Source organism: Solanum dulcamara, chromosome 4 (genome assembly GCF_947179165.1).
Source record: "Solanum dulcamara chromosome 4, daSolDulc1.2, whole genome shotgun sequence".
NCBI classification, from domain to species: domain Eukaryota; kingdom Viridiplantae; phylum Streptophyta; class Magnoliopsida; order Solanales; family Solanaceae; genus Solanum; species Solanum dulcamara.
The window spans coordinates 22084241-22145188 of NC_077240.1; the positions used below are offsets into that span (position 1 = coordinate 22084241).

General features: G+C 33.8%; 4 protein-coding genes across 7 annotated transcripts; 2 read left to right on the top strand and 2 right to left on the bottom strand.

Moving 5' to 3' along the window:
- Nucleotides 1–8741: 8741 nt before the first annotated feature.
- On the top strand, nt 8742–13036 carry LOC129886940 (protein gamma response 1). 3 transcript variants are annotated; one of them, XM_055961849.1, is made up of 5 exons: nt 8742–8911; nt 10058–10133; nt 10222–10285; nt 10373–11619; nt 11929–13036. In XM_055961849.1, exons 3-5 carry the CDS (start codon nt 10224–10226, stop codon nt 12630–12632), a joined length of 2013 nt encoding a protein of 670 aa, XP_055817824.1. In that variant the 5' UTR covers nt 8742–8911; nt 10058–10133; nt 10222–10223; the 3' UTR covers nt 12633–13036. The 3 variants fall into 3 exon arrangements, with proteins under 3 accessions (XP_055817824.1, XP_055817822.1, XP_055817823.1); XM_055961847.1 differs by having other exon boundaries at nt 10222–11619; XM_055961848.1 differs by lacking the exon at nt 10058–10133 and having other exon boundaries at nt 10222–11619.
- A 6503-nt stretch (nt 13037–19539) lies between these two features.
- Nucleotides 19540–21042, bottom strand: LOC129886941 (DNA damage-repair/toleration protein DRT100-like). Its single transcript, XM_055961850.1, has one exon. The coding sequence runs from the start codon at nt 20928–20930 to the stop codon at nt 19824–19826; it is 1107 nt and encodes a 368-aa protein (XP_055817825.1). The 5' UTR covers nt 20931–21042; the 3' UTR covers nt 19540–19823.
- Nucleotides 21043–27130: 6088 nt separating this feature from the next.
- On the bottom strand, nt 27131–46093 carry LOC129886942 (uncharacterized). The gene is made up of 7 exons (XM_055961851.1): nt 45848–46093; nt 45649–45740; nt 29951–30019; nt 29742–29800; nt 28913–28973; nt 28781–28834; nt 27131–27414 (listed from the first exon to the last, which is right to left on the bottom strand). The coding sequence occupies exons 1-7, from the start codon at nt 46008–46010 to the stop codon at nt 27136–27138; spliced, it is 777 nt and encodes a 258-aa protein (XP_055817826.1). The 5' UTR covers nt 46011–46093; the 3' UTR covers nt 27131–27135.
- Nucleotides 46094–50781: 4688 nt separating this feature from the next.
- Nucleotides 50782–60065, top strand: LOC129886943 (SURP and G-patch domain-containing protein 1-like protein). 2 transcript variants are annotated; one of them, XM_055961853.1, is made up of 9 exons: nt 50782–51005; nt 53130–53634; nt 54354–54480; nt 54937–55040; nt 55633–55773; nt 58210–58344; nt 58493–58672; nt 59099–59277; nt 59757–60065. In XM_055961853.1, exons 2-9 carry the CDS (start codon nt 53220–53222, stop codon nt 59781–59783), a joined length of 1308 nt encoding a protein of 435 aa, XP_055817828.1. In that variant the 5' UTR covers nt 50782–51005; nt 53130–53219; the 3' UTR covers nt 59784–60065. The 2 variants fall into 2 exon arrangements, with proteins under 2 accessions (XP_055817828.1, XP_055817827.1); XM_055961852.1 differs by having other exon boundaries at nt 53183–53634.
- Nucleotides 60066–60948: the final 883 nt, after the last annotated feature.

A 60948-nucleotide genomic window follows, 5' to 3' on the forward strand; every position in this document is an offset into this window, starting at 1 on the left:
TGTTGTTTTCTCTTTGTATTTGAGAGCAGTATACTTCCATATTATCATAGTAAAATCCTTCTACCCTGTGGTTTTTCATCTCTATCTATTTGAGGGGTTCTCACGTAAAATTCTCGTGTCTAATTTATTTTCATTATTTATTATCATATCAAACTTTAGTTGTAGTGCTTCCTCCTCAACAATAAAAACTAACATGAGAAGTGCATGATTAATTATGGGGGACTTTAACACCAAAGTAGACCAAGATGACAGAGTGAGTACCAGTAAAATCAGTATGAAACAATTAGCTTCAAAAGTTTTATGATGATTGAAATATGCAAGAACTAGCTGTTGTATGAAGAACCTACATATGGAAAAACAATTATGTAAGTAGTGGAATCGATAAAACAGTGGTCAATGCACACTGGTTACTTCACATGTTCCCTATTTAGGTTCAAGTGTCGAACAATCAATTCCTAAATCATCCCCGTTTATACCTATAACTGTAGGCACATTTAAACATTGAAGAGAAACCTTTTTGGTGCCTTAATTGCCTAGATGACCATATTGAGTTCAACCAAAAGATCTCAAAAGAACTGGACAATATAAAAGGAGAAATATTTTTTTTGGCACAAACTAAAGAAAATAAAGCAAATGATGAGAGAATTGAATAAAAAAGAGTTTATGAGGGTTACAAAGAGATTAAAAGCATTAAAAGACCAACTACACGCCATGCAATCTCAGATGAGAGATGTTTCCACAAGCATGAAAATGTTTGAAGTTGAGAAAGATACAAGAGGCAACTGAAAAATAGAGTACCATTAAGGAGAACATGCATAGGTAGAAGTCAAGAATGCAGTGAATTTAGAAAATGCAAATACTAGCCTACTTGTTTGCTAGTATGAAAAGGAGGAAGACTCAAAATCAAATTAGATTGCTTACTTTCAAAGATGAAACACTGATCAGGAGCACTGAAGTAAACAAGAAAGAAGTGGTGGGATATTACAAGAAGCTCATAAGAGATGAAAATACAATAGTTTCATCCATCCATCCATTATACAATCATTAGAAATATATCCATACTTACTAGAAAGCAACAACTCCAATTTATTGCCCCTTTCATTAAAGAGAATTTGTTCAATACATTTCAAGGAATTGATGGCACGAAGGCACCAGGCCTTGCTGGTCTAATGCGCTCACTGTTTCAAGATGATTTGGACAACATTGGAAGATGAGGTGAGGTTGGTCATGTTGTGCTATGTTACTTTGAGACCAATAGTATGTATACTCCTATAAACAATAACTCAGTGACTCTGATTTCCAGAATTAAACACCCATCCGCCATCAAATACTACAGGACTATAGTATGTACAACTATGCACAAGATAATTTCCAAAATGCTTACTTATAGACTAAAACTTAGGGTGGAATATCTGGTAGATTTTGGATAGACTTCCTCTGTACATGAAATAATGTAACTAGTGAAAGGATACGATAAACAAGATATTCCACTAAGGTTCATGATCAAAATATTTTTGTGATTCCATAGAATGAATTTTTTCAAATTAAGTGCTTCAAGAACTTAACTTCTCACAAACCTTGATTAATTGGTAATGACATGTGTAAGAATTGTCTTATATCTCATTCTTATAAATGGATCTCCAATTATTTCTTTTGAATTAGCCAAGAAGGAGGTGATGCAAGAATATTCATTATCACCATATTTATTTATCCTGATAATAAAATACCTAATTAGGTTGTTAAAGCTGCTGAAGGGCATTCCACGATATCAATATCATCCTAGATGCAAGAAACTCAACACTGGTCAGCTTAGTTTTGCATATGATTTGCTGTTATGCAAATGTAAAGTAGGATCTATTTCATTATTGTTCCACAAGTTTTAGTAATTCTCCAGAGTTATTGCAAATCAGAATTACAGGAGTTGTACATATGGAAGGATACACGATAATGTCCAGTATGAGATTTGCAGAGACATGGATTCACCATGATGAAATTTTTATTTAGATACCTTGGAGTGCTTCTAAGATTCAAGAGATTATCTATTGCACAGTGTCAATCTTTGCTTGACAACAAAGTTTTTGTCTTATGCAGGTCAGGACGATTTAAGAGTGTGTCGATAACTATTCAAGATTTTTGGTCTCTGATTTTCCTTCTACCTAAAAGCATTATACATAAAATAGATATAATATGCTAGAGGTTCTTATGGGCGGGTGAAATTGCAGCCTATAGAAAGTCTATTGTGGTGGCCAGGAATAACATGAAGCTTGAATATTACTGATATTTATGTGTGAAAAAAATGGTCATACTTAAGCTTTTATGGTATCTCATCAAGAAGAAAAATAAACTATGAAAGTACATATATACTTTATGAAAGGAGGAGAAATATGAAATGTTGCTGCAAGACAATTTCGTGGATTATACAGAAGATTCTTCAAACTTTAAAGTACATTACCTAGGCAAATCTTAACATTGAAGAAATTTCGAAAGCAAACATATTCAACTCAAAGAAGATTTTTCTAAAGTTGAATGGAGAAGGATCATTTGCAACAATCAAGGCGGCCTAAAATTGATTTTCATGATTTAACTAACCATTCAAAGGAGTCTCTATACTAGAAACAAGTTGTCTAAATGAAATACAAAAACTGCCCTTTCTGTAGTGTTGAGTTGAGGCGAATGACCATCAACACCTATTTTTCAGCTACACTTATTCAACTATTAGTTGAACAAACTTGCTCAACTGGCAAGGCATTACAGAGGAACATTGAATAAAACGAAGGAGATTCAATGGGAAATTAGACATGCCAGCCGAAGGAGCTTCAAAGGAGTATTATTAATATAATAATAAATAACGGATCAAAAAGCTGGGTGAAATTAGATTACGAAAAAAAATGATTTGAAAAAGAATAATAAATGAAATTAAAAAAGAATAATAAGTGAAATTAATAGAAGAGAAAACAAGTATAATATATAAGTTAGTCTAATAATTAATTTTAAACAAGATGAGAAAAAAGAAAAACAAAAGATAGATTGTGTCAATTATATTAAAAAGAGGCAAATGGATGTTTTTACTATATAAATTATATTTTTATATTGTATGAAAAATAACAATAAAGAAAAAAAAGGCAAAAAAAAGTGAATAAAATTGGACTATGGAGAAAAAAAAAGAAATAAATGAAATTAGAAAAGGAAAAAAATTTAAAATAAGAAAAAATGGAAGAAAGAAAGAGAAATTAAAACAAAACCAAAGAAAGAAGCAAAAAATGTGTAGGAAATCATATTATGGTGAAAAAGAAAATAAAGAATCATATAATTTTTGGAAAAAAAAAACAACGAAGTGAAGAAATTAAAAAAGGGGAGGAAAAAAAGGGCAATTACTTACAAAGGTTGTAATGGATATATGATCTTATTAGTTTGATATTCAGAAAAGTAAATTGGTAAGGAAGGGTATTTAGTTTGATTTTTGTGAATAATTATGTACATTTTTTCTTAAAATAATTATTTGGATATTTACTATTTTCTTAAAATACAATCATATCTTTTTGATTTGGAATGATCCTATATAAATTAAGAATACTTACTTATAAATGAGCAAGACAATAGCTTCACATGTATTTTTTTATATTGATATTGAATGGCTGATTAATTTTATTAAACTCTGCTTATATGGTATATGCTTCAAAATATTATTTTGTCTTTTAAGTTGGATAAATTCTTATTTTTTTCATTATAGCCTTGTGTTACACGCTATGTTTTTAGATTAATTAATTTGATATTTAATTCATTATAGTATGAGATTAAAATTAATTTAATATATTATAATTAAAATAAAATACAACATTCTACTTTTGTTATCACTCATAAAGTTCACTCCAAAAGAAGATTTGAAACAAAATATACAAAAGATGACATTAATAAAAAAAATGTGAAAAAAATAATTCAAACACTTGGCAAAAGTAATACTAAACAAAGGTAGTTTTCCTCCCCTCCTCCCCCCTCCCCGCGTCCACTTTATTTGAGTGTGTTCGTAAAAATATTTTTATAAAAAATATATTATCATAGAATACATACTTTTTAATTTATTCTCTAATATTTGCTGAGTACGCAAAAAAAAATTATCTCAAAAATATTTATATGTAATATAACAAAAATATATGGAGGTAGGATGGATAGAATGGGATGGGGAGTAGGTGTTCACCAGTTGGGGGTGGAGAATGGTCAAGGGAGAGGGGTTGGAGCATTGGCGGGTGGTGAAAAGAGAAGACAATGAATTTTGAAATGTCATTTAAAAATTTATTTTTTCTGAAAATATTTTGACTAACCAAATAAAAAAATATATTTTCCTCTTTACCAAACACATTCACTATGTTTAAAAAGATATTGATCAACTAATATCTTAATTATGGATTTACTTAAATACTTCAAATAAGTTTGTTTTGAAAAGGTAATATTATAGAAATATCAGGCTGGTCATTATATTTGAAAACAAATTAAATTTGTTACATAATTAATAAAAAAACATAATCAATATATTTATTGGTGTAATAAATATGTCACATTAATAGTCAGAATATACATTATAATTATAACTACTTATACAATAAATGCACAAAAAATGAGAAAATTCAAAATTAAGTCATCTTTTTCATAAAATTTCACCCTGGAGGCCTGAATTGATCATATGAATTTAGTGCGTGAAGCTTGCTCTCCTATGAGCGATGGTGGAATTTAATGAAGAAAGAAACTGGTTCCTTCTTCTCCTACTTCCATATAGATAAAAAATATATATAAAACTAAATTTCTTCATTCATTCAAATATAGTTTTAATTTCGATGAATGAATCTTGTTAATTTTGATCAAGTGAAATAGTTCAAAAAATATTTTAAATACTTTTATTATAATAAAAGAATTGACAAAAGAAGTTGTTATTTCAATCTTAATTGAAGTTTTAATAAATGGGATTTATTAATTATGAAAATAAACACCAACTTTAAATTTGTAATTGAAAGAAGTAATTACAATTGCAATGAAATAAAATTTAAAAATGTTTATGTCATATCATACCAGCATTCAATTTGATTTAAAATGATGGTTTGAATGACCAATGTAACTGGAAAGATCGAAAAACTCTGTATCTCTTAATATATTTTTTCTCATCGAAAAAACTTTAGTTTACGACAATACAAAAAAGAATTGGTCAATCAAAATATATATATCAATCAGAATTTCATGGACAACAAAATCTCTCAATCAATTTTGTTTAAATACAAAAAAAAACATTCAGAATTTATTTTTCATAAGATATTTTTACAACCAAAATTTCAAAAATAACCTTTAAGACATTTCTTTAAAAAAATTAAAATTAAATCATTCCATAAGCAATTTCATGCAATTGATTTGATGCATTATACATCAATTCCAAAAACAAAATTCATAAAGCAAGATTTCAAATGATTCCATCAAAATTTCAGGATTTAAAATGATATTTTATGAGTTTATTAAATACGGGCCCTAAATTTTGAGAATACAACACTTTCTTAAATTTAAGAGTTATGAAATTAGCCACAAATCAAGTCAAAACTTTCAAAGAGACAACAAAAGGCCTAAGGTCTCAATTCAAATTTGCAAGAATTTCAAATGAACTTACCACAAATAATGTTTGAATTAAAAAAAAATTACACGAATCATTAAATTTTGACCACACTAAGCTCTAATATCACATGTTAAATGCTTGACATGATAAAATTCTAGATCGAACATGATAATAGAATAAAAATAACTAAATTAAATATGGATCAAGCAACGTACATGTTTAAGCCATAACAGACTGTAGAACAAACTAAGTCTTCTACTCTATTTATTACTCTTTTACAAATTGAAGATTTCAGTAAAGCAAACATATTCTGACAAAAACGATCTTCAATGATATCATCATGACTCTCGAAGTCATGTGCCATAGCAATGTCAAGCCAAATAATGTCCTGATGCTTTTCAAATTCTCTATGCCATTATTCTACTATAATAATTCTTGATAAGAAGAATGTCTATATTATGACAATTCCACCAAAAAAGTAATGGATTACTCCTACGTCACATCCTTGTATAATGCTCAATAAGATAATTACCGTACGCTTATCTATTACTTTCCCGTTATGATCCAAGAGAAGACAAAAGTATCTTATATAAGATTAAAAAGAATACACCTAACTGCAATAATTAAATCCTAATGGGCCCTCTTATTACAAATCTTATTGAGTTAAGAGCCCGTTTGGATTGGCTTTAAATTGGTCTCGTTATGATCCAAGAGAAGACAAAAGTATCTTATATAAGATTAAAAAGAATACACCTAACTGCAATAATTAAATCCTAATGGGCCCTCTTATTACAAATCTTATTGAGTTAAGAGCCCGTTTGGATTGGCTTTAAGTTGGTCAAAACCAACTTAAAGCCCTTTTTCAGCTTTTGGACGTGTTTGCCTAATGCTAACTTTAAGTCAGAAAGTTCTTAAAGTCAGTCAAAAATGAAAAGTTAGGATTCCTAACTTTTTTTTTGTAAGTGCTTAAAGTCATTTTCTTTGACCATGTAAATTATTTTTATATCCCTTATATTTTAATTAAATTCTCAAACTACCCTTTTTATTCTTTTAACCCTAAAATTCACATAATTTTCTTCATTTAATCACTTTTATCCAAACACTCAACTGCTTATTTATAAAATAACTTTCAGCACTTTAAAGTTCTAAAAACACTTCATACATAAAAATTACTTTTTTAAGCCCATCCAAACGGGCTCTAAGTCTACACTAGTCATCTCCTTAGACCCGCCAAACACATAAAATGTACAACAATATCATTTATCACACTTATAATTAGGCTCGTATTATAATGTATCGTACAACCCGAAATAACTAAAATATAAGAAATTATCATAAACAGTTTTAGCCCATTTCTACTGATACAATAATTATAAACTAATATAATTGGGTGTTGTAATAAATACTAGTATGTGCATGAATATATTTTTTTTCTCTCTCTTTTACTATCTGTATATTATGATTCATATATAACACATTAAAAAGAACACACATGACTTTTCTATAAATTCATTCCCTTGAACTTTTTCATTAAAGATACTTTCATATTTTGTGGTTAATGACACTATTTGAATTCAAACACTTTAATCAATAACCATATATTATATACTTTTATTAACATAATTTAATTTAAGCATCAAATGCAAATAAATTTATACCATTCTCAATAAGTGAGTGGTAATATGTTGGTTTCCTATGAGTTATATAATAGGGTATAATGGTATATAAGAATAGTTTGGATTTAAATTTTGATAAGCCTAATTAGGCTTGCGCATGTCTAAAATTTGTAATTTCATATGCAATTTTTTTTGAAGTGGCCAAATTTATAATTTTATTGACTATAATTTAAACAAAGGTGGATTCTTATGTAATTATATATGCAACAAAAATAGTTATATATATATATATATATATATATATATATATATATATATATAATGTATATACATTCAAATTTGCGAGGTCATAAGTTCTCTCGATAAGAACCAATCGGATTGACTCGGCGTTGCTGATACAATATTTATGTATTGCAAGCTGATTTTTTCTCAATCTCAATCAACTCAAATATTCTCTAAATAATCTCAAGTTTTAAATATGAGCTCCCCTTAATGTTTCGAGCCTTTGATGTACCATTTATCTGAAACAATCCACATTTATGATACGTCAAATTAAATTATTAATTTAGTGAAGTGCTTATAAATATGTGACAATTTTGGTAAGTCAGAGATGCGTAGTAATTGAGAGACATACTTGTTCGAATAGCCCCACATCAAAGAGAAAAATACAAGAAAGAAAGAACGGAAAATTGACAGAGTTTCAAAAGAAGAACAAACACTGAATAACCATTTACAATAATAAATAATTATTAGATTGTTATCAATATAATTTTTTTTTAACTCAATAAACATTTTGTTTAATTTTATCCTATCAATTACGTTCGGCACAATAGATTCATATCCATGGACCGGGCGGGAGGTAGGGCTGTTTATCGAACGGATTTCGACGGATAATTTTACTTAATGTTTTGACTTATCGGATATCGATTTATAAATTTACGAATTCGCTAGTCAATCTATACGATATCGGTTGATTCGGTAACGGATTAACAATTATCGGATGGTTATCGAGCGATATATCGGCTAACCTCTAATTAATTTTTATGGTGCATTTTTTTATGAACGCACCTTATAAAAGAAATGATTTTTTTTCATTATTTTAAATGCAGTGAGCCAGGGGCTTCTTTATGCCTTTACCTCTTTTAAGTTTTAGTGATTTTTTGAGTTTGCTGACTTGATCTCTGTTCTTGAAGGCAAAATAAATTATTATACAAAAGTAAATAAATTTTTCTGATTTTACGGCTTTAGTCTTTCAAAGTTAGGACTAACAAAGAAAAAACATATAATTACTCTTATATATTATGATAAAATATTAAATGAGACTAATATACCTAAAATAAAAGTGTAAATATGATAATTCTTAACGGGTTAACGGTTTACTCGATAAGAAAATTAAATAATCCGCATTCACACCAATAAGCCGTTAATTATAAAACTTTAATCTATTCTGCAACCATTTATCTGATAACCCAATGTTAATAAGCCAATAGAATAATTTTGCAGTTGACTTATCTGTTAACGTTCGATTTTGAACTGCCAAGCCGGAGTCAAACCCAAATATCAATTCCCGCTCCAATTTCAAAAATTCACTCAAAACTGTTCCTTCTCCGGCAAGCAGACGCCACGCTTCCAAGGCTGCGACATTGATCAGCTCCGTCGCTCTCCGGGGAAATTATAGGCGACTTTTTTCCGTCGAATCCGAGCAGTAAGTACCCCTTTATCTATTCGATTATCTCTTGTTCGGTAGATTACCGAGAAAAGCCCTAATTCATTTTGGAGCTGAGCTGAGATGGTAAAATGCGATTTGTGAGTTGTAATGCTATTGGTGTGTCTTATTCTACTGCTAAAGCAATTCTCAACTTTGACTTGCTCAAGTTGTGATAATTCTAATCTGTATTTGAGTAATGGTGCTGGAGAATGGTAAAGTAGAATATTGCCGTAACAATGGAATAATTTTCATTGCTGGTTATATAAACTAGCGGAACATTTATCGTAACTGTGTGACTTCTCTAGAAACTGGAATTTCTGCTTCAATATTTCTTTGGCCAGTTTCTAGTTCCCCATCGAAATTTAGCCAAAATGTATATGATTTATTATTTTCCAAGGATTATATGACTAGCTATTCGTTTGAGCCTTGAAAATCACAAGATTTTTTAAGGAAGCCTATCCATACAATACGACTATTATAATTATTTGTGTTCATTGGGCTTCTGTTCTCTTCATTTTATCAGCATTTATAACTATGCATGTAAATCAGACGCTAGCATGATAGGATATATCTTGAAGCGATAAAATTCAACCTTGCACTTTTTGATACATCGAATAAAGTATTTCCTTGATGAAGCAAGGAATACTTTTGGCATGAAGGAGGAAAACAGTTTCCCTAAAAAAGAAGTGTTTTTCTCACTTATTTTTAGTGTTTGATTGGTGATTAAGAAGTTATTTTTTGGAAAATAATTACTAGAGGTTGATAATATTATCAGCAAATTGGACAGTGTTTTGGGTGAAATTTTTTGAGCATTAAGATTATAATAATGTCTAAATGTTGTTCTGAAAAAGCTATATGAAGTAAGGGTCGGGATATTTGTACATGGAAATGATTTCCATCCATAGGTAATGGAAGTCATTTCCCCCTTTTGACAGAAAATGTTTCCTTGGAAAATATATTTTCCAATAACAAAAATACGAGAAAATGACTTCCTTATGGAAAATGTTTTTCAGAAAACTGTTTTCCAATCATAGCACACACAACATCCTGCGGAGCGGAGCTCCCTGTATAATATAGATCAATACTGGGACATCTAATGGCTGGAGGAAGTCTTGAAAATATATCTTACAAATTGTTTTGCAGATAATTCTAGAAATTTACATACTGATTGATAAGAAAATAAAGTATTTTGCTGCACCAGTAAAGCAAGCTCCGCAAGGCAAGTTCTTTACAAAGTAATTGGGATCTTTGGCTGTTGAATTACAATAGTGAATGTCAGTTTTTCATTTTGTGTATTTTGTTTTCAGATATGGCAAACCACCCACAACAGTCTCTGCAGACAGCATATCCTGCTGATAATGCTGATGCGAAGTATGTTTCTGGACTTAGTACTATTCTTGTTGCCACTATCCAGGAAGCAAAAGATAGGATTTCTCAGATAGAGTATATATTCTGCAGTCAACTCTTTCCAAACTTCCAGTCTACTTCTAGGCAAATATATTCTGAGGCAAGAAGCGCTGCTGAAACTTCATGGAAAGAAAAGGAAAAAGATCTGTTGCTCCAGATGGAAAAGATGCAATTTGAAAAGCACAAAATTCTTCAAGAAAACCAGTCCCTGAAAATGGAGAAAGCAAAGCTGTTGGATTCTGAATTGTCCTCAGCTAATCATGTTAAGGAGCTTCAAAATGAGTTGAAACAGAGAACTAGTGAATTAAACGATTTAAGGGAAACAATCCAGAGATCGTGTATTCTTCTTGAAACAAGTGCTCCACTTGTATGCAAATATGAGAACCCACAGAGAGAACTTGAAGATAAAGTTCTCCTGCTTCTGAAAAAACAACAGAGTTCAGAGCTTGAAGTTGGCAGGTTGCAGATAGAACTCAAGAATAACTTGATGGAAGTTGACGGTGGACTAGAGTTGCACAATAAGCTTGTCCAATTGGTTCATTCAAAGACTTCTTCAGCAGCATATAAAGAAAGGCAACTAAAAGAATATGAACAGAAGACAGACAAACTTCTTGCTGAGCTTGAAACTACACGAAGAAGAGTAGATGAACTCAACGAGGAACTTAGAGAGAAGACAACTGCAGTAGAAAAAGGACAGAAAATGCAAGAAAAGTTACTTAGCAAAGTTCAGTTCCTGGATGCTGAAATCATGAAGAATGAGGATTTGTTGAATAAATACAAGAATGAGAAACAACTACTTATGACCAAAGTAAAGAATCTGGAAACTGATGTATGTGATCTGCAGAAAGAACTCATGAATATAAAGTCCGAAGTAGAGGAGGGAAGGAAGTTGCATGACCAGTTACATCAACAGTTAGATTTGTATTCTTTAGAAAGGTCAAAGACAGGGAAGGAGTTGGAAGAGCTTGAGAAGGAGAACAAAAAATTAGTAGCCAAATTGAGAGAATCGGAGGAAAAGATAGGTAAGCTTCAGGCAAATCTGAGAGAGAGAAGCAAGGATTCCTCTGAGGGGATGGAATTACATGGGAAGTTACTCCATCTGATTCAAGCAAAAGAATCCGAGTTGTTGGCTGAGAAGAAGAAAAGAAAGGATATGATTGCTTCTTATAAAAGTCTGAAATCACAGTACAACTTTTTATGTGCAAGATATGGTCTTACTTCAGAGAACATGCACCTACAAAGCAAATTATCAGAACAAAGTGCATTACAGACTGATCAGAGTCCTCTAAATTCACGTGGTAAGTTTTAATCCTCTAGAATGCTTGTGACTTCAAGCTATTTCTACACTATTCAACATGATGCATACATTTTCTGATGTCATAACTTGTCTATGGGATTTCTATTTGATTCCTCCCAAAAAAAGAAGCATGTTAATCAATCACCTAATAATTGCTCACTTCTTTTTCCTTCTTCCTGGTTATCTACACTGGAATATATCCCTCTGACAAGGATGCTCTCCGTTTTAGCGAATTCTATGTTGAATTTAATTTCCAAATGAATAGGAAAAGGAATTGAGATTGTCTAACAACTTATTCCATCTTTATTAGAGGTTGAAAATAAAGTTCCTCAGGCTTCTGATTTTGCCTGCAAAGTAATTAAACAAGAAGGCGAACAGGAAGTGCTGGACGATGACCAAGGAGCTAGCCTGATCCCAAGATCCAACTCCATCTCACTTCCAACTTCAAGTGCTTTTGTTGCACCTAACATACCAGCCGATGTCAAATCTTGCCCAACAGTTGGTACAAAGCGTCCTGTTTCTTATTGGAGGGATACCAGATCACATCAGAGTCGTGTTGGACCTGATCCTCATGATGATTTTCTCGATACTCCCCTGGAGAATATCAGAGGAAACTTAGGAAAGGTGATGAAGGATGAAGTTCAGAATCACGCGAAACCAAATTCAAAAGACAAAAAAATTGAAAACTCAGATGATGAAACTCAGGACATGAATATTGATAACGACCCTAAAAAGCCGGAAATGCTGCCTCCTGTCAGGTCTGGTGCGACAGGCTTCAAATATATTGAACCTGTGAGAAAGAAAGCTGAACGAGAAAATTTAAAGGGGGTCGAATGCCTGCAATGTAAAAAGTTTTATGATGCTGTTCTTCCTGGTGAAGATAAGGAGTCCAATGGTAATAGGCAAAACCTACGGTGTGAGCATCATGATGGAGTTTCAAGGCATCGATACAGATATGCACCTCCTTTAACTCCTGAAGGATTTTGGAATATTGGGTTTGAATCTGAAATGTGAGCTCCTTGGAGATTTTTTTCAGGCCATCTACAGTAGAAATTTATAACTAGTGAAACTCTTTCTACAATTCCGTTGAAACTATAGAGACTGGTGAAAGGCCAGTGCAAAACCTACATCCGTTTCTATTCTGAATAATGCTCTCTTCCCAGTCGTAATTCGTTTATATGATCCAATCACTTTTAGGCCCTTTAAAGTTTTTGGTAGAATTTTGTGAACTAGTGTAACTCATACTGCATTCTGTTTTAGCGTTAAAGGAACTGATGGAAATCCAGTGCAAAAACTGCATTGTTTTCTATTGTAAGTAATGCTCTCTTTCCAGTTGTAATTTGTTTCTATGATCCGGCCAATCAATGTATAAACAAGAAAGTATTGAAGAAACATGAAATGCAAAGCATCTACTAGTAGCTTTATGATTTTTGGACCTTGGTATATATTGGTTTGATATGTCGAAGTTGTCGATACTGTCTAGTTCCCGTGGCTAATGATATATTTTGATACCTTCAGTGGCTTTTACCATGTCATTTGTTTCTTCATAACTTTTTTGAAAGAAAATTTTTCTTTTTAGAACTTCATAAGTGGAAAGCACAAACTAGCAGCCACAATTACCCTCCACTCGTTAAAATCCCACATCCCTACATAAAATTACCTACATGACACTTTTCTCCAATTAAATTAGTCATAATTCGAATTTCTAAATAAAATTTGCTCGCAAAGTTTGAGTAATTGTCAATGTATTAAACCAAACGAATTTGTCTCTTTAAAACTTCCTAAGTGGAAAGCACAATGTAAAATATGTCCTCTTTCCGAGGCGAATAGAAGATTTTACCCATTTAAAACTCATTAACTTGTTTATAAAGAAGAACGAATGTATTTATTAACCAATTTATTATTATTATTATTAATAATAATAGGAGTATGGATGTAAAAAAAAAAAAGTAAATGCCATTAGTCTTTCTTATTAAGTTATGATCATAATTGATGAATATCAATTAAATACAATTTTTTTTCTTTTAGATATTCGTACTTAAAATTTATTTATGCATGACATTAATGACAATTACCATAAATATTTTAATATTTTATTTTTATACATATATATTTCTTACAAAAAATCATATTAGATAATATTTAAGTATGACTATTATAGATGATAATTTTACAAACAGTATACCGCTACAATAAATATTACTGCCATATAAATGAAATTGTATTATAGAAAAATAAAATATAACCTGAAAAATTAATCCTCCTAAAGAAAATTAAACTATTTATAATAAAATATTATTATAATGAACAACCTTTACAATTAGATTCTGGCACATATCACAATCTGATTGAATCTAAGGTAGTGAAGAAGTGGTGCCCCCACCATTTTTCCAAAGGGTGAAATTATCTACTCTACTTGTACATTCACAATCACTTTTGAGAGAATTGAATTTTAGGTAACGAAAAAGTTCTTAATTAAAAATAGATGATATTGACTTAGTCAAATGAGATTAAATGAAATATGAATTTGATTAGAGTAATTAAAAATTTTGGGGTATATATTAGAATTTTAATTTTTTAAAAAGTCTTCACTCTTATTTCAAATTTCAAAATTTGAAATTTTCCCCCTTTTTTATTATCTATCCACCTCTCTCTTTTTCTTTTTTTATCCTCTCTTTTCATATTTTCTCTCTCTCCCACCATCTTATTGTTCTTACTTTCTCTCTTCCTTCATCATCATCTTCTTCTTTTTCTTAATTTTTTCCTTTTTTGTAGTCTCCATTGTTTTCACCCCGCCATCGCCGCCGTCGTTCATTTTTTTATCACATTTTTTTCTTTTTGTTTGTTTTTATTTTTACGAAATATTTTACTTTGATTTTGAAAATTTTAAAAAAATTATTTAAGTTATTGAAAAAAAATATGCAGAAAATGAAGTAACTATGATAATTGTTGCAGCAACTTCCTTCAGCAGCTACAACAACTGCTTGATTTTCTGCAGCAACTTTCTTCAACAATTTATTGAATTATTGTAAAAATTTCTGCATAGTTGCTTCATCAATTTCGACAATTGTTAATTTTTTTAATAAAAAATAAAGTATAGGAGGAGTTGGTGAATGAGATAGTTGTTGTGCAAAAAGAGAAGGCCAGTGGTGTTGGTGTTGATGGTGGTGGTGGAAGAAGAGGTTATGGTCGTGTTGGCTATGGTGAAGGAGGAGGAGAAATAGAAAAAGGTGGTGATCGAGGAGGAGAGAGAAAAACGTGATGTTGATGGAGGAGATGATGGTGGTGATGGCAACAACGGCAACAACAGAAGGGGTATGAATGACGTTGGAGGTAGAGGAGGGGGAGTGGTGGGGGTGGGGATAGGGAGTGGTGGGTGGGTGGATGGGGTGGAGAGTGGAAGGACCTTTGTATAAATAATAAAACTTGAAGGTTTTAAAATTAGTGTCATTAACTTTAATCTTAAAATTGTTACATTTACTCAATAATTAAGATTTGTGTCATTCTTTCTTAATTTTGAATTTTTTTGTCACCTTTAATAAAAAATCATATCACACTTACACTATGACACAAATGAGCGAGGTGACCCACCATCTCTCTCTTTCTAAAATCTTTTTGAGAAGATAGAAAATCAAGAGACTAATAAAATATTCCATTTTCTCTCATTTTTCATTTTTTTTCCATTTTGAGATTGGATATTAGAATTTTTGATATCTTAATTATTATTAAATTTAAGTTTTAGTCTTTCTAATATATGATTAAGTATATTTAATCTTTAATTATTTGAGATGTGCACTTTTGATTCATTTGCTTATGACTATTTACCAATTTTGAAATTAATTAACTATTCTACCATTTAATTATCAATATATTATGTTAAGGTTGTATTGCTAATTCATATTGGAAAGTGATATACTTCTTTTAAAAAGGTTGAATAAAACATATATTTACCTAAAGAGATCAAAAACAAAATATTTTACTTAATTGAAGGTTAAATATGATGAGTCATATATCATCAGGATCAAAATCAAAATTTATCAATAATCGAGAAATAAAAAATGCTACAATACTAGAGAACAATCCAATGCACTAAACTCTTCTTATACCCAATATTTGGAAAAGAATCATATCACAAGAATCCATTATACGCGATATGTATTTCTGCAAAGAGCTATTCTTATAGCTTAAACCCGTAAGCTTTTAATCATATGTTTACTATTTTATCCGTTACACCAACATCCCTAAAGCAAAAATACTGGAGTACTCTCTGAGATTTGTATAACTTGTTTTGCTCAAAGAAAGTGACAATAGAATTTATTATCGCAGCGTGTCTTAAATGTTCCACAACTGTGACCTTTCTTTTCATTTATGTAAAAAGTAGGTGCAACCAAGAAACTTGTAGTATTAATTGTGCATTGACACCATCATTTTAAGTTCTGATTATTACAAAATATTCTATTTAGATAAATGTATTTTTTAAAATCGTTTCGTTTGATATGTCAGATGAAATAAATAAAATTATGTCGTGAAATTATTTAATCTCATCTCTTATATGCAATAATAATTTTATCATTTTAGTACTATTGCTGGAATAACATTATGTCAGAATTAACTACTATCTCAAATCAAATATAAAATAAAGATAGTAGTACTAACTTTATATTGGGTATTGTGAACCATATATTATAAAGTTTAGGGTATTTAGTGATTGGGCCCTTAAAATTTGTGTAATAGTTTGATATATTGTGGGTAAGTCACATGGGATTGGGGACATGCATTTGCTCAGCAAGTACTTGACCTCTGTTCTCCCAAATTTATTGTACTCACTCATCTATCTCATTTCTTTAATTGGTTGACACATTATAGCATGTGATGTACCTAATTCTTCACTGTCAATGTTTTCTTTTTTAAAATAGTCTGTCGGTTTAATTTTTTTTTTTTAATTTGTATAAAAAAAAATATTTTTTTTCATTTTTCATAGCCTTTTAATTTTATCTTTCCACGTATTTCGAACAGGTGCATGAATGTAATATCTATAGGATAACTTCCATCTTGAAAGTTATATGACGTTGCATTCTCAAATCAATTTATTCGAGCCCTTGAAAGCTGTATAATTTCATGTGGCGTATGAATGTAATATTTATAAGAATTGAACTGAATACAACTAAGATTCTATTGTATATATTTTGATCAAGATTTGAAATACAAATTATTGAAACAACCGACAGAAACAAAACGATCCCTCCGTAACCAGTCATTCATGATATCAAATGAATCATTTTAGACTTTGGTAAATTTTGAGGAGCCGTATGAGGTGAAAATAGCGACAGGCACAGTGATGTTATAGGGGCGTTCCAAGATTCGATCATTTTTGTATGATTCTCTTGCACTGCCCTTTTCAATGAGTTTTGAAGACATGTTAAAAAATCACAAGATAAAATGACATTTTGATATATTTTATATATTTTTAATTTAACATTATAAAATGCAATTTTTTTTTGTACTTTTCTTATGCTATGTGTTAAGTCAAAACTAAATAAATAAATTGAAACGAAAAAAATATTAAACTAAGGCAGGCTTATATGTAGCAATATCGACAATAGTAATTCATATACTCGATTTCAACCTCAACCTGCTTAGAATTAAAGTGTGACTGTTGCTTATTTTACTGGACAAGAAATTCAGTAACTTAACTGTGTGCAGAAGATGTTTTTCTATGCATGTTTGCACTCTTAACTATTGTTTCATTTTTGCTATACGATATTATCCTTCAGTATTAATTGATATTTTAAAATTTTCGTTATTATATTAAAATGAAAAAAAATGATAACTTGTAGTACTTTTTGTTATAATTTTTTAATATTTAAGTTTTTAATTTTTAGATATTGAATTTATTGAATTCAATTTAGTTTCAAAAGTTTCTTAAATTGAGTAAGATTTACATCCAAACATATATATAGAGCAAGTGAACATTCATGGTCTACGTGTAGAATATGGTAATTGGTACGTTCCACAAGATTTATATCTTAAATTGAGTAAGATATCTTCAACAAGATTTATAAAGGAGATTCTTTACAAATATACAATTATTTAACATACAAATTATTGTGTGTATATTTGCTGTTGAATACTTCTACTTCACTCAAATTTTTGAGTATATTTATTCTGATCATGCTATAACCAAACCAACGTCAACTTTACTACTTCTCAACGTCATAGGATTTTAGAGGATTTAGTGATGATTATTATATAATCCAGCCGTTATGATACGATGCACAATGCACATATTGGTCAGAATTAAAATGAATATAGAGTGGATTAAAGGATCCTTACCGACGTAGCCAGCTCAGCAATACATTTGAGCAAGCACTTTTATGCATTTTTTCAATAAGCAATTATATCATTTAAATCATTTACTCATATGACTAAAATTAACATTTCCTTTTCTTTTTTTTTTTTGGTAATAAGCATTTCCTTTCAAATTTACTGAAATTTCCCATCTTTTCTTTTTTGTTTGTTCGTTTCTGCTTTTGCTTTTTTGTCTATAACTGAGTTTCTTGATAACCCATCAAATCAAGTTTTTTTCACCGACCAACAGGCAATCGGGGCGGAGTTAGATGGGTGAACTCATTGAATGAAAATTTATATTATTTATATATAATTAAAAAAAAATTATGTATATATAATAAATATTATTATTTTTTACTTTTCATATTTATTTTTTTATATGTAGAATTCGTTTTTGTGAGATTTTTTGCGTTGCCACTGTGACCAACAGTGCATAGGTAAGCATATAAATCTGGGATATTTGCACAAATAGCCTTTTTGAGAATTTTAGCTTGATATGGGGTTAAATTTGTCGGAGAAATCTATTCAACTACTTTTAAAAATGAAATTTAATTCACTTAGGGGTTGTTTGGTGTGAAGAATAAAAATAAATAGTCATGGAATAAAAAAAATAGTCTAGGAATAAAATTTAGTATCTTATTTGGTTGTCATGTTTGGGATAATTTATCCACCATTTATACCATAGTGATTGGATAAGTTGGGATAAATTATCTCATATATATGATAAAATAACTTATTTCAGGATAACTAATTTTAAAATAATTAATCCTGAGATAACTTATTTTCAATCAAACGCCCCCTTAGCTAATGAGCACATAATTTAAAGTAGGGCCTGTATTGCGATGCAAATTGCAATTAATGTCCTCACGTTATTGACCATATTGATTTGCCAATTTTCTTACTCTTTCTGAATATTTGTTTGTGCGCAAAATACTTGGCTAAAAGAGGAGAGAAATAATGCTAGACTTAATAAAAAGGGATCACGCATTCATTACTTCATCTGTCCCATATTTGTTGATTATTATATTAAAAATAATTATTCTATATTAATTATTTATTTTATTAAATTAAGAAAATATTAATTATTTTTTTCTATATTATCCGCAATTAATTCTTTTAGAAAATATTCATATTTGTTTGTAAAGTTCCCAAGAAGTTTTTTAAGGGATGAATTAGTAAAAATATCTTCTTATTTATGATTTTTTAAATACCGTGCAAATAAAAAGTGATAAACTAATATGATGGAGGAAATATTATTTTAATATCCCATCTATCTCATTTTATGTGACATTTTTTTCTTTTTACGCTGTTTCAAAACAAATATCATTTTACTGTAATTAAAAATAACTTTACTTTAAATTTTGTTTTACCCTTTAATGAAATAATTTACAATCATACAAAAATTAAAAAAATATTTTAGACCATAAATTTCAAAAGACTTTTTTAAAAAAATATTGTGTCAAATAAAATTGTGTCACATCAAATAGGACGAATGGGATATTATTTAATTAGTGTCCAAGGCGAGCAGCATGTGAAAGAAATGAATAGTACAATTTCGAAAGATCAGAATAAATTATTGAGTAAACAAAAGTTCGTGGGATTTATTACATTTTACAAATAATAATAATGGAGTAGCACACAATTTGTTCGATAATTTTTCTTGTGAACTGTCACGCATTTTCACGTGCATGCATGATACAACCGCATGACCATTATATTGCTTGGCAATAATAATACAATTAAGCTAAACACATAACATAAGAGAAGTTTTTTTTACCATAATACACATCCAATTATACGTAACCAATCGATAATTTCGATTAATTACAAACTTAGTAAACAAAAAAAAATAAAAAATTAACAAGTACGTAATGGCGATCCACATAAACAATCGTTGTTAGAGAAAGATGAAGCTTCTAGATGGTCGAAGGGTGACCCGTTTGGAATCGGTCCACAAAGGTGATTATGGCTCAAATTCAAATGACCAATGTACTTAGCTGATGATAATGATTTTGGAACTGAACCTCTAAGGTTATTATATGATAAATCCAGATGTGTAAAATAAGTTTTTGAACAAAAAACATCTGGTAATTCTCCTTCTAATGAGTTTCTGCTTAAGTTTAGGATGTTAATACCGCTGCTGCTAAGTAGATTAGTCGGAATTGAACCGGAGATTTGGTTGGAATCGAGGTTTATAGTTGACAAAACCGGCATTGAACCCAGCTGAGCCGGGACTGAACCGGTGATTTGGTTCATTGATAGATCTAGATCGGCTAACCGACGAAGTTGAGTTATTGAGTTCGGGATTGAACCTGTGAGTTTGTTGTTGTTGAGTAGTGCTCGGCTCATCATCCCGAGATTTCCGATATCGGCCGGGATTTCGCCGGAAAGTTGATTGTTGCTGAGCTCAAGGTGCTTTAATTTTCCGAGGTTGACAATGGAGGCGGGGATTGAACCAGAGATTTGATTATCGGCGAGGTTTAGAACAGTGAGCTTACTCAGCTTACCGATGTTCGCCGGGATTTTACCGGTGATTTTGTTTCCGATGAGTTCAAAGATACGGAGATTTGATAATGAAGTGACACAAGCCGGAATTTCGCCGGAGATGTCCTTCCAGTCGGCGACAATGAGAGTAGTGAGTTTGTCGAGTTTGCAGAGAGAAGGGGAGAGTGAACCGGTCATGTAACCAGACCGGCCGGCTTTCTCGTAAATTGGATCTTCTGATTCTCCCCGAAGAACAATGTCGGTGACCCGTTGGGTAGTCGGGTCACAGCTAACACCATTCCAGCCCTGGCAACAGTTGCTGCCTGTCCATGTGTTGAAAATGCCCAAATATGGCTCCTTAAGAGATGCTTTGAAATCCATCAATGCTGCTTGGTCTACCGGCGAGCAGGCATTTGCTGGAAAAGTGACGGCGGTGACCACCATGAAAGTGACCAACAATGTTACTCCTGTGAAACCCATTTCTCCTCTCTCTATTACAAAATGCACTACAATTACTCTCTGTTTTTTCTATGTGAATTGAGGAGGATGAGATGTTATAGTTATATATATATATGAATTGATTGGCATATTACAATTATTTTCTCCTCCTACTTATTTTATTTTATTTTTTCCTTCATTTTACTTTGAATATTTAACATTTTCAGTTAAAAAAAATAATGAAAAGTATATTTGTCCATATACGTAGTAAAGAAGAGGCCACGTGAGGAGTCGGTATTTTATAGCAAATTTCATTATAAAGTTTTGATCTGTTATTTGGTCACTTTTGTTCTTTTTAAAAGAAATCTTTAAAGTGTTGGTGTAATTTTTTTCTGATAAAGTATATGTGCGTACTACAATACAAGAAACTAATTTAGGTTTTTATTCAATGAATTTTTTTTTTTCTATATTAAAGTCCAATTAATCTGAACTCATATTTTTGTGAGGTTCATTTGTAAAGGTGATGTTTTAAACATCATTTTTCCTATTCTTAGGACTGAAATCCAAAACCTTTCTCGTTAAGGGCCACAATCACACTTATGTTTGTTCTATTCTAAATGTGTCAAAAATCGATATTAAAAAATAAATATTTAAAAGAAATTGCACAAAATTAGGCACTCATAACTACACCTTTTTATGTAGTCCAGATATTCTCTTCTACCATCAACATTAATTCATTCTCTTATCTTATCTCTTCTTCTTTTTTTTTTGGTTTTTTATTTCATTTGGTGTTCGAAGTTCATATTGGAGTTCTATTAATTTGAGGTGTGCACTGTCCATTTAAGAATGACGCTTCCAACAGAATTTTTTTTATATTCAAGGCTTGAATTCAAAATCTTTGATTAAGAATGAAACAGTTCCATCACTGCGCCACAATTTATGTTCTTATCTTATCTCTTCGACATCTTATTGTCACTTATTTCCAAAAAGTCCTATTTTCGCAGTGATTTTTTAATCCTCTTATATGACTGGATTATTCATAATTTCCCAATTTTCAGAGATTAGTTCCTTTTCTTATTCTTTTTACTTACATCCTCTTTTTCTCTCGTCTATAAATGGGGGATCAATTTTAATAAACCTCTTTCTCCCATTAAATTTGGATGCCATGAATATTTCACCATTTGAATATAATAATTAAATGCTTTGAAAAATATATTTAAAATAATTATAATTAATAATAAAAATAAATTAGAAATAAAATAATAAATTATTTTTTGATTTTATAAATTTGATAAGACGTAAAATTAAACATTTATTTAATATAGTGAATAAGTAACAATGGAGGGAGAGGTAATATTTTTGAGAATATGCATGACTTTGATTAATTAATATAAAAATTTGAAACAACTTATGATATATTCATGGTATGTTTGAAATATAATATTACCACAATTATGAAAAGCTTAAAGTCTTCTCCTCTTTTTCGTTTTTTCCAATGCTAATCACTAAATTAGGGATTGAATGCCAAAACATCATAGAAAGTCATTCTTATTTTACTTTTATGGTATAAAATGAATATAGTATAACTAATATTTTTTGAGAATATGCATGATTGTGATTAATTAATTAATATATAAAATTTGACAAAGCCTATAAAATATTTATTATATGTTTGAGATATAAAATATATATACTAGAAAATATATCATAATCTGAAAATCTCAAAGAATAAAATCTTTGCATACATATAGAATATTTGTGATATATTTATAGTTTAGAACTTAATTACAGTAATGTATACTTGATATATACAATTATTGAAGATTTAAACATTTATATCTAAACAAAATCATAAACAAAGAAATTAACAATTAACCAAATTTGTGTACATGGTAATGTGTGTTTTATACAAAAAGAAAAAAGAAAAAGAAGGAAAACGGTAGGGTATAGTTTTTTTTGTTTATAATTCCTGACGTAAGAGATAATTAAGGATTTAATTCTTACGTTACTAAGGTGCGTAATTTTAGTTTAATTAGGGCTTCAGTTTTGGATGGGATATGCTATAAGAGAATTTTTATTTTTGGCTACAGAATATTGATATACTTCCTCCATTATTTTTTACTTGTGACATTTTATTTAACGAAACTCAATTTAACTAATTTTTAAAGCTAAAATAATTAAATATTTCAAATTTTAAATTTAGACATTCAAAACTATAAATTACAATCTTTTTAATATTGATATGATCAAAAACACATTTTAAAATATTAATTAAAATTCATATAATTTAAATTTTCAAAAGCAAAATATAACACATAAAAAGTAACGGAGGAGCCCTAATTAAATTTTAAAAATGTATGCATAAATGTATTTTTTTTTGTTTGGGGGCGGAGCGGGGGGGGGGGCGGGGGGGGCGGGGGGAGAGTTCAAACCCTTAGGCAAGTCATTTTTTCTTTTCTAATTCTAATGTATAATAGATATTGAACCTATTTTATTTTATTTTCCATATTTTTTTTATATTTTAAATATCTTCTATGAAAGTCCTGACCTAACATTGATTAGAAGCACTCCCTCTATTTATTTTTATTTATTTTTTTATTTTAAAAACATTTTTTTGTTTTATTTGATCTTTTTAATATGTAAAATAAAATTATATTTTACCCCTAACATTATAATTTTTTCAAATAATTTTTTAAAATTTAATAATAAATATTAATTAATATGAATATAATAATAACAAATTATTTTAATAAATATTTTTTAAAAAACGTTTAAAGTTCAAAATAAATAAGTAAAAATGAGCATAATCAAAATAATGGTAAGATATTGTGGCACGTTGGCTCATGTGCAAGATAATTGAACTATTCTATTTACACCTTTAAGACTGATTTAGCTAACTAACTGGCAAAGATGCACTGTTTTCGGCATTTGCCTGTTTAAAGAAATCCTCAGTCTATTTCCTACTAATAATATGATAAAATTATTGAAGAGATGATGAAAATTACTCACCGTCTCAAATTATCTGTTGTGATTTTTATTATAAATTACTTATCATTTTAAAAGATTAAGATAAGATTAATTATTTTTTTCTATTTTATCCTTTATACTTTCTTCGTCTCAAAATAAGTGTCAATTTAGTTCATTTTACGTCCATTAAGAAAACAATAAATAGAAGTTATAGTTTATTAAGTTACTTTTATTTATTAGGTTATTATTTTTTAGACTAGAGCACTAGAGACTAGAGCAATAAAAAGAAGTAGTTCTTTAATATAAAATATAGTTGAAAATAATTACTATTTTCATCTTGAATTCTTCAAGCGATATTTATTTTGGGATAAAAAAATTTTTGCTAAAGCGTCAAAAGAAAATATTAATTAGGGATAATTATTGTTATATCCCCAAAAAGGAAATTATTTATCATTTGATACCCCATTACTTTCATACCCCTTATTTTTAACTATTTCGCGTATTTGATACCATGAGATTATATAATATACTCTGATGGTATCAAACAGTTTCGCTGAAGCACTGTCTCTTCCTTCTTGATACCATCAGAGTATAATATACTCTGATGGTATCAAGAAGAAATTGTTTGACAAATTACTTGATACCATCAGAGTATGATGGTATCAAAGATGAATAACGGAAGGAACACTAGTATAAATACACGTTTGATACCATAAGAATATATATATATATATATATATATACTCTGATGGTATCAAGAAGGAAGAGACAGTGCTTCACCGAAACTACTTGATACCATCAGAGTATATTATACTCTGATGGTATAAAAAAAATTATTTGATATCATCAGAGTATAATATACTCTGATGATATCAAAGAAGAGCAGTGATGCTAACGTCAGTATAACATCATGTGCGAAATTAAAAGGAAAAAAGTAGGGTAAGAGAGTAAATATTTTGGATCATGGTCTATTAAAAGTAAATAGTTTGGGTTGAGTCTAATCTGGGTAAATAGTTTCACAATTAGTCTAGTAAGTGTAATTTTCTCTATTAATTATTCTTGAAAATTACAAACACAATAAATATTTAGTGAAAATGTATATTTTAAGACATAAATAAAGATGAAATATTAGTAAAAAAAAATCTCAAAAATAAAAAAAATACAATAAATGCATAGCATTAAAATTGTACAACCACCGACAGACAACAAAGAGAAAATCATATTGTTGAACTAATATGAATGGGCCCAAATAGCAATTAAATGAGTCTTAATTTGTTGAAAATAATTGACCTGAAAATCATGCAGATATTTGAGCTGGATTTTGGGGTCATTAATTTGTTGCTTTGCTACCTCCACATGAGATTGTCCTTAAATTATTTGTTTTTGTACATAAATTAAGCACACAAAGTCATGAATTTGGAGTGTGTGTATATATATATATATATAGTTGCTTCAGTATATAGTAACTGACTGTTTGGACGGGGGAAAAGGTCCAAACTTATTTTTATATTATTATAAATTGTTCAATTTTGTCTTACTTTACATTTTTGGTTCATTTTAGCATTTATGTTAGTAAAATTGTTCGTATTTGTTCTTGCCTTTACAAAAGTTTAGTTTGAAGTGGGTGAATTTCACATATTCAATTATTTTTTAGAAAAATAGTCCCAAAATATGTTTTAGAATTACCGTCAAGTTGAGAACTACATTAGAAATCAAGGGGAAAAAATGAGACTTTTTTTTTTTCTAAATGCAAGAATGATATTAAAACAAAAATATAATGAAGGGAAGAAATTGAATTTTGAATAGTATGGTAGCAAATTCAACCATACTCCCTTGATATTTTTCCTCCCATATCCTTGTTTTGTTTTTTCCTCCAGTGTTTGGTATCCACATTAGAGCTCTAACTAAATTTGAATCGCGCATTGTAAAGCCTATATTGGAGGTGGCACTCCCCAAAAAATTTTCTTCAGATCTTTGTAATTATGCTTATATAAGTATCATGATTCACAAAGCATGTTTTGTTCTAATCTTAAAAAGAAAATCTTGTTTTTTCTTTGATAATGATTTCAAATTATAATCACAAGTTAAATGAGTAAATTTGAACCATTTTCTCGGAAAAATTGGACACTTGGAGTCCATATTCATTTCATGTTTAAACTTGATTAATTTAAATGGCAAATATGGGATAATTTGTTGTGGTGAAGGATTTAAACGGACCACAGGTATACTAAGCAATTTCGGATAACACAGACAAACTTGGACGTTCTCCAAACCTTTTAATAAGATTTAGACTAAAACAAGTCAGATAACGGAAAATATTAATAGTTTAATTGGTTAACTATCTAAATTTTCATCTTAGTGGTGAAAATTTAATACCCTGCCCCAATTTTTTTTCTTTCTACAACAGATAGCTTAGTGGAAAACGCATGATCTACTGTTGACTAACTGGATAAGATGGCCACATGAGCCAATTATATATTGATTTACAAACTCAAACGCAGACATGAAAGGAAACAACAACAACAACCCAGTAAAATCCCACACCGTGAGGTCTGAGGAGGGTAGAGTGTACGCAGACCTTACTCCTACCTTGACGGCTGTTTCCAAGAGACCCTCGGCTCAATAAAAGCATAAAAGCATAAAAAGGATCAAATAAGGTTAAGAAATTCAAAGCGATATAGGAAAATAAATAACGAAAGCGGGTAGACAAGAAAGGAAAGAGTGCAAATATTCCTTTCGAATTAAAAGCTTAAAGAAATAAAAAGGGGAAGAGGCCAGAAAAATGACTTAGAAGGAGAGGAGAAAAAAGATTGAAATTATGTTGGTGATAAAATATTCTATATATATATACACACACACAAAACCATTTTCTTTACAATCATTTTCATTGTATGCAAAATGAGATTTTTTTAGAGCAAGCACATCACATTTTGGGATTTTTAGGAAATGGTGCTTTCACTTTCACTGTTGAAGAGATTGTCTCATAGAAACAGCTAGCTTGTTGCCCTCTCCCTCACATGCAAGTGCCAAGAAGCATATACATGAGGATGCCAGAATGGTCTTTTCATATACTGATCCTGTTTAGCCATTTAAGAGCTAGCAAATCCTGGAGATTTAACTAAATCCTTTGAGCAACGAAAACGACATTTCTCAATGTATATAGTATTAGCAATGATGGATTGAATAGGGTGAGAACTCAATAACTAAGATATAAACAAACACCTTAAGATCTAGATATGCTGAGCTTCAAAGGATTTGTAGAAGTGCAATATGAATAAGTTTAAGCAAAAATATCTTCAGTAACAAATGATGTTTCGGTATCCATACAAGTGTCAGGTGGACATTGAAGTTGTTCATAGTTTATTTGTCGAGAAGCTTCATACACAGCAATACCAACACTTACTGACAAATTCAAGCACCTAACATATGTTTCAACCATGGGAATCCGTAGGGTTCCTCCTCCAAGAGATTCACTCTTGCAGTCAAGCAGGGCTTCAGGGGGTAACCCTTTAGTTTCTGAGCCAAATACAAGCCAATCGCCCTTTTTGTAGGAGAAGTCCTGCAGAATGATACCGGAGTTACACGAAAGTCGCATTAATAGGAAACAATTGTTTGTGTTAATCTGGCTTTCATCATGGAAGGGAGTAGATGGGCATGATCCCCTTTGATTAACATTTTTTTCCTTTCATTAGACAAGAGAACCTTAGATGAGAAAAGCAACAATGCTTGGAAAGAACTGTGAAGATACTAGACGAAAGTCTTCGGCTTGTCAATAAAAATACATTTGGAGCCAAGAAGAATTCCAATTTAGCCCTGTTCCTTACAGTTTTCAATAAGGCAAAATGGAAACATAATTTTTTGGTCCTTTCCGTCCATCTATTCGAAACAAAATTAGTTTTGTTGTCTACCTATTCCTTGTTCTATTAGAATTTCCTTGGTGCCTTCCACCTCCTACTTCTCCAACCTCAGAAGCCAAAGAAAAGGAAAGAACATGATAGAAAAGACTGCTATTTTTTGCATAGTAAGATCAGTAACAGTTAAGTAGTTCCTGGTAAAACACTCACCAATCAATCAACTATAACTCAATTCCAAACTTGTTGGAGTCACAAATGAAGAATAGAAGTAAAAAACTGAAAGGAAAAGGGAAAGCTGAAAGCAACTGAATTGAGATGCTCAAAATCATTTGAAATTCTTAGAACATGAAAGAGATGGACAGTATTGAAGACAGCAAGAGGTGGTTGATCAAAAACCTGTAAGGTCTCCCCAAAAAGAATTTAGAATTGGCCTAAAGCTAATTTAGTTTAAATAAGTCTTGCATCCAAGTACTTTAAGGCCTATCTCAGATAAGCTAGAGGAAAATCTGCAGCACCAGCATTTAGCGTAACTTTACAGATTTTACAACTACTACTACGCGTCAGGTGGGGACTACAATATGAATCCTCACTTACCATATTACTCTATTTAAGCTCATCTTAGACTTATATTATATAAAATAAAAAGGAAGTTCTTTATATTTTCTACTGATGTGTAAATTTCTGAAAAGCTCAACTCCTTGAAAGCATAGGACGTAAAGGTGCTAACATGACTAAAATATATCCTCAGCTACTAGATATCTCCAGAATAGATCTTTCTCTTCCATTGTACCATATATTTCACTAAGTCTGCCTAGATTCAAGAAATTGTTGGTCCTTCAAGACAACTTCCTTTGAATGATTTTAGGTCTACCTCCTTCAGGTATTATAGATTTTACAGTGACAGCGAAAAGAACATTTCTCCGTATCAACTAAACAAAAAAAGAGCAAAAATAAAATTTCTATGTTTTCTTCCAATTCAAGACAGAATAAATTGGTCTCATTTGGCCAAAAATTTTCCCAAGGTTAAAAAATGAGAGAACCTTAATGAGTAGAAAAAGTATCTAAACTTACTGAATGTGTAGCTGTTCCTCTCTTTGTAAATGCCAACAGCCTTTTTTCCCCAGCCTGAAGAAAAGGAAGGAGAAGGAATTTAATCTATGTTATCTGAATTTTTTGTAGCTAATGAATGAGGTAAAAAAAGACCTGTCCCATGAAATACTCCCGGAATTCACCCCACGACCGATGCACTTTGACAACAACATATCTGTTGTGAAGAGTTAACAGTATTATGAAAATCGACAACTATACAGTACAGAGATCCATAGATATGAGCACTATAGAGAACTCTAAAATTTGAAATACTGACTAACCGAAGATATGATTAATGCAGCAAAACAGGGCAAACAATGAGTAAAGCTATGGGTGCTGAAGCTATTCATAACTCTCCAACTATATCAAATAGATATGTCATAAGGTCTGGCAAGTCAAGAAACAGGACGAGAGAGATCACTTGTCAAAACAAACAAAAAAAGGCCAAGATATCACCCAAAAACAAGAAAATAAAGACTAGATTGTTAAATGGACCTTGGGCCTAACTTAACCCCAAAAACTAGCTCAAGAGGTGAGGATTGTAAAAGTCATACTAAAGAGACCACTAATCCCCTAAACAATTGATGTGGGACTCTCTTCACACACCCCTCATGACCAATGATGGAAATCCGGTTCGTGAACAATTTTAATATGGTGGGGGGGGGGGGGGGGTCCAACATTGGGAAACAAGAATTGAGATGGATGTTACTCTGATATCATGTTAAAAGGACATTGGGCATAACTCAAACCCCAAGAGCTAGCTTTTGGGGTTGAGTTAGGCCCAAGATTCATTTCTTTGATATTCTACATTTTCATAACAATTAGTATGGAAAAAAACAAGAAAACATGATGAAGAGTTTCAGATATCAATACATTGCACAGGAACATGCTCCTAGACCAAAGACAGTATGAGAACACAACTAATGAGCTGCTAAAAGGATACGGCCAATAATCAAGTCCAGCGCGCTTCAACTTTGTATTATCAATTGCAAATCCTAATGGCTGCAGAAGCAAAGAAAATTGAGAATACAAATCTTGATGTCACAGTAATAGGAGCCAAATAGATTTTACTGGTCAAAAGTAATAGCTATTCTAGCACCATGCAAGAATGTTACTAAGATATTTAAACTAGTAATAAATATACATTGATACCTCAACTAGGTGCAGTCCAACAGCTGATGCTGCACAAGTTCTTGCGATGCTTCCAGCGTTTCCAGGTATCTATCAATACGGAGAAATAGAAGAGATGAAACCATTTAAGTCGTTTTGCAATCCAAGAGTATGTGTTCTAATGCTTATGTGATAGTTTCCCTGCTTATGAAGATAAGTAGTAAACACACCATCAAAGAGGAAATGTAAATATCACATAGCATGGAATCATAACTGATTCACCTATCTAACTTCATTACACTAATAAATTGCAGACAAAAATACATGTATCTCCTGCTGAACCAAGCTAATGGAAACTGTCAAACCTCAAACTGTATCAAAGCACTGGAGTCAAGATAGGGGAAAGAAATCCAGATGAAATTTCCTTAATTCGTCAAGATAGGGGAAAGAAATTGGAAGTTTCTCAAGACGGATTAAATGAACTGACAAGTTGGTAAGTCAGGATAACATGCTCGTACACTGGAGTCATATGCTCCCTGTTTTTGCCACCTTCTGCAGTTCAAACACCACACAGGGAAAATTTGGGGAGGACACAAGCTTATTTAACTAGGTCACGCGATATCCTATCAAAAGTGAATCAGTATACTTAGCTGGTACAAACCCAAACCGTTCCAAAATCTTCACATTTGTCAAGATCTTAACAAAAAATAAGTTAGCCCTGTATGAAATTGTGCAGTGTTGAAGGAATTAGCCCATTTGTTTCTCGATAAGAGATAGAGATTTCTCTATGAAAAATATGAATCGGAGTTAGACGAAAAGGAAAGAGAAGGAGCCCTTGAAGAGGATTTATTAAATCACATAGTTTGGGCTCCTGGAATATAACACCCTTAGGGCTTTCTATTTGATTGTATCAACAACCCAATGAATTGGGATTTCCCTATTGGTCCAGGTCGAAAACTATCCATATATGGAGGAGTTTCACTCAAATCTTAACTGATATAGTACATATCAGACAAAAGCTGCACGGCTGAACAATCTAGACAACTCCATTTTCAACAAAATAAAATGTGCTTGCATTATTTATTTTACTCTATGATTCATATCAGGAATGCCACACAGTAATTTATCTATACTACCATCAAGATGTCATTTTATAGAAACAGGTATACTTTTTATCCAATTACAAATTTGGGATCTTGTTAAGTTACATGCAGGGAAGAAAGCAATAGGATGCAGGTGGGTGTATAGAATTAAGCACAAAGCTGATGGTACAGTGGAGAGGTATAAGGTCAGACTTGTTGTCAAGGGATACACTCAACAAGCTGGTATTGACTACAATGAAACTTTTTCTCCTGTGGTAAAACTGACCACTATTAGAGCTTTAATTAGTATATCTGTGAAGAAGGATTGGGACATGCACCAACTGGATATCAACAATGCATTTCTGCATGGAGATTTGTGTGAGAAAGTCTATATGCACACCCCTCAGGGCCTCATGGTGTAGGATTCCAGTCTGGTTTGTAGACTTAAAAAGTCATTGTATGGACTCAAGCAATCAAGTAGGCAATGAAATGACAAGTTCGCCCAAGTGCTCTTCTCAAGGGGCTATTCTCATTCAGACAGTGATTATTCTTTGTTCTATAGAAAAATTGGTCCTTTTCTAGTATTTGTTGTTGTTTATGTTGATGATGTAATCATAACAGGAATTGATGTTGCTGAGATCAAGTCTTTGAAAGGTTTCCTTCATGAACAATTCAAAATAAAGGATTTAGGAAAGCTTCACTACTTTCTGGGGTTGGAGATACTCTATAAAGACACTGAGGTCCTGATTTCTTAAAGAAAATTCACCACAGATCTGTTAAAAGAATTTGATTGTTCCTCATATAAACCAGTTATGTCACCCCTTGAATCTACAGTCAAGCTCAAAGCTAATGAAGGATCCTATCATATACATTACAGGAAGTTGGTTGGCAAGTTGAATTTTTTGACTAACACTAGGTTGGACATAACTTTCAGTGTTCAACATCTCAGTCAATTCCTATTCCGTCTTCTCATTGGGAGAGGATATATACCCATGTTTCCTTCCCTATTTGAATACGTGACATCCGGTTCACATTCAGGAAAAAAGTCCTAGCAGAAAGTTTGATCTAAATTAATATGTGGTTTGCAAAATGATGATTTCTCTCCCCGTATCTTTTGCCATGACATTTTGCTAGTCCATCAGGTGCATCTCTTGCAGAACAATCAGTCAGCTTTAGCAGTAAGCTGTAACTCATAAAATGAGAATTGGAGGCTTAGACAGGCCTTGATGTCTTTATTTAATTCACAAAATGACTTGTCTAAAATGATTCCTTTTTTCATGAGGCGAGGGTCTATCACATACAACCTATCTACCCCACAAAGGTAGGTGTAAGGTCTGCGTACACCTACCCTCCCCTGACCCCACTTGTGGGATCTCACTGGGTATGTTGGTGTTGTTGACTTTTCTAACGACATTCTGAATTGAATTTGGGAATTTGCTTTTGGTGGAAAACCTCAACATTAATCAGGGGAACAATTTCTTATTTTATATAGATGACAAGAGACAAATGGATTTCACAGGTTCTACTCTTTGTAGTTGAGCTTGAATGCATAATATAGACGTTATTACCATGCTTAGTTTCATGTGGCATGACTTCATATTGAAATGTCATCTGCAGGATGTTCATATGGTTTTCTTACATGGAATTATAGTGGTTCCTCTGGTGTGTATTTCTCAATTTGAACTCGGTAGACTTTCCCCCTTTAAACAACCTCAAAATCTCAGCTAATCCTAGTGACCATGGCACTGCAAGCTTCGTAGCTTCCCTGGGAGCCAATAGCAACAATGGGTCCAAAAAGAAGGTGCAACTGCCCCACCGTCCCTACGATGTGGTTGAAGGAAAACCAGTGGTCTCCTTCTCCAAAAAAGAAAATGATATGCTCGCCGAAACCTGTACGCTGACTCTTATAGGTAAAGTTACATGAATTCGACCTTCAATTGAAAAAATTCGAGACGACTTTGTGAAATCAGTCCAGATTAAAGGCTCGGCTAAGATAGGAGTATATAATATGCACCATGTCTTTATAGATTTTGACATAGAAGAAGACCATAGGAATGTTTATGGCCGAAACTTTTTAAACATATGCAATATGCAAATGGAACTTTTGAAATGGGAGACAAACTTCAAACCAGAGGCAGAAACTACTTTGGCTCCAGTATGGATTAACCTACCGGACTTGAGGTGGCACTTCTTTGAGTGGGATGCACTATGCCGGATTATAGCAGCTATTGGAGTGCCAATAATCTCGGACAAAGCTACCTATTCAAAGAGCAGACCTACCACGGCCAAAGTCAAAGTGGAAATAGACATAAACAGAGATATGGTGACAGAGATCCAAATAGAAGTTCAGAACAAAGATGGAAGCGTAGAGGTCATCACCAAAGAGTTGAGTATGAAAATGTTCTAGAATATTGTTTCCACTGCAAAGCTCAGGGTCATTGTGACGCTAAATGTCGAATACTTCATCCAGAGTTAAGGAAAAGGCCCACCACCAAGGACCAGGTTAACGGGAAAGACGAAACGGAGAGTGGGAATCTCAACTCTAATGGATTAGACAAAATGCAAAAGGATAGAGAAAAAAAGAGAGAGCAAGTAGCAGTAAGCCAAAGGAGCGAAATAGGAAAGGAGACGCAGGATATGGAAGATGGGGAAGAAGACGAATGGAAGACAGTGAAAAAAGGAAAAGGAAAAAACAAATACAGAGCCAACAAAGTCCCTGCCAGAAGGAAGCTATTGAAACAGGAAACAAGTTTGAAGTGGAAAATCCTAAATTAAGCAAGATGGCAGGATCATCAGATTTTATGGATACTAACATCGGTGGAATTACCTTTTCAGCACAAGAGAAGAACGAAGGGGAACCCACTGCTTCCAAAAAAGGAAAAAGAAAGATCTCAACCACCACAAAAATCATGCAGGAAAATACTAATCAGACAAGTTCTAGGAAGGAAAGATGTCAAAAAAAAACTAGCTGATTCTCCCATCCATCCCTATGAAAGAAGAACCAGAAGTAGCAAAGGAACTCAAGAGAAAGAGGAAAATCGAGACAACATCTTCAGTGAAAATAAAGAAGAAACTCAAGAACCAGTGGATAGGGGTAAGGAAAGTGACCAAGTCCAAAAGGACGAGGAAAACTTAGTAGGAAGAAAAGAAAAAGAAATAAGACAGGAGGAGAATTCGCAAGCTATGGAGACTGTGAATGACACTGAAGGAAAGAAAGAGGATGAATACAAGCACTATAAATCAGATTCAGAGAAGGATATGGAAGAGGACCAATTCCATGATCTCCCTGATCCACAATCAGACAATGAAGCAACCAAAGCCATAGAAGAACAACAGATCATTAGAAAGGATCAAGCAGATCCAATGATCCAAGATCTACATCTGGTATCAGTCCCTATCATGCTTGAATCCAGTGGAATTTCCTTAGCTCATAAGGAAAATCCTAAGGATGGAAGCAATAATATTTCTCAAATGGAGATGCATAGGTCCAACTCTAACAGTTCCCAATGATTAATACGATATTATGGAACATTAGGAGTGTTAGGACCCAAAGTGCGTTTGAAAGATTACAAGATATCAAAAATCAATATAAGGTTTCTTTTATTAGTTTGCAAGAACCTTTTGTCAATGCTGATCAGATAGAATACTATATGAGAATGCTTGGCATTCAGGTTTCATACGCTAATATTAATAACAAAATTTGGTTATTTTGGAACAATGATCTCACCGTTAATATTATCAAAGACACTGACCAACTTATTACTTGCCAGGTCACACGCTTATATACTGATTCTAACTTTCATCTATCCTTGGTCTATGCTAAATTCAGGACTACTATGAGAAGGACATTGTGGGAAGATCTAGTTATCATGTCCAATAACATACAAGGCCCATAGAGTATCATGGGGGATTTTAATGTTATAGCAGATCCGGGCAAAAAACTTGGGGGTACACCTTATAGAATTGATAAGAGTTTTGACTTCCTTAACTTCATGAATGATGCAGGTGTACAGGATGCCGGATATTCTGGGATAATCCACACCTGGTGTAACAACAGAGATGCCCCAGATACTATATGGAAAAGACTAGATAGGGGGCTTTACAATGATGACTGGTTTGATAGTTTCAACAAGACCTGTGTGACACATTTGGCAAGATCATGTTCTGATCATACTCCATTGCTGGTTCAGTTCACAAAAAAAGAGGAGAAACACATTAAATATTTCAAGTTCCTGAACATATGGACAGAGCATCCTAGCTTCCACGAGGCTATGAAAAAAGTTTGGGAAGAAGAATGCCATGACAATGCTATGTGGGTGTTACATCAGAAGCTCAAAAAGACTAGTGCCTGCCTTAATAAATGGTCCTGGGAAACATTTGGAGACATTTACAAAGATCCAAGGAAGATGGAAGAAGATATTGTTAAACTGGAACAGGAGACACAGATCAACAATAATCCAAATTCTAGAACCAGACTTAGTAAAGCCAAAGCTGAATATGTGCATTATTTGAAAATCCAAGAAGCCATTCTGAAGCAAAAGGCAAGAGTGAAATGGCTAGTGGAAGGTGATGCAAACACAGCATACTTTCACAGAGTCATAAAGGACAGAAGGAGAAGACTTGGCATCAACAAAATCATGGATGAGCACCAATTATGGGTGGAAGGGAATGAAGAAGTCTCAGATGTTGGTGTTACATATTTTAAAGGGATTTTTAGCCAAGTACCTGACTATGATGATTTTTCAGAGCTGAATGGTATCAACAATATAATCACAGAGGATATCAATAGAGACTTAATTCAACTACCTTCTGGAGAAGAAATCAGGAACAACCTCATGACCATGGACCCTGAAAGTGCCCCGGGCCCGGATGGGTTCACAGCTAAATTCTACCAAGAATGTTGGGACTTAGTGGCTCCAGAAGTAACCAAGGCCATTCCAGCCTTCTTTTATGGAGCTAGTTTTCCTAAATGGTTGACTCATACAGATATAGCTTTGATTCCCAAAGTGAAATCTCCTCAACAATTCCCTGACATGAGGCCCATAAATCTGTGTAATGTGATTAGTAAGATCTTCTCTAAAGTCCTTAATTCCAGAGTAAGCAGAATCCTGCCCTCCTTGATCTGTAGAAACCAAAGTGGCTTTATTAAAGGAAGATCCATTTCAGAAAACATCTTACTTGCACAAGAAATCATTCATGACATTGGTAAACCAAATGTGGATGGCAATGTTGTTCTAAAATTAGACATGGCCAAAGCATATGATAAGAGTGTCATGGCCCTTTTTATGTCTATTGATGAGGAGGATGGGATTCTGTGAAATCTGGATAGACAAGATTTTAGACATGTTTCCAGTAATTGGTACTCTCTTCTTATTAATGGAAATAGGCATGATTTCTTCAAGTCTGAAAGAGGGCTATTATTAACCACCTTGCTTTTGCTGATGACATTATTCTTTTTTCCAGTGGATGCAGGAGATCTCTGGACATGTTGATGAATGCGCTCAGCATCTATGAGAAGGTGTCGGGACAGAAAATTAACAAACATAAACCATGTGTGTCTTCATCTAGCAAGGCTCAGGCTCATGACATTAGCAAAATTGAGGAAATTACTGGGATAGAGCACAAGGAATTCCCAATCAAATATCTAGGTTGTCCACTGTATGAAGGAAGAAAGACTAATGCTATGTTTTCAGAACTGACAAGTAGAATTCTCAGCAAAATTGGAGGGTGGCAATCTAAGATTCTTTCAGTTGGGGGAAGAGACATTTTGATCAAACATGTTTTACTTTCATTACCAGTTCATATACTTGCTGCAATAAATCTCCCCAAGAGTGTTATCAACCAAATTGAAAAGATGCTCAATAGATTTTTCTGGGGAGGATCTAGTGAGACTTCGAAAATGCATTGGGCTTCATGGGATATATTGTGTTACCCTTATGAGGAGGGAGGAATGGGCTTTAGGAAACTACAAGACATTTGCAAAGCTTTTACTATGAAACAGTGGTGGGTGTTAAGGGCGAGCAACTCCTTATGGACTGAATTCCTTTTAGCTAAGTACTGCCAAAGGATTCATCCAGTGACCAAAAGATGGTATTCTGGGAACTCTCATGCCTGGAATGCAATCTGCAAAAATTAAAAGTAGCATGGACCCTCATATTCTATGGAAAGTTGATAGAGGGGATGTTTCAGTTTGGTATGACAATTGGACAGGCACTGGAACCCTATGGAGTTGGCTACCTGAAGACAGGAAACCAAGAAACTGGAAGCTGTCAGAAGTGCTTGTCAATGGACAATGAATATGGTGTTGATTCCTGAAGGCAATGACAGACCAGTATGGTCTCTAGAGCAAAATGGTATATTTACTGGCTCTTCTGCTTGGCATCTGATTAGACAAATGAGGGCTAGAAACTGGTTTGATTTGATGAGCTGGCACAAGAATGTTCCCTTTAAGATGAACCTCATCCTATGGAGATCAATTAGGGACAAAATCCCTACAGATGCAAGATTGATCAAAATGGGCATCTCCATTCCTTCTAGATGCTGCTGCTGTAAGAGACCCCAGGAAGTAGACATCTCGCACTTGATGTGCTCTGGAGAATTTGCTCAGACCTTATGGAAAATTCTGTGTGGACCAGTTGGTATTCCTTGTGACAATGTTCCACTAAAAATTCTTCTCAAACATTGGTGGACTTGGAAAACAAAGAATCCAATTTCGAATCTAATCAGTAAATGCCTACCTGCTATTACTATGTAGGAACTATGGAAAGCTAGATGTGGTGCTAAGTATGGGAAGGAGAAGCACAACACCAATAAAACTCTTGTTCATATAACGTTTACCATCTATCAGATAGTAAAGAATCAGTTTCCAAATGTCAATTTGAAATCTGAGTGGAATGAAGTAGCTTTACTTATGAGAAGCTCTATCAATACCAAGAGGTCTATCATGGTCAAATGGCTTAAACCATCCATAAGTTTTGTGAAAGTAAATTCTGATGGAAGCTGTAAGGAGGGCATCTGTGGTGGAGGAGGAGTGATCAGGAATCATGAAGGGCATCTTATTTTTGCCTATTCTCTTAGTCTAGGCAGAGGTACCAGCAACTGGGCAGAGGCTAAACCGTTGTTGTTTGGGATCAATTGGTGCATCAATAGTGGGTACGAATTTATTCTAGCAGAAAGTGACTCTAAGCTTCTGGTTGATAGCGTGAATGACTTGAATTCGACCCCGTGGAGAATTCAAGAGGAAGTGGACAGTTTGAAAAGGCATATGGAAAACACTGGCTACATCTTACAACACTGCTTTAGAGAAGCGAAGAAAGTGGCAGATAAATTGGCCTCTATGAGTTATGCAACCCCTCAAAACAAGCTCTACGAGAATTTTATTTGATCTTTCTGCTGAGGTTAAAGGCCTAATGACAATGGACAGATGGTGCTTGGCCAGTTTCAGGTTCAAGCGAAAGACGAGGAATGAAATTATATGGGATCCTCCATAAGGATGGGATACTTTTGTCTTTTGTATAGGAATAGGTGTTCCTTGTTGATTTAGGATTCTTGGCTTCATTGTTATATGACCAATTAATCATCCTTAGCTTTTGCATTTTCTTCATCTCAAATAAGATAGCTTGATATCCTTTTAATGAGTAGGGAGGGCTAATTCACCTTTTGTATACTCCCTCAAATCATAGTGTACTTTTTGTTGAGGATGAATAAAATGCAATATTTTTCAAAAAAAAAAAAGCACGAACCATGTAACATGATCAAAACTAATGATGTCACAGAGTCATTTCTACCCAGTACCCAGTTTAGATGCAAAACACTAGCAAGGATGAACCAAAACCCACCCAGCCCAAGATTGCACCAAAGAAGTGGCAGCCAGCTTCAAACCAAACTAGCTAGCATACCGCCCTTGCTGAACATTTAATTATTTAGTAAATGAGAAAATAATGTTACTTTCCTAAGGTACAAGGATTGATCTTTAAAAAAAAATTAAATGGAACCACTATCATAGTTCTTTCTATGAGGCACACTTAAAAGTTCCAGGAGGACCGGAGCCGTAGCATGCTTCTAAAGCTTTGCCTCTTACCACACATTTTTTTCATTTTAAGGCTAAAGGTAGCAACATATTTCACCTCAGGTAAAAACAAAAGCAAAGGAATCTGACAGATGGAAGAAGATCCCAAACATAAACAAAAGGGAGGAAATAAAGTAGATATGTTCTAGCTTTAAAGCAAACAATTGTAACCGCGTACTGCATTCCCAAAGCCCTGTAGAGTTAAGCAAACATCCTAATATATGTACAAGCGATAATCCTTTAGTTGGATTAAATCTTTAAGGCAAGCCACTTGATTGGTATCAACCCATAATTATATGATATAAATAATCTATAACCTGTTACAATCCCTTACATCAATAACGTGTTGATAGATGCAAAACCAGCTAACCAACTAAGCAGCTCAAGAAAACTAAACTAGGATATTAAGGTTGCAGTACCTGAGTATTTAAGCCTCTGGTTTACTCAAAAAAATACACTTTGGCATCAGTTTTTGTGTGTGTGTTGGTGTTTGAAGTTGTTAAGTCTCCCACATCGGTGGGGGATGGGTCCTTTGATCTCCTCATATAGAGTTGGGTAATCCTCCCATTGCAAGCTAGCTTTTGAGGTTAAGTTATGCCCAGATTCCATATTTTTACCATCCCAATTCTTGTGCTCCACCGATGTCGTTCTCGATCCACGCACTAGGCTTTAAGCCCTGAGAGTGACGGGGCTGTTAAGTCTCCCACATTGGTGGGGGACGGGTCTTCTGGACTCTTCTTATATGGACTTAGGCAATACTCCCCTTACAAGTTAGTCCCTCCTTATATAGACTTGGTCAATCCTCCCCTTACAAGTTAGCTTATGAGGTTAAGTTAGGCCCGGGTGTTATATCTATTAGAAGTGATACACTAAAACAAAATGAGACACTCACTAAAACTATGTATTAGATTGTGATAATACTATCGTTACTTCTAGTATGAACAAGACACTAATAATTGATTGTATATTGATAATTCCAACCCATCCAGAAATCAAGAAATGTCTAATCCACATTGCAAAATTAAGCAATTTGATTAGCAAAATTATATTGAACTTCCCTTATAGACAGGAACATACCCCAAATCGGCAATTGCGAATTCCAAATCATTTAATTTCAAACATCACAAGGAGGGGTATATCCAACTACTTAAGAGTTGCTTGTCAACAACCTTTTCCCTTTTTTTTGAAAAAAGAAAAATACTTGTCAACAAACTTAACCCTTTTATACTTGTCAACAAACTTAACCCTTTTATAGGGTTACGAAAAGAGAGTGTAAGATCCTAATTCCACTTATAAGTGCTACTAATAGTTTCTTACCTCTATCTATGACGCATTCCTGTTCTTTTTCTAGTAATATGATAAAATAGGAGTTGTGACTTAGTAGTTAGTTAGAAAGTTGTTAGCTTGTTATAACTAAGAGGTTAGTTGTAACTAATTAGTAGTTAGAGGATTGATAAAATATCTAGGACATGTATATATGAAGGACATTGGGAAGTCTCTAGAACAACCACATTTTTAATATTCTTCAATACATTAGAATGCCCTAATTTCTCTCTTCCTCCTTCTTCCTCTGTATTTTGGTCACTGTCACTAAGTCTCCTTCACTTAGTTACTAATTCGTTACTGTTTTCTTCATGGTATCAGAGCAGAAGGCCATAGATATGGTCTAGATCGAGCTACTTGAAGGTCGAAGCTGTCGAAATCAGTGAAGAGAAACAATGGCGGAGGATCTGAACAACGAGCTGTCGGAGAAGCTAAGTCACAATCATCAACTGTATCTGAGTGCATCAGACACGCCCAGAGTGGTGTTGGTCTCTATTCAGTTAACGGGACCTGAAAACTATTCGGTTTGGAGTCGCTCGATGCGAATCGCCATACTTGGACGCAACAAGCTCGGATTCATCAATGGAACATGTAAGAAGGCTAATTTTGGTGTGAATTTGACAGATCTGTAGGAGCGATGCAACGCCATAGTTCTGTCGTGGATAATGAATTGCGTGTCAAAAGAGTTGCTAGGTGGAATTGTGTATTCTTCTGATGCGAGTTCTGTGTGGAATGATCTGAAAGAGCGCTTTGATAAGGTGGATGGATCGAGGATCTTTCAGTTGCACAAAGAAATTGCAACCACAACTCAAGGTACGAGCAGCATTTCTGAATATTTTACGAAGCTGCGATTGCTATGGGCTGAGTTTGATAGCTTAGCCCCCTTTCCTGGATGCAATTGCGAGAAATCGCGTGATTTTGAGGAGTTTATGAAGAGACAAAAATTGTTGCAATTTTTAATGGGACTGAATGAGTCATATGAACAATCTCGAGGCCAGATTTTGATGTTGGCTCCACTGCCATCCATTAACCAAGCCTACTATATGATGATTGAACGAGAAAGTCAAAAGGTTATGGTCAATGCGACTGGATCATCCATGAATGGAGAAATAACAGCTCTCATGACAAGTCGAGGAGGAAATTTCAGTAGATTCAAGAAGAATATGGATGTACAATGTGATTATTGCAAGTTGAAAGGTCATCTAAAAATAGATTGCTACAAATTGCATGGTTATCCTCCGGACTACAAGTTTAAAAGGAAACCAAATGGTGTCAATCCTATTCACGCACGTGATGGAGATCCTAGAAACAATGGCTACCAGGTAAGAAGAGAAGAACCTAAAGGAAGAGTGTATAATGTGAAGGAAGAAGCTTCTAAGTTTCCTGAAGGTATTAGAGGCACGACACCTGATATTGAAGCTTACAGAGAAGTGGCTCTACCTCAAGGCAATTGCAATCAGTTAATGAGATTATTAGAGGATCCTTATCGCTACAATCGATTGATACAATTTTTGGACAAGGAACAACAAGGAGAAACATCTTCAGCAAGCATGGGCAAGTTATCAAATGCAGAATCTCATAACATGGAAGGTAACATTATTGCATCCAATGTGACTGTACATGAGGAATCAAATACTATTTCAGCATGTTCTGTAAAAGATAAAAGGGAGGAATGGATAGTAGACAGCGGAGCTATGAATCATATAACATCTAATAAAGAGCTCTTACAAGAAGAGCATACTGTTATTACTGATAAACAGGTGCATCTACCTAATGGTGAGGTAGTAAATGTGACTCACACTGGAAATTGCGAAATCATTGATGGCCACACTATAAGCAATGTGTTGTATATACCTGACTTTAGATATAATCTTTTATCAATCGCCAAGATTACCAGGGAGTTATGTTGTTCAGTCAATTTCTTTCCTGAATTTTGTATATTCCAGGATCTCTCAAGTGGGAAGGTGTTGGAGATTGGTAGGGAGAAGGAAGGTCTCTATTTGCTGAAGCACAAAACAAAAGGAGCACAAGACAGGCAGCAGCTGATGAGAGGATTGATTGCTACAAAGAATGCAGTAGATATTATGTTGTGGCAAAGAAGAATAGGTCATGCTTCTGTTGGTGCAATGCAGAAACTTCTGGATATTGATCATGGTCATTGCAAACAAGCTTTAGACAAATGTGAATTGTGTCCTCTTGCTAAACACACTAGAATGGCTTTTCCTGTTAGTGAAATTAAATCCTCTGCTGTTTTTGATTTGTTGCATTTGGATGTATGGGGTCCTTTTCATGTTCAAACTGTTGATGGTTATAGATTGTTTTTGACTATTGTTGATGATCATTCACGTATGAGTTGGATATATTTGCTCAAACTTAAAAGTGATGTTGTAGTAGTCCTTCGAAACTTTATACAGCTGATCCAAACTCAATTCAATAAGACCATTAAGGTGTTCAGGTCAGACAATGGATCTGAGTTTGTCAATTCAGAATGTGTGCAGTTGTTTCTGGCATATGGTATAGTACATCAAAGAAGTTGTGTCTACACCCCTCAACAGAATGGAGTTGTTGAGCGAAAGCATAGATAAATTTTGGAGTTGGCAAGAGCAATCAGATTTCAAGGGGCCTTTCCTTTGAAGTTTTGGGGGCATTGTGTATTAGGGGCTGCTTACATGATGAACAGATTACCCTCAGTTGCCTTAAAGGGAAAAACACCCTTTGAAGTATTTCATGGTCACAGATGCTCCCTTGATCATCTCAGAACTATAGGCTGCTTATGCTATGCCAAGAAGCTGCCTTCAAGTGATAAATTTGATTCAAGAGCTGTGCCTGCAGTACACATGGGCTATTCTTCTGTGACTAAGGGCTATGTCTTGTACAGCCTGGTGACTCATTCCTTTTTCATATCCAGAGATGTACTTTTCAAAGAGGACATTTTTCCTTTCAGGACCAATACACACACTGGTCCAATCTTTCTAAATACTTCTACAGATCCCTTCATATCTGAGCCCCCTGCTACTTTCTCTGATGAGGTATTTACTAATCCTGTCTCACTAAATAATTCTCCTACCAATGGTGTTCCTGTTAGTGCAGTTCCTACTGCTCTTGCTCCTGAACCTCCCATTGAAGTACCAACTGTTAGAACTTCTTCCAGACAAAGAAAACAACCCACTTGGATGACAGATTATGTTTCCAACAGTGTTGCAACATCAACTCCATATCCCTTTTCTCATGTGCTAAGTCATGCCAACCTCTCCCCTTCTTATCAGCAGTACCTGACTGCCTTTTCTTGCACTACAGAACCCAAATCATATCATGAAGCTTGCTTAGATCCACATTGGATACAAACTATGAAAGAAGAGATTCAGGCTCTTCAGGATAATCATACTTGGCAATTAGTTCCATTACCTCCAGGTAAACATCCTATTGGTTGCAGATGGGTTTACAAAGTCAAATTCAGAGTTGATGGTCACATTGAAAGATACAAGGCAAGATTAGTTGCAAAAGGCTATAATCAAAGGGAGGGCCTTGACTACTTAGATACTTTTTCTCCTGTTGTGAAAATTGTTACAGTGAGGAGTGTACTCTCTATAACTGCTGCTTCTGCCTGGCACATTCATCAAATGGATGTGTATAATGCTTTCTTACAGAGTGATTTGCATGATGAGGTGTACATGACCCTACCTGAGGGATTTTCTAGCCAGGGGGAGTCACAAGGCTTAGTATGTAGGCTAGTTAAATCCCTATATGGTCTTAAACAAGCTAGCAGACAATGGAATGTAAAACTCACTGATGCCCTGCTTACCTTTGGTTTTCTACAAAGTGGCCTAGATCATTCATTGTTTATTAAGAGAAAACATGGAAAGACTGTGGTGATTCTGGTATATGTTGATGATATGCTGATAGCTGGAAATGACTTGGAACTAATTGAGCAAACCAAGAAAGCACTGCATGCTAAGTTCAAAATCAAAGACCTTGGAACTCTGAAGTATTTCCTGGGAATTGAATTCTGCAGATCAGTGAAGGGAATATTGATGAACCAAAGGAAGTATGCCTTGAAAATGATTGAGGAAGTGGGTCTAACTGGAGCCAAACCATCATGGACACCACTGGATGCCAATGTTAAATTGACAACAACAGAAATGGATGAGGCAACAGGAGCAACAGATGATCCAATATTGGAGGACATAAGATCATATCAAAGATTAATTGGAAGATTACTATATCTGACACTAACTAGTCAAGATATTTGTTTTGCTGTTCAAACCTTAAGTCAATTTTTGCAGAAGCCAAAAAGGTCTCATATGGATGCAGCATTGAAGATAGTAAGATACATAAAAAGGAATCCAGCCATGGGAATATTGATGAGTAGCAGAAATGAGAACAAGCTGACAGGGTACTGTGATGCTGACTGGGCATCATGCCCAAATACTAGAAGATCAGTCACAAGTTTCTTGATCAAACATGGTGAATCCTTGATTTCTTGGAAGTCAAAGAAGCAAACAACAATTTCAAGAAGCTCAGCAGAGTCGGGAGTACAGAAGCATGGCTTCCACTGTCTCGGAAATAATGTGGATTGTTGGATTATATAAAGAATTAGGTGAAGAATTGGAGATGCCAGTGGACCTTTTTTGTGATAGTAAAGCTGCACTACAGATAGCAGCAAATCCAGTATATCATGAGAGAACAAAACACATAGAAATAGACTGTCATTTCATTAGAGAGAAGATTCAAAAGGGACTGATTAAGCCTCTGTTATTGGGTACACATGAGCAACAGGCAGATATAATGACAAAAGGGCTACAGATATAATGACAAAAGGGCTACACAGATCACAACATGAATATCTTGTTTCCAAGCTGAGGGTACTAGATATTTTTGTACCTGCCAGCTTGAGGGGAGTGATAAAATAGGAGCTGTGACTTAGTAATTAGTTAGAAAGTTGTTAGCTTGTTATAACTAAGAGGTTAGTTGTAACTAAATAGTAGTTAGAGGATTGATAAAATATCTAGGACATTTATATATGAAGGACATTGGGAAGTCTCTAGAACAACCACATTTTTAATATTCTTCAATACAGTAGAATGCCCTAATTTCTCTCTTCCTCCTTCTTCCTCTGTATTTTGGTCACTGTCACTAAGTCTCCTTCACTTAGTTACTAATTCGTTACTGTTTTCTTCATATTTCACAATACAATCCTAAAACTATATCATTGCACATTCAAAGCTAAAGGAGAAAGACAACAAAATGGATTTATATTTGTTCGCTACCTGAGGAGAAACTAACACCACTTGAAGGAGTTTATTCTGAGCTACTGCACTTCCAGCTCCATTAGGCAAAACGTTAGCATCACTTGTTATACCTGCAAACGAAAATCAATCTTCAAGAACACAAGTTGGAGCTCAAAATATCAATATTTAAGACTAACCCAAATCAGAAAAAAGAGGAAATCTTATGCAATTAACATACATAGAGAACGGAGAAGAGATAAACGTGAACAGGAAGATAAAAGAGGGAAATGGAGATTGTGCACCACTTTAGGTAAGAAAAATGGACGGAAAATTGAAGCCTTTGACCGGAACTGGAGAGGTGAAACTACGGTGTTAAGGGTGATCAACCCAGCTCGATCCATTCCGGCAACTCCCCGGCGATTACAAATGCCAGTGTATGTTATCTCTCACACCATTATCAATTAAGCAAATGAGTTTTATTTTTATTTCAAACACGCAATTTTTCTCTTTTTCGTTTTTGGGGTTTTTTCCGTAGGACGGAAAATGTTTTTTTTAAAAAAAATATTTGTTAGAAAATAAATTGTTTTTTTCTTAATTATGAATAATATATTGATTCTTATAAATAATTTTAATTATTTCATGAATATTTTCTCATTTTAACTAATAGGCTAGTGGACTTTTAAATGGCTAAAGTTAGCCATGAAACTAATAAACTTAACCGCGGTACTATAAGGTCTTTAAATAAAATGAAGATAAGACGATAACGATAATATGGTTCCTCATCCCTCGATATAAAGAAATTTAGAAGGCAAGAATGATAAGCATTCGGGCGCAGCGGAGTATGAACACACGACAACTCACGTTTGATTCCTATCTTCAGGAGCATGACGACCCGTGGGCCTTCTACCTCCACGCAGCATTGCTCCGTCGGCACGTTTAGCGGATGGGAATGGCATTTTCGGGAATGCTTGTTTAAGTCCATAAAGGGACTGATTCAGGCGACAAACGGAGTCACTCAATCATAAAATACGTTATCAAATATATAATTTAATCTATTTTTAATATATTAAAATTTTATTAAGATTATTGTTTCCACAAACTAAAATTACCTTTAATTTTTAAATAAAAATCGATTTCGAATATTATTAATTAATTTAAATTGTTGAAATAATCAAAGATAATGAAATTTTGATTCTTGAAGGACTTAAATATGATTTTACTCTAAGAAATAAGAAGGTTGAAAAGTTTTTTAAAAAATGAAAGGTAAAAAATCAACTTTATCGTATGAAACTCTAAAGATTAAATTATTTTATGTAGTCTGTCATAAGTCATAACCAAGTAATTTTAAGCACATATTAGCTTTTTTGGTGATTCGAACTCACAAAGTCAGGATTAGAAATAGATGATGGTAAGCAATTCGCTCATGTCCATCATACAATACTAATATCAAATAGAATTTAGATATTATAGGTCAATCAAATTTAAGTTACTACAAGCTATATAATAAAATTTAAACATGATTAATATACTCTCAAAAAAAAATCAAAGAAAACTAAGAAATTAAAACATAAAAAATTGTTCGTGATCTGATTTCTTCCTTTAACTTCTCTGTCAAGAATTAATAGTGTACAACAACACTTTAATAAAATATATCACTTATGTGCATAATACACAATACTATCGCAGTTCATATAAAATAATTGAATAAGATAATCTATTTAAACAACTTACTCTACCATATACTTAATTAGAGATAATAAAATCAAAAAAATTATAAAATATAGACTATTAGACATAAGAGGAAAACTGCAAGACTGAAAAAATTGTAGTGACAAATGAATTAAATTTGAGGAGATATATTTATATGTACTAATTATTCACTTTAATTGGAGATAAAAATGATTAGCACATGCACATAAAATAACATGAGGAGGGTCTCTACCTACCTTTCAAGGTAGAGAGTTTGTTTTCGATAGATCCTTTGCTCGAGAAAAAGTATATCGACAAAAAAAATACCAAAAATAAAAAAATCATAACAAAATATTATAGAAAGCTTAATACCTAATTGGTTCGACTTTGAGTTTAATCAATAATCGAACAAAATTGAACCATGAATATGCCCCTTGGGACCTAATTTCGAATCTTGATTTGAAATAATGTTGAAGTTGAAATTTTTTGGGGGTATGCAATTTGATTTTCTTTAGTTTATTTCTTCTCACAAACATTAAAACGTCATGATCTGCGAAACTTTCTCAACTCTTATACAATCTTACCAAATGAACAAAATATAATTCATACGCAGCATATCAAAATATACTAATACACCGAACTAATAAATAGCATATCTCCATATTTTTTAGAAATAAATGCCCATGATTACATGTCATCACAAACTTGCAATTACATATAATTTTATAAAGATTCACTGCCCAATAAATTAACATTAACAAAAATAATAACAAGTTATTTTTTCATATAATCTTCCAATCCGACATGAACAATTTCTTCAGAACGAGTCTTTTTTTTGCAAATTTTGAAACAATGGGTCTTTATTTGCAAAATATTAAGTCATGGCTCTAATTTTACATTAGGAAAAATAAATTACGAATTGAAATTTGAAATCCTATCTTTTAGAGAATTTGAGATTTCAAATTATTTTAAATTGAAGTTAAAGCTTTGTTCATGTTTCATAAACAGACGTTGATTTTAAATTGAAACTTTAAATTTGAGTCCCAAATCTTACGTAATTATACATTAAAAGGTTGTTTATTAGGGTGTATAAAAATAATATTGATATATAATTATATAAATAATATTAAAACTAGCTATGATTATATTATTTTTTATTGATTGTTTGTTTTGTTGTATTGAATGAATATACATATTACATAATACTAAATATGGTCTATTAAAAGAGGATTAATACCAAATATGATTTATTAAAATAGAATTAATACTCCGTATTATTAATGACATATAGTTTACTACATACAAAAATATATTGTATAAGTGTATAATTAATGCATATATTAGTTATACATTTGTTGAGAATGCTACCAAACAAGGGCTTAAGTAATTACTAAAACTAATATATGTTTTTTTTAATACCTCCTTAGGAATTGTTTGATACGTGAGATAAGGTGAGATGTCTCACAATTAAATTTGACATTAAATTTAAACTGTGTTTGATTGACATTATAAAAAAATTTGGAATAAATTTATATGATCAATCAACATGAACAACATATCTAGTGAAATTCGACAAAGTGGGATTGTGTAACAAACCTTACCACTACATCGTGGAGGTAGAGAGAGTGTTTCCGAAAATCATCGTCTCAAGTGTATTAAATTCAACTAAAATAAGAAGAAAACAATAGAGGAAGCATAAAGGCTAAAAGACAAAGAATGTAAAGTCTATAAGAAAAAAAAACAATAACCTCAAAATAATGTGATAATCAAAAAGCAATAACAACACAACTATAGTGGCACAAGTAGTCCTATGTCAAGTCATAAACCATCACAAGGCAAGACAACACTATACCCCTACTAGCCAGCTACCCTAATACGCGACCTCCACTCCTTTCTATTTCAAGTCATGTCCTCGATAATATGAAGTTGTGCCATGTTCTTTCTAACCGCCTCTCCCCAATACTTTTTCGACTTATTCTTACCCTTCCGTGTACCCCTAAATCCAACCGCTTGCACCTTCTCACCGGGGCATCAGCGTACCTACTCCGTACATGCCTAAATCATCTTACTCTCGCTTTCCTCACTTTGTTTGCCATAGAGACCACTCGCACCTTCTCCCGAATTATCTCATTTTTAATCTTGTCACTCATAGTATGCCCACACATCCATCTTAACATCCTTATGTCCGCAACATGTGAATTTTTGATTGGCCAGCACTCTACCCCAGAAAACAAGGACGATCAAACCACTACTTTATAGAACGTGTCTTTAAGTTTAGGTAGTACTTTCTTATCACACAATATTCCCGAGTCAAGCTTTTATTTCATCCATGTTGCTCCAATGTGATGTGTGACATAATCGTCAATGTCCCCACTATTCTAGATGATGGGCTCAATATAATTAAAACATTCTCTCTTGGAATAGGTTGAGTGGCAAACCTCATTTTCATGTCCGTTTTATCCAACGCAACATTGAATTTGCACTCCAAATATTATGTTCTAGTCCTGCTTAAATTGAACCTTTTAGTCTCAAACATTTGCCTCCAAACCTCCAATCTATTATTAACTTTGTCCCATGTCTCATCAATCAATACTACATCATCCGTAAATAACATACACTATGCAACCTCTTTCTGAATAGATCGCGTCAGCTCATCCATCACCAAGAAAAAAGGGCTTAGCACTGATCCTTGATGTAACCACATCTCAACAGGAAACTGCTTTGAGTTTCCTCTTACCGTTTCAATCCGAGTCTTAGCTCCGTTATACATGTATTTTATCGCCCTAATATACACCATCGCTCCAGGCACCTCTAGAAGACATCCCTCGAAACTTTGTCATAATCCTTCTTGAGATCAATGAGCACTATATAAAGGATCCTTCTTTTTATCCTTATATTTCTCGACCAGTCTCAACACAACAATCGACTACTCCGACATAAATCTGAATTGATTCTGCGAAATGGTCACCCTCTCCTCAGCGTCATCTCTAGAACTCTCTCTTAGACATTCATACTGTGACTTAGCAATTTGATACCCTAGTAATTGATACAATTTTGAATATCACCCTTATTTTTGTACAATAGAATCATTGTACTCCACCTTCATTTGTCGGACATTTTATCTGTCTTAAAAATAGCATTAAACAACTCAGACAACCACTCCATACATATCTTGTCAGTGCTATTCCAAAATTCCACCAAAATCTCATCGGGTCCGATCACTCTTTCATGCTCATCCCACCAATAACACGTCTAACCTCTTCAATTCTAAAACATCTGTAATATAAATTTTATCTTATCCTTAATCTCGAATATCTTATCTTATCTCATCTACCTTGATATTATTTTATAAAACCTTCCAAATAAAATAAATTAATTAAAAAATTATAATTTCAAAATAATTTAATCCTTTCCATTTTGTGGGGCTTGTAGAAAATATGGGCAGCAAAAATAACCTATTTAACATATTATTCCCCAATTTTCATGCCTATAACGCCAAACTCACGTGTTCTCTCCCTCTCGTCTGCTCGTCCGCTCGTTTAACGGACGCTGCCTTCTCCCCCAAAGTACACATTCATTCATCACCAAATACCAGTTCTTTCCTCTTCTCGATCTTCCTATAGGGTTTTCAATTTCATTGATTTGTTGAGTCAATTCGGTTTACGGTTGCTGATTTCGGGATCCATTTTTCATCCTTGATTCCGCAGGTAGATTTATTGAGGTTGATGATTGAGCATTCGAGTTTGTTTATTTTTATTCTGACTTGTGTGGATTTCTTGTACGATTCTCTAAGTGTTTGATTTTTATTTTATTGCGTGTTGAAGTCTGGGGTTGTTGTTGGATTGTAGGTTGATTACTTTAGGGTTTTCAATTGATTGATAGGTTTTGATCAAGATTATAAATTTGTTCATGTTTGTGCTTTAATGTGATGTTATGATGAATTTTCCTTGGTCAATTGTTAGTATTTCAACCCGTTGAAGTTTGCTTGTTGCTGTTGATTTTGGCAGTTCTTTTTTTGTGGTGTGATTATCTGTGTAATGAGTTGATTTAGACGCTCAATTGTTTCACATTGCTGGGCTTAGGTTGGGTTTGTGTTGACTAGATAATCTGTTGCAGAATTATATTTTGTTAGTATTTTACTTTGGTGTAAAGAAATCTATGTAAACAAACCTGAAACATTACTAGAGTTTCTAGTGTTTTAGTAAGAGGAACAAGGTCATACTTTTACTATATGGAATTGTAAATGGGCTGCCAGCACAGCCTTTGTGCTGATGATTTTAATACACTGTTACCTTTCTTTAAAAAAATAAAAAAATAACTGTTGCAGAAAGAGTAAGGAAAAAGAGATGGTACCATTTAGTAAAGGTTTTGGGTGGAGATTTCCTGGGAATTTGTTGTAAAAAGTGGAAGTCATTCTTTGGAAGATGGTGTTTGATTGAAGAAATTGAAAATATTATTTTATGCAAAAATTTGTTCTTTTTTATTGTAGTTGAAGAATTGTTGAGGTGGTCCTATTGCCCAAAAATCATCATTCACCGAATCACTAGCAAATCTTTGAAAAACTACAATGAGCTAAACATATCTTCAACTTCTACTAGCCTTCTATTTTTTTAAAACCCAAAACATTTTTTCAAAACCCCTTTTGTAGACATGTCCAAATGAGCTCTTTGAGAAGGAGTTGGAAGTAACATTACTCGCTATCATTGCGTGATTTTTTTTTGCTGTTATGGTGTTGACTGATTATAGTGCAATTGTAGATGAGCAACATCTAATTTTTTAATATAATCTAACATGTAGAGTTATAAGAGAAATCCGTGAGTTCATTTGAAATTTAAAACTCTCCATTACAGCTTTTGAAGGTAAGGTGGTACCGTGTATATTTGAGGGATTTGCGCCCCCGGCGCCTCCCCACATTTTTTTTCTTGGGAGGGGCTGGGCTGCTCCCTTCATCTATTGAGTCAGTTTCACATCTTCATGATCCTTTATACTCTGTTGAATACATTTCACATTTTCAATTTGCCATGCATTAAATAGTGCACCACTGGACTTCCTCATTTCAAGATATGAAGCATGTTCTGGATACAAAAAGTGCATAGTACTCTAGAATGACACTGAACTTGTGAATATCATGCCAATACACTTGTGGCTGCAGTTTAGTTTCTTGGCACATGTTACTTCACATTTTCTCCTTTTCTTTCACCATCATGTTTTTCAAATAAGGCGAAAGGGATGCTATTTAGCACACACTGACGGTGAAAAAATGTCTGTTAAAGGGCCATTACTTCATGAGTTCTATTAAGTATTGGACTTATACTTTGGCTAAGTTCCTATCTGCATCCGTATGAATGTCTAAAAAGTTATAAGATTTTTTTTTTCTGGATATGTGAAGTACACAAAGGAAAAACAAAATTTTCTAGCATATGTTTTGCTTGAATGGGTATAATATTAATCTAAAATTAAAAAGAATGTGGGTAGCTATATGCCTACATCTTATGAGTCATACAAAAACGTGTAAAGAAGTTCAGGAGTGGGGGATCCTTGACTTTCTATAAGCTGAGTGGAAGGAAAATTCACCTTTCTTGTCCTGATTTCCTTTTCCAGTCTACCAAACACACCCTAACCCTCCTCCTGCACGGTCTTGCTGATGCTAAAAAAATCCTTAGGGGAGTGGGAGAGAAGGAAAAACCTGCTTTGTTTTATTTTTATATTAAATTTATATTTTCTTTTCTGATTTCAACTATGAGTTTGAGAATGCAACTTGGAATGTAAATATGATGTTACTTACAGAACATTAAAGAAAGAATTGATAACAAAACCATTTAGTGTTGCAGAAAAAAGAAACCAATCAATATCTGAATTTATTGTAAGAGTGCTTGTTGAGCAGTTACAGCTGGCAGAAAAGAATAGTTGGCTTTTTGCCAATGGAGAAGCCAACAGATTCTAGCTTATTTGTCAATGATGGTTCTTTCATGGAGAGGTTCAAACAGCTCCAACAGGAGAAGGAAAAGGAGAAAGTGAAGGGTGCCTCCTCAAAAGAGTCTAAGACAACCTCCAGCATATTGGGAGCTTCAACTCCGAAGGCCGTCATTAGTAAGCCAAGCTTGGAATTTAAAGCTAATGCTTTGCGGAAAACTGCTACAGTTGCTTCAGGTGGGAAACTTGCATTCAGCCTGAAACCGAAGTCCAAAATACCTGCACCTTCTGTTAAACTAGATGAAGATGAGGATGATGAGGATGAAAAAGATGCTGGGAATACTTCAGGTGATGGGCCAATTAAACGGCAGAGGGTGGAGGAACCTCGTGCTCTGCACCAGCCTCTTAGACAGATTGATGTTGGTAAATATTTATTACAAACATTGGAATTTTGTTGATGATAACTCCTCTCCTCTCCTCTCTCTCTCTCTCTCTCTCTCTGTGCGCGCGCGTCTCTCTCTCTCTCTGTATCTCTGTCTAGCTAAATAAAGTATAGTTTTGCTCATGAGTCATGATATCACATGTTGGTTCTTGGAAGTTGGAACAACATTCTTAGTAGCTATGTATTTCCCTTTCTTTAGTTTTCTGTTTGCTAGCTTGATTTAGGGATCCCCATCACTTTTCAAGGACTTGTCATTATAGCCTAGGAATTTCTAGAATTCATGGAATGATCTTAGTTCTTGTCCATTTAGAGAATTTGCTTTCTCTTGGTGGTCACATATGAGATAATTTCCTTTTGGTTGAACCACATAATGCACCTAATGTCTTGTGCAACTGGTGGCATGGGTTCTCATTTACTACTAATCTGTCATGGAAGCCTTATGTTGCAAATTTTTGAAGCCCTTCATTAGTTGAGATTTTACCATTTTGTTTTGTACTTTGAGCGTACTCTAGGCATTGTGGATAAGGACTAGACATTCTTGAGTTACTCTTGTCTGATCGTGCAGCTTATATCTTAAGTCCCTACCAACATTGGTGGAAAGAGATGTTCAATGAAAGATTTGGAAAATGCGGCTACAAGAGTAATTTATATTCACTTATTCATGCTCTTGGTATTAATCAGTGCTTTAAGTGACATGCAGCACCAAATCCCCCAAGTGATCCAGCAGTGAAGAAAGTTGCAGACAAATTAGCAATTTTTGTGGCTAAGACTGGAAGGCAGTTTGAGAATGTCACACGCCAAAAGAATCCAGGAGACACTTCATTTAAGTATGAATCAGAATCTTTCTGGTCTCCTCATGTAGAATAGTCACATAATTTATTAAAACATTGATTGTTTTTACGGCGTAGATTGCCATGGGTTGTTCTTTCTTCTCAAAGCATACGTAAGTGCGATTGTGGTCACGTGACCTCACATCCATGAATTTTGTTGCATCTAATGGCTTCTTTTGTTGTCCCCGCACCCTCTTAAGAATTGGTTATCACTTCTTGTTCTTCCCTTATCGCTACTTGTTTAATTCTCTACTTTGTTTTGGTGTTTGGGAGCTCTTTCTTTGCCAAAATCATTGGTCTTTTTAGAGTTTTATCTAACGAGGTTACTTTCCTGGAGATTTTATCTAAAGCCTATTATGAATGGGTTAGCGGTCAATCATCTGATTTCTCTCTCCCCAAGGAAGAAGAAAATTTGTTTTTGAATATTGTTTATGACACTTGATATATTTGCAGGTTCTTATTTGATGAAAACTGTCCTGATTACAAATACTATGAATATAGACTTAGTGAAGAGGAAAAGGCCCTATCACAGACCAGCGAAGCCCAAACATCTCATAGTGAGTAAAGGCTCTCCACATGCACATATTGCTGGCGCAAGCCTAATTAGCTTTCCGGTTTGGTAGTGCAGGATGTTACTAGCTTTCTTTTTTGTTTCTGCAAGCAGTTATTTTTTTTTGGGCTGTAATTGTACCACTAAACTTGGTAAAGCTGCTCTGGTACACTTAACTTTTATGCATACAAAAATGTGACTGGGTAGTAAAAGTTGTCCTTTCCTTTAAGAAGCTACATTTAATTGTTTGTTCCATTCTTTTCATGTGCTCTATCTTGGTATTGGCTCTAGGCGCGTTCTCTTTTGATGAACGAAATTAACTAAATTATGATGTTGGAGTCCTATGGGTGTTTGTGAAGTGGTTGGAGGTTACAATATTTTCAAGTTCAAGGCGTTCAGTTGGCCATATTTTATATGCATTTGATGTGCTGTGTGTATATGTGTGCGTGTGTGTGCACACACATTTCGCTGAATAGCTTGAGGATATCCAACTAAATTGCCAACTGTGTTTTTTGCATCTAAGAGTTCATCTGACTTCACTTGATCAACATGACCTTTGTTTGCCGTATTATTTACTTGATTGACCTTTGGTGCTGCAGGAGTTACTGGTACTGCTACCCCTAGCTCAACAAGCAGTTCTCATAGGTCACAACAGCAGCATTTGAATTACCAAACTCCTGCATCAGCATTGTGGGGAGCAACAGAAAATACTAGTTCTTCAGAGTCGGCTGGAAATTCTGGTAATGCCATTTATACTCCAGTCTGTATATGTATATATTATCTTGGCATTGTTCAGTGTTATCAAAGGTAAAAAGCACAAATGAACTCTTAATGTCCACTGGGTTTTAAGCGCAAAGTGCAAATAAAGTATGGGTTTCAAGGAAGAAAGGCCCAAATGGAGAAAAAAATATATGTATATGTAGTCCAAGACTAATAACTATAAGCATGAATAACAAATAGATTGAAAAGAAATTATGAAAAAGTGAGATATCAATTGTTTAGTGCCACCTCTTTAGGATTATGCTCATTGACAAAGGAAAGTATGCCTTAGAGCCTTGATGACGACACTGAAGTGCCTACTAGGTGCGGCAAAGTGCTCAACATGCTTTGCTCCTCGTTTTAGGAATTGAGCATGCAGGATTTGGGTGTAATGTGATGACCAATAATGGAGAATCTGTTTTGCACCTGAATTTGTCAATGTAGGTTATACACAAGTTTATATAGGCAGATCAGTTTCCTAGTGAGGTGAAGAGTAGTGAGAACAGAAAAGTGGTGATTGGGTTTATTGAAATTGTAGACCCTTGTGGTCGGGCCCTTCCCCGGACCCTGCGCATAGCGGGAGCTTAAGTGCACCGGGCTGCCCTTTTTTTTTATCATTCTCTTCTTCAGTACTTATTTCTACTGTCCTTGGAAAGGTGCATGATAAAATATTGTGCTAGTCCCCCTTTTTATGGGTAACTAAGTGATCAAATTTTATTGAACAATTGAAACTGCACTAAGATTGTGCAGTAGGTTGCATAAGGTCAATATGGACATTGCTAGTCTGCGAGGAGCTAATGGACTCTCTCAGCTTATTATCTGTTCCTGAGATATCATCCAGTTAACACTAAGCTTCTAGAGCAACCTTCAATCTGTATTTTATTCCAGATAGGACTCTATTTTTCCCTCACTGTATCTTTCATTTTTCTTTTGCTCAATGGTTCACCAGATGCAAGCTGGCGAGTCTCCCAAATCTTCCTTCTTTCCTTGCCAGCCCTTTTCTTTTCCAGCACAAGAATAGCTACTTGGTCAGTCTTAGTTAGCTCATTTAACTCCAAATAGGCTGAGAAACATACTCCAAATGTGGAATGTCACTAACTATGTAGAAGGAGGTGATTTGTATATTTGTATCTTCCATTCCTTTTTCCATATGTTCATAGCCCCTTTTTGCTAGTTACCTGAATTAAGATAGCTTCAGATGTTGCAATCCAAGTGAATATGTTATATTTGATGGAACACATGTTCTACTGAGTAATCTGCAGGGACATTCATGTTTTCATAAGCTCTGATTGAACAGAGAACTTCCTGCAGCAACACTGATCCATTTTAGTGAATAAGGTTCTTCATGATAGAAGTTGATGCGTTTCTACTTCTTATGACAATGGAACCGTTCTTTCTACTTCCAAATCATTGCAACTCCTCCTGAAAGCCCAGCATTATTGTTTTCTGCACTGTTTCTGTCACTATAGAATTTTGAGCAAATCAATACAATTCTGGAACTTTTCATCAACAAATACAATTCCAGAACTTGTCTTTTAGTGGTTAATAGCCAAGTCAAGCATCCTACCTAAAGTAGATTTTACTACCATCACCTACCTTAAAGTTTAACAGACATCTGAATTCATCCCATAAGCTTCTAATATGTTTCTGGAGTCCACACAAATCAGAGTTAAATGACTTCTGTTATATCTTTTTACATCATTCGTCTCCCTCTTGTTTACATCCGTAGCCATTTAAAAGCAAACTTCGTTACGCAAATGCAAGTTTCTTAAACCAACTTCCTGTAGATCATTTCACTTAAATGAAATGCCTTCACCCTGTTTGCATCCAAAGAAAGTCTCGTAAATTTGTCCAGCTTCTCCCAGCTATTCGATAAAAGAGTTTTCTTTCAAGAAGCAGATATTATTGTAGAATGGATGCAAAAGAATTTGGACATCCAATTTTATGCCATGAACATATATGTGTATGTGTGTATTTGTTCGTGTCACAAATTAATTTTATTCAACTCTTTAAGTTCAAGACAATAGTTTTTCTTTCAAGAAGCAGATACTGTTGTAGAATGGATGCAAAAGTATCCGGACATCCAATTTAAAGAGGGAGGGAAAGTTGTTACGACAGTTCCAATGAATTTGAATTATCTTTCCAATGTGTAGTTCTCATTTACTAGGTGGACGATGCATACATCATTTTTTAAATAACAGAACCCTCAACATTTTTTGTGCCTCTAAAGCTACAGATTCTGAAGAACTCGTTTCCTATCTTGGAAAATTTGATCTCATCTGGGCTATAATTTGTGTACCTTCTGCATTGCATCAGATTGTCATATTGCCAGAAGTTCATTGGATGATGGACTTCACGAAATTCCACTGAAAAGGTTTTCAGTTATGCTTGGGCTCATACTGGTATTGTCTTTTCAGGTCATTCAAGCGGTCCATCGGGGTCAGATCCAATAGCGATGATGGAATATTACATGAAGAAAGCTGCAGATGAAGAGAAGCTGAGGGCACCGAGATCATCGAAAGATGAGATGCCTCCGCCGGCTTCTCTCCAAGGTTGGTCACTAGTTTTATTTATTCTGCTGTATCTATGTTCTGATCGTCCTATTAAGTTTAGAATCTTAGGTATCTGAGCTCAAAATAGGTGCAGTCATTGTTAATTAAAATATGTGCAACTCTTCTTATATCTTATTTTGGGTTGCAGTTCCAGGAAAGAAGGGTCATCATATGGGAGACTATATCCCACCTGAAGAGCTTGCTAAGTTTTTGTCTACCTGCAACGACGTAGCTGCTCGGAAAGCTGCCATAGAGGCAGCAGAAAGGTCGAAAATACAAGCTGATAATATTGGCCACAAACTTCTGTCGAAAATGGGTTGGAGAGAAGGTATATTTCTCTCTAGGAAAACATGGACCTGTTTGGGTGCGAATAACTTGGACTGGTACATTTTAGAGGAAAAGGAAGATTTCCCTTTTTTAATAGACCTTTGCTTAGGGGCAGAGCTGTTCAATTTTAAGAGAGTTATGTTGAGTTTGAAGGGGCATGAGGTTAGGGGTTGGGTTTGTTCTGCGCTTGATGAGGCTACCCTCAAGTCCGAGGCGCATTTCTACCTCATCTTGTTTATTCAAGTGTATAAATGCACTACTTGTAGCAAGTTGTTTTGGTAACTGGTATGCAAGTCACACGTCTATGTAGGTAGTTTTAAGGAGCTTGTTGTCAGAAAGTATTAGCCTTTGAAATGCAAATAGTTCATGTTTAGGAGTTACAAGCCACAAATTCCGATGGAGTCTTAATCTTTATTTGGAACTCCAGGTGAAGGGCTAGGGAGCTCTAAAAGTGGTATAGCAGATCCAATCACAGCTGGCAGTGTAAAATCAAACAACTTAGGTGTTGGTGCTCACCAACCCGGGGAGGTCACTCCAGAAGATGATATCTATGATCAATATAAGAAACGAATGATGCTAGGCTACAAGTACAGGCCAAATCCACTGGTATGTTCTTTATCTCCTCTATAATTGAACCTTTTTTATGGCAGGGAATTACTCCTTTTTATTTAGTTTTGCCATTTATGCAGCAAAGTACTCTATAATTTCATTGAATTCGGTTTGCATCAAAGGGAATATATATGAGAACAGAACTCAAGGAACCACCTTGCCATCGCCTTCTAAGTGAAACAATAGAAACTTCTATGAATCAAAGTTCAAATCCTTACCTCCACTCTATCCTGGACCACATGACCCAAAAGTAATTTGTCATCTAACAGGAGGGAGGATCCTGCTTATGCAGTATGTGTTTAAAAACTCTAGCCTCACTATGAGACTTTTGGTTTGTTCTCATTTTGGGAATTTATTTATTTATTTGCGCGGGTGGTGGTGTGTGTGTGTGTGGAAGTTAGATAGAGTGGAGAGGGAAATTAATGTATAAATTTTCATTATAATTGGAACCAAGGCTGATACATCTGTTTTTGCAGAACAATCCACGCAAAGCATACTATTGAGGCAAATTGTGAGCCGGCCAGCTACTCGGGCTACCTCTGTATTGGTCACTTGAGTTTGTTATAGCTTTCTTAAGGAAGACAATATTTGGAAGTTGATGTTATTCTGGTCTAAATACTACTACTATTACTACAAGTTTGAATTCGTTGTATCTAAGACATTGAAATGACGTGTTGTGAACTCCTATATGTCTTTTGCCGTCTTGTGTCTTGTTTATTCAAAGTTTTACTTGAACAAACATATCTACATCAATGTATGAATGCTTTGTGAGTTTCGTCCTCTGAGTACCCTTGTGATATTCTGCCTTAATTGTCATGATATGCTTTGTTATTGGAATGTAGATGATGCAGGGTCAACACACTTTTCATGTGTGAATTCATCAATTCTGTTGAAATAATATTTGCTTTTGCAGATATAAAAATACTTCCGAGTAGTTTGAAAGATCGCTCTCTAAATGAAAAAAAAATTGTCAAACTTTTGAAGTAATGACAAGTGGCACCAAATTCGTAACAAAGCGAATATACTTTGTGGTATTAATTATTCAATTATTGAATTAAGGCTAGTCATGGATGGTCAATCATCAATTGTGCTCCAAATTCTTATCTAACAAAGGTACAATCTCCTCTTGATCTTCTTGATCAGAATACAGTTTGCCATTGGATGAAGTTGGGGCGGGATACATTGTTTATAGGAAAAAGGCTTAAGCCATCCAACTTTGAGAAAATGTTCATTTATGCCATCAGTTAAAAGATTGGCTCATTTATGCCATTGCCGTTTGAGAAAAGGCTCATCTATGTCGTTATTTTTTAATTCTGATTTTGCAAAACCATTTAAATAACTTTTAACACTTTTCTATTAGAGTTTTGAATCAAATGTACTTTTTTTGCTTCTTCTTCTTCAAGAATTTCAAGAACACATGAAGAACACCAAAAATTCAAATTTTCAACTTCTTCAATTTTTCACGAAATCACCTCAAATTTCAATAGTAGCATCCATCCGAGCTTAAAAGATATTGAATTTTGATATCTAGCTCGGATGGATGCTACTATTGAAATTTGAGGTGATTTAGTGAAAAATTGAAGAAGTTGGAAATTTAAATTTTTGGAGTTCTTCGTGTGTTCTTGAAATTCTTGAAGAAGAAGAAGCAAAAAAAGTACATTTGATTCA

Excerpts from the sequence above, each read along its gene's own strand:
- LOC129886942 (XM_055961851.1), bottom strand. The coding sequence starts at position 46,010 with ATGGATCGAGCTGGGTTGATCACCCTTAACACCGTAGTTTCACCTCTC. Across the intron at positions 29,801-29,950 it reads TTGGACTGCACCTAGTTGAG|CCATTAGGATTTGCAATTGA; the intron begins GTATCAATGTAT and ends TTGCTTCTGCAG. Across the intron at positions 28,974-29,741 it reads GCTGGACTTGATTATTGGCC|ATATGTTGTTGTCAAAGTGC; the intron begins GTATCCTTTTAG and ends TCTTCACAACAG.
- LOC129886943 (XM_055961853.1), top strand. The coding sequence starts at position 53,220 with ATGGAGAAGCCAACAGATTCTAGCTTATTTGTCAATGATGGTTCTTTC. Across the intron at positions 55,041-55,632 it reads CGAAGCCCAAACATCTCATA|GAGTTACTGGTACTGCTACC; the intron begins GTGAGTAAAGGC and ends TTGGTGCTGCAG. Across the intron at positions 58,345-58,492 it reads TCCGCCGGCTTCTCTCCAAG|TTCCAGGAAAGAAGGGTCAT; the intron begins GTTGGTCACTAG and ends TTTGGGTTGCAG.
- LOC129886941 (XM_055961850.1), bottom strand. The coding sequence starts at position 20,930 with ATGGGTTTCACAGGAGTAACATTGTTGGTCACTTTCATGGTGGTCACC.
- LOC129886940 (XM_055961847.1), top strand. The coding sequence starts at position 10,224 with ATGGCAAACCACCCACAACAGTCTCTGCAGACAGCATATCCTGCTGAT. Across the intron at positions 11,620-11,928 it reads GAGTCCTCTAAATTCACGTG|AGGTTGAAAATAAAGTTCCT; the intron begins GTAAGTTTTAAT and ends CATCTTTATTAG.